Here is a 72,089-nt window from a genome sequence, read left to right on the forward strand (position 1 = left end):
ATCCATCAATCACCATCAACTTTCATACATTTTATGTCGATTATTTTCTGCTTTTTTGCGTTTCTTCTCCTCCACCTACATATTCGACAAATTTTTCCCAACCACCACACACAAGTTTTATCGATAATAATGATGCGGGATTAACCGCGCTGATAACAAATTAGTGTCGTGCACATTTATAAACTATCCGGGAGGTAAATGAATTGTTCAGTTTTATTTGATTGATTTTTTGCCTTCTCTGTGGCCAGATTTTCTGCTACTCGTTACGCCACTACACTAAAGGAACAATAAAATAATTTGAAATGTGTCATTGAACAAAAAAATTATAATTTTTGTGTCGAAATGAAAAATTTTTAATGGAAAATCTCAAATTTGATTAATAAAATATTTTAATGAAACCTTTTTTCGCGTCCAAAAACACAGAGAGCGTCAAAACTTAATGGAAATTTAATTTCAATGACTGGTGATGAAATTTTACGAGATTAAACTTAATGTCACGATTCATTGGAGAATGAAATCACAGCACTCATTATTTGAGGTATAAAAATACACTTTTATTTTTAAAATCTATTGATTATTAGATGATCTGGAAAATTAGGAGCAATACTGTCGAGTAACTTGAGCATTAAGCTTGAATTTTCTTTACTGATGCTGTCTTCGAAACGAGGGTGGCCAGTGAAATTTGAATGAAATTTTCATTAAGTCTTGTTTCTGTGACAGAAATTGCTGTAAAGAAGGAAAGGTTGTGAGTTTGTTGTAATATTTTTAAATAAAAGGGTAAATTTGGAATAAATTTGATTATTTTATTGAAATTTTTCGTGACTTTGTTTAGATTAATTTAAAAATAGACACGTGCTGTATAAGAAATTGGTAAATTTCCATTAGAAAACATAATCTGCATTGTACTTGTTTACTTAAGGTGTTTACGTAAAACGTAAGGATTACTTACGTAAAATTTCTCATATTTGAGAATTTTTTGTTGAAATTTTAGTAATTAGACAGAATATTAGTTGAATTTGAATGTTATTTGATAGAAAAACGAGGCAAGGTCATTGACAATCATTTTGAACACTTTAAAAGCTTAAAAATAGAGAATTTTTCAATAAAAAACATTTTAACCCTAAAATTCCAACAAAAATTTTCAATTTTGTTCCCAACTAATTATAACGATTCTATTCGATATCGTAAAATCACCTCAATTAAAACTAAAATCCTTTCTCCAAAGACATTCATAACATGATCTCCAATAAAAACTCAAAAAATCCATTAAATTCTCAACTTAAAATTGTCTCCAATTCAAAGCCAACAAGAATCCATTCAACTTTCAAATTGCTTTCCTCTTTAAAAACTTGAACAATAACTTCAAATTCACAATCTCAAGTCGGAACACTGAATGCTAAATCTCCTATGTCGTTTCACTTTATTATAAAGAACAAAAATCATTCGTTTTGTTGCCTGTTATTTCCTTAAAGAAAATGAAAAAGTAAGGAAAAAGCAATTCGATTCATATTTTATATGACTAAACCAATGGAACCTGACATTAAATTAAAAGAGAAAAGAGACCTTCTTCCTCATACCTTACAAAACAATTCTCATAAAAATATTTCCTTTTACGTTTATATCGCCCACATAAAATACATGGCAGCATAAAGTAAAGAAGAAAGTTTTCTATTTCAAAAAATTGAACTTTCATAAAAACTTCGAAAGCAAGAAACGAACATTAAAAGTAGAAAAAACAAAACAAATTTTTTATCCTCTGTCATGTTGTGTATAGTTGACTGTTTTCTTTAAGAAATAGCAGGTAGATCCCATTTCACGTATCGATAATTCTCTTGAGGCATTTCGTAGACTATCAGAAATATGTACACACATATAACGACGGGTGAAATAAGAAAGATGCTAGTAAAGAAAGTCAATTTCAGTATGAGTGGATGGAGTGTATTTATGTGCTGAGTTTGATTAAAAGGAAATGACTTTTGAATGGACTTGCTGATGTGAAAAATTTCAATTCTTTTTATTTGTGATAGCATTTTTCTTCGAGATTTTGATTGTGATAAATGTTGTTGGAACTCAGTAGAATGATGAATGTGAGGGAAAATGTAAGAATTTTGTATAGATTCTTGGGAAAAACTTGGGAAAAACGTTAGAACTCTACGTTTTACGTAACAAAGAACTCTACGTATTACGTAACGTAAGAGCTCTACGTAATACGTAACGCATCTCATATTTAACTCTTTTTCGCTTATTTCTCTGGAATTAACTAATGAATTTCAAATATTTCTCTACTTTGAGACAGAAAAAAGTGGCAAAAGACAATTACAGATAGTTTAAGCATTGCAAATGTTCAAATTAATGAATTTTTTTGAATTTTAAAACAAATACTTACGTAATTACGTAACTTCCGAAGACAATAACGTTCAAAACAACACAAAAACAACTCAAAGCATCGTATTCTAAAGAAAATCCACAAAAGATTGATAAAATTGCATGTTTCCTTAAATATTCCATCAAAATTCGAATAAACTTTTCTTTTATATTACCAAACATAACAGTAAAAATTATTCTAATCCTTCTCACGAAACTTCAAAGCACCTTTCACACCGCCATCCATCCAAAATGACATCATGACTTTGCATTTTTCTTTCCACCTCAAGCATGTTTATAAAATAAAATAGAATGAAGCAAAAAAAAAGATGACAAACAAGGAGCAGAAAAAAGGATTGAAAGCGGATCTGTCTTCTTCCTCGCTCTGCTGCTTCGTTAAACCTCTTTTCCGTATATCTTCAATCAAATTCATGGCATGAACGGGAAGAAGTTAAAAAGAAAGTTGTAAAGAACGTTTTTTTCTTCTTCGTCGTTGAGTAGCATGAACAGTAACAGAAACGAGAGGAAAAGAAATGGGATTTGTCTGTGCGAATAATAATACATATACACTTAGACAAGATGGAAGTATGATAATACATTTGTTGAAAGATAAAGACGTGCAAGAAGAGTTCAATAACATCATCAATCGTTTGTCAATGCCTCAAGGTGAATCTTTTTCTCTTTTTATTGCGTGCTATTTTATCCTCTTCGTTGTCATTACTTCTTCTTATACCAACCAATACCATGATGGTTGTTAAGGCTTACAGCAGGAAAAATATTCTGTTTTTGTATGCGACATTAATTGCCATACAACCGTACCCGTATTCCATTGGGATCAATAAACTTTCTCTCATTATTGTCACTTACAATGCAGTACGATTTCCTTTAAATCGTATCATCCGTAAGATGAATTGTCGGGTCCTCGCCTGTTCCAGTGTGTGTGCTGTCTATGCAGTGAATGTTTATTAAAGGGGGAAATAAAAAGACAACATGCGAAACACCCTTAAATCAAATATTTTTTTTTAAATCGAAAATCGCATTTACCGTGTTCGATCCTATTCAGCACAGGCTAGGACTAATTCAATATGTATTTTAGAAGTTTTTGTTATAGATCCTTGTGTGAAGTTAGATTGGTTTGTTTGTGGGTTTGGAATTATTTTGTAACGATGCTATATGAGGAATTTGAGCTTATTTTGATTTTTTAAGGTTTTCTTAAGTCAAAAATCGTTCAAAATCAGTTTTCCATATGTCCATACGAGTTACGTACGTAAAGATTACGTAAAACGTACGAAGAGTTTTCCATATTTAAGAAATTTTGATTTAAATCTCATGAATTAGGCCTTATGTTCATGAAATTAACAATTATTTGGTTAAAAAATAATGGCAAAAGCTAATTTTAAACAATTTTAAAGGTTTTTACTGTCAAATTTGAATGAAAATTCAATTTTAATGTTTTTTCTTACAAAAAAACGTACGTAATGTTTACGTAAGAATTTTACGTAACGATTCTCATATTTAAAAATTTTAGCCAATTTTTCAAATGATTAGATAAAATTTTCAATACTCTTTGAATAATTCTGACAGAGAAACGTGGCAAAATCATGTTGTACACAACCTAAATTAAATTCACAATATAAATTCATTTAAAAACCAAAATAAAAGTCTTCAAGAAGTCCACAATACTCATTCTTCCCTCCCATCAGTTTAAATGTCAATAACCTTTCCATTCATCTCGGGAAAAAAAAAATTCATCAAAATACATCCATAAAGGGATTCAATCTTTAGGATAACGCATTCCCATCTCTAATACTTGTCTGTTATTATCACATGTGTGCATATATGTGTAAATGTGTATCTATTTGTGTCCCATTTGCAACTCACCAAAAATTGTCTTTTTTTTTTGACTATTTGACGATGTGCCTTTTTATTGTGTCGTCATGATTTTCTCTTTGCCTCTTGTTGTTTTTTTCGCGACATATGTGAATGGCATTTTAGTCAAAATGTTCACGTTTGTCTGACACAATTTATGGCCTTGATGGTCCTCGAAAGAAGAAAAAATTATTTTTATTATTATAAAAAAAAGATGAAAAACTCGTTGTTGAACTTTAAACTGACAGCATCTATCCTTTTTCATTTATCGGACGATATTTTATTGGCCTATGCAATGTATGATGATGCAGTGTAACGACTAAAAAAACATCCATGAAATTTAATTATGTAATTTATTACATTAAACATCGTACCGAATCGAGATGGGGTTGACAAAAAATTTCTCTCGTCTTTCGCTCCGCGTGCTGCAATTATTTTAAAATTTTATAGATTTTTTGTGCCTTATTCAACTTTTCCATCCATTGTTTTTGCCGCTCGAGGATTTTGAGAGTTTCGAGAAACAAATAAATTTAAATAAATATATAAAATAGAAGTTTTGTGGAATCAACATTTTTAAGACTTGTTCATTCTTATTTGAGAGACATAGCAGAATTAAGGATGAATGAGATTAAATATTTTTTTGTGACTTGTTGAGATTTTGCAGATAGGAACGCATTTATGAGGCTGATGAATGGCACTCAGATAGCATAAAATGGCTGCTCCATCAAAAATCTAACCCTAGGTTGACGTAACTGATGATTTGATGCTGGATTTAAATTGTATCTGGCCGTCAAACTGACCTGGTGAGGATATGAATCAATTGACAGAATGGTTCTATTCGGGGTTTTTAAAACAGTGAAAAAACGACAATAGTGTCTGCTATTCGGGGTAGTTTTGACAATTATATAAAACTAGACTGTTTATACTAGAGTTAGGAATCATTCAAGAACTGCCTGTCTGCATTTTAGGCATTTTAGATGTGCAGATCTTCAGTTTTGGGCTATACCTAATGGGTCTTCGAGGACTGCAGGCTTGCAATTTTGAACGAATTCTAGTTAACTCTAATTTAGTACCAATTTCTTTGAGAGTCTAGAAAATCAACAGCATTATAAGTACGATCCTAAGCTACATAAAAGGGCAAACTTCATCATTCGCTGTAAAATTGGTTGAAATCGGCCGTCTCGATGCCATCAGGACATCTTCATCCTGACATTCTTACATTTCATACTCTTTAATACAGCAAAATAGCAGTAACCTTACAAATTCGTTATGCTGTTCGGGTACCTTGCTAGTGATCATCCTAATACTGACATTAATATAATTACAGACAAGCTGCTGCGAAATTTGAACCAGAGAATAACCATAAATATCCAAAAAATTTATACAAAATTAAATTAACTTCTCAAATTTATGCTAATAAATCTCATTTATCTCTTGTAATTTCAGGTTTAATCGGTTCAACGTAATACGAATAATAAGGTAAGTTTCTTAAGAATAATCGTCTTAAAAATTAAGCCATCAAGCATCAATTATCTGCCATCAACAGCATCAGCTTTCATTTTTATAAAGAAGAAAATTCCATAAAACTTTTCTAATAATAGAAAAAAAGTCTCTGATCTGAATGAACAAAAAGTCCTAATGAGGAACTTACTCATCATTACTAATTTTATGCTAAAAAAAGTAAAACAGTTGTTTTGTTGTTGTTGTTTTTTTGTATCTTTCGACTCATTACGAATGAACCCTTAAACAACTCTTCCTCATGCGTCTGTAAATTCACACAAAAAAACAAGAAACATCGAGGATGAGGAAAAAAAGGCTTTAAATCTATACGAATACTTAATCCCTTTTTCGTCTCTCTTTCCACTCAACACAAACATACTCACATACAGCTCGAGGCAATCTTAAAAATGGTAATTTCATTAAACGACTCTTTTTTATCAGGCATAACAACTCATTTTATACATTTCGAATGAAAATCGGAATTGTATAAACATTTGAGCACGCACATTCGGTACAGAAAAAGTTTTTTATCAGTTGCTGCCTTTTTTTACATCACTGATAAGAAATTTACGGTTGCTTTAACCCTTTTCTGAATGGATTTTTTTTTTGGATTGAATATGGGAAATTGAGATGATGGTGGAACTGAGCAGTTTGACTGAGTTTTTGAAGAGGTTAATGATAGTTGAGATGAAAAATTTGGAGATTTTGCAACTTTGAAACTTAAAGAATTAGAAATTAAAATGCTTACGTAAAGCTTACGTAAAACGTACGTAAAATTTCCCATATTTAACAATTTTTTGTGAATTTCTGAGCAATTAGGTGCATGTTCTGCAATATTATCATTCAAAATGAAAGAAAAAAGTGGCAAAAACTTATAACAGTTGCTAAAAAGCCCATAACTTACACTTTTTATTGAAAAGTCATCAATTGTAAATTTTATCACTTACAATAAATTACGTACGTAATCACTACGTAAAAACTCCAACAAATCATTGTTAATTTCAACTTAATTCCCAAATGTTGTAAATTTCCATCCAGATTTCGAAGATTTATACTCATTACTATAGCAAAAGATAGTGGCACAGTTTTTTTAACACAAAACTTCCATTATTCCATTGTTAAAAGATAATCCATTTCTCATTGTGAACAGATTTCCTAATAAATCATCAGAAAATGCGCTGTCCTCATCCACATTACTTCCTCTTCATGTCGCTTAAAAAATCACTTTGGCAACGACCGGCACTTTGCTTCTCTCCTTTCATTTAATACTTTGTTGAATTTTTATGTTTTATGTATTCGATGCTGATAAATGTGTAACATGTGCTAATGTTGTTATGGCACTGAAGGTTCATTAAATCGCAATTGTAAAAAAAGAAGACGAGAAGTGAAATAAGGAAAGTTAAAAAAGCCATGCAAGCGAGAGAATGAAACGGAAATATGAGCAAAAAAAGGAACTGCTTTAAAAGAACAAAGAAATTGAATTTGTCAAGAAAGATTTTTTCAAGCAAGAAAAATTTACCGACTGTAAGAAATGAAAATCAATTTTCCTTTTTCTGCTTCTTTTCCGTGATGAGTTGGAAGGGATTTTGACTTTTTGTTTTGGAATTTAAGTATTTTCAGGTGGATTATGAGTGCTTGAATAATTATCATAATTGACTTCTTTTTAATAAGTTTTGATGAATAATTTGCTGCTTTTATTTGTTGAGTGGAATTAACTTATGGATTTAAAATAAGAGCATTGACTTGTAGTTGAGGAAATAAGTTATTTTGGGTGGATGAAAGCGGGTTTTTAGTTTGAAATGAAGCTTAGTTGAAATTTCTTATGAACTGACTTGAAATTCAACAAAAGTTTTGAAATTTTCAACTAGATTTGTTTGTTAAATGACCTAATATTTCATTTGCAATTGACTTTCACCATCAATTACTTAAAGAAAAGAGAAAAATGCTTCAAAAATTGTTTACGTCAACTTTGCGTAAAACGTACGTAATTTTATTTCATATTTAAGAATTTTTGACAAATTTTTCAACGATTAACTAAATTTCAGACAATATTTTTGTAGATTTTGATAGAAAAAGGTGGCAAGGACTCTTCAGTACTAGTTTTATGGTTTAAAATTCATTATCTTTAAGAAATTTCATCAACAAAGCATTCATGGCTTTAAAAAAATTACGTACGTATTGTCTGCGTATTATGTAAGTGAAATTTTGAAAAAACGTACGTAATAAATGAATTTTACATATTAAAAATGACATGACACTGTCAATCCAGATATTCATTGCTAAACTGCTGCATAAACAAAATTTAAAACTATCCAATCACCTCCCAATTCGAGGATTAACACCTCAATCATTCAGACCATTCCTATCTCCGTTTAATTATTCCCTTTAATTAGATCTCAACAACTTCTTTTCATCATCTTCAACTCCATTCAATATCATCACAGGCAAAACAACGATGAAATTCCCTTTCTGAATATTTAATAATCATCGAATGATGTCAAGCGATGAAAATTACGAATAATGGCATGATAAATCGATAGATTATAATATCTTAAGATGATAATGTCGATAGATTTAATATCATAAGCTCATTATGAAGGCAAAGTACCTACCAATGCAAAAATTCCAATGAAAAGTTTTTTCATGTACAAAAATTCAGCAAATAATTGAATTAAATTTTCAACAGTTTTTTTGGCTGTGCCTTTTCATCCGAAAAAAAAGTCAAAAAAATTAACATCCAAACTTTCAATTCAATAAATTTTCCATTCATAAAACTGAAAACTATGACAAATTCATTCATTTTATCATCACATTCGACAAATCTTGTTGCAATTAGTGAATTAGTGTCTACATGAATGTTCATCATTTCATATCCATTATGAAATTTTTTTCGTGCTGAATAGACAGTTCAGTTGACCATTAATACTCTTTTTTTATGTGAATGCTTGATCAAACTTTTGCTTTTGGCTCGTTTTGTGCCAATTTTTATGGCTGCATACGGAAAAATGGAATGGAAGAAGAGACATTCTTTATCTCATGTGGATTAATAATTTTTTTTGGGATGTGTGATTTTTTTAAAGGGAAATTGATGATAATTTGGGGTCAGTTTGTCTGGGTTTTGATGGATTTGTTAAATCAAAATTGGGATTTATGTATTAAGGACATGATTTCACATTAATGGCATATAGAGACGGATAGAGACAATATGAAGAACGCATTAAGGACCTCGGTCAAAGCTTGGATGACCAAGTGGGCATGCTTGAGGTTACGTACCCCTTAAGAACTCTCAATCTTTCTTTTATTAGATTTTACTGTCTCTTCTTTCTGTATTGCTTTTCACTATATTAAACGATCTCATAGAACAGTAGAGGACAACCTTGGTGGTCAGTCTAGACCAAAATCTTACACAGCATACGTTTTGTTGTGCTGCAGCACACATGTTTGCCTTTTACTGCCTTAGAGTTGTGCTTTATTTGTAGCTATTACGATGTCAAGTAGTTGACACGTGGTCCGATGTGTCAAAAAATGATTTTGGACCTGAAAAAAAGTCTTTATTTCAGCAATCATCTGCAGTAGTCTGTTGAGAAATTTGAAAACCATTACCTTACAGCCAGAGACTTGTTACGAAATGCTGTGAATTTGTCCTGTTTGCCAAAGTCATCTCGGTTTTGTACCGAGCTTTGGATTGAATTAATCAACTTGTGTTATTCGGGTAGTATTGATGGTTCACAATATTGCATGCTTAATGAGTCACAAAAATCAGCACAACCGACCTGAATGACGCAGCACCATATCACAACAAAAAGTTCAAGAAACACCGGCTCAAAACTCAAAATTAATTAAAATAAATTTAGTATTCATTAATCTACCAAAAAAAAGTTCCAACTTTTAACTTAAAGCATTAACCTCACCCCCCTGTAAATAAAATACGACAAAAAAAAAATCCCCAAACATTTACAAAGTTAAACAGCACGATCACTCACTTCAGACTCAAAAACAAATATATTTTTTTTTTTTTAAATTTCCATCACATCCAACTTTTAAGCTCCCAAAACACCCTTCAGAAACATTCGTTTTTCTGCATCCAACAAACAAAAAAAAAATTCGCTACATCCATCCACAGCACACTCATTTCTCAAACATTTTCATCTCCCCATAAGAGAGTGAGTAGCAGCATCAGCAGCAGCCTATAATCGATAGAGGATGATTTTCATGTTTTATGTTATACAAGCCTAAAATCCATATTATAAAAAAAGAAAAACTGTTGGCGATAAAAACGAAAGTCATAAATTATTGTTGTTTTTTTATGACATTAGAGTGTTGTTGTGCGCCTTCAATGGCTAATTTTTTTCGCATGACATGCATGAATTGGCTGCTATGGTGGATGGAGAACGAGCGAGAAAAGATGAGTGGTATAAAATTTTCGAGCAGAGGGGGATGCATCGTCGCTTAATCTAAAATTTATATTCTCATGCCAAGAAAAAAAAAAAATAAAAGTTTAGTCAAATTGGATCTAAATGGGATTTTCAAGCCATATTGAAAGGTTTTTGTGGATAAGGAACCAAACATGGATTTTTTTCTGTTGTCCGACACAATCTAATCGAGGAATTTTTTGTCCGTTATTATGTTTTATTCTCTCATTTTATGGTTTTTGGTTCATCTCCAACAAAATATGCTTGAATATGAGATTTCGATTGTCCATGGTCATTTTTCGATGGCCGGTTGGGGGTGGGTGAGGTTGTCATTTAAGTATGAGGGTCGTTTTATCTAGCGAAAAATATATTTGTGCTCACAATCAACACATTAATTTTTATGTTCGAACATCATGAAAAAGTTTCAAACACTTGTAAAATATTTTTGGTTTATCAAGCTGATGCAAAATTGATGGTTCGAGGCTGATGAAAGCGCATTCTGATTTTAGATAGACAAAGATAAATCAGATTCAGATTGACACAGAATTGGTTCGATCTGTTCAAATCTGGCTCAATCGGTTTTGAATCTGGCTCAATCGGTTTTGAATCTGGCTCAATCGGTTTTGAATCTGGCTCAATCGGTTTTAAATCTGGCTCAATCGGTTTTGAATCTGGCTCAATCGGTTTTAAATCTGGCACGATCGGTTTTGAATCTGGCTCAATCGGTTTTGAATCTGGCTCAATCGGTTCAAAATCTGGCTGAACCGGTTTTAAATCTAGCTAAATCGGCTCAAAATGGGATCAATCGATACAAATCTTTCTCAATCGGTTCAAAATTGTCTTTATCGATTCAGTAACCTTCAACACAAAGCCAATATCAAGTCATTCAAAAACGAATATGAAAATTGTGTCTACATCGTCATCAATTCACTTGAATTTCTCAAATTGCGTTACCGCACACATAACACATTCACATTTTTGTCGTCATTGAGTAGAGAAAAAAAAATTGTATATTTTGGCGAAAAATTGCTGGCAATTAAGAAACATTCAGTGTGGCTTTCTCATTCTCCCACTGGAAAATTATTTTCATCTTTTTTTTTGCTCGTCATTTATATTCTCCCCATTCTATGTTATGTTGACGCTCAAACTACTACCACGTTTTTTTTTTCGGAGAATTATGACTGTAATTTGTGTGTGCGCGATTCTCAAGTTTTATGGAAATAAACAAAAGAGATTTTCATCAACATCACAAAAAAAAGTGTCTTGTGGGAAGAGCTTCTTCTTATTATTCTATAAATGTATATTCCTTCAATTGCTTTTGAAGATTACTTGAGAGTTGAACGAGGGAAAATTATGTTTCATAATGGATATAAAGTGGATTGGGAATGTCTGTTGGGGATGTAATTGAGAGATGGAACTATGGGATTAATTTTTTTATTTAGTGAGTCAGTTTTTTTTATTAATTTTGTGACTAGTTTGGAATTGGATGAGAAGTTTATGGGTGGAAAGGAGCTATTGACCATCTAGAGGGATTTGAGAAGCCGGAGTCTGACTTCTAAGCTGTCCAAGTGTCTCGTGGCATCCCCTAAATACATCACTGATGACCAGGCCATGTAGCGGTATAATTATCTTAAAGAACACAGTAAAATCCTATCCAAAACACCTTGACAGCAGCTAAGTAGCCCCAGAACCAAGCCACAGCTGATAAAACTTCCAGCACACCATTTCCGGTATCAACATGCACAATGAAATCTCATCAGCATAAATTAAGTTAATATTATCCTTCAGGTGTCCTTTGTTAAAGCTGAATATGCTGCATGGTCGACGAAACAACTTCCCCAAATCAACAAATTGTATAGAATTGGCCAAATCTTGTTATATCAAGTTCAGCATATCTTCTACTAATTCCATTGAATAGATTCAATTGGGCTAATTTAGTCGATTCAGCAATTCTTAAAGAAATGGAATTTTGGCTGTAGAATGTTAAAGGAATCTTTTTGGTTGGTTGCTCAGTTTTGTGGAGGGGAAAGGAGGGCTGAAAAATGAGGAACGAGGCTTTCACGATGAGAAGGGAGTTCGAACTGTATTATTTTGGTGAGCGTTGCTTTTTCAGTTTTGGGCAAACTGTGTGCCGACAAAATTATATGGAAATGTCATGAACCGTAGGTCGTGTGCGATTTCGTTCAAAGCTTACCATTGCTCTTTTTAAATGACATAATTCGTGCATTTTTACTTGAAAATGGACTTAATTGTTCAAAATGAATGAGTATGTACATAAATTATCCAAAATAATGGTTAATTCTTGTTCCCTAAATGACAGATAGTACCCGAATGTCCAGTAAATGAGTATATCTCTTTAATTAAGACTCAAGGTTCCCTTCTTACCCAATACTCTACATCAAAAGTACTCAAATACACCACCAACCACCAAAAAGAGACTTCAAACCACACCACTCAATTTACTCTCGATTTCTGTAACTTCATAACCTCAAAAGACATTCCTCAAAAATCCAAAATATTCCTATGATCTTCTCTCAATCCACATTTTCTCTTCATTAATTCCTACAATATCTTCAGACCGATCAAAAAAAGATTTTTTTTTTGACATAACATCCCATAAAAAAGATGACTGAAAAATGAAGAATGTGAGATGGAAGATCTTCTTACCGCACTTGGAATAAGAAAACAAAAAAAAAACATCTTCAAAGTGCTAAAAATAAATTTACAGTTTTAAAGAATATTATAAGAGATTCTATTAATATGAATTGAGAAAAAAACGAAAAAAATTCATCTTCAAAATCGTGAAAAAAAAATCATTTTTGGGGATTGATAGCGGAACTGTGTCGCATCATACAGTAATTAGACTTCTTAAATCGGTTAAAATAAGGCTAAACCGGTTCAAATATAACTCAATCGATTCATTTCTGGCCCAATCGGCTCAAAATTGAAACAATATTTTCAAATCTGGCTCAATCGGTTCAAATTTGACACAATTGGTTAAAAATGGCCAAATTGGTTAAAAATATGGCTCAATCGGTTAAACATCTGGCTCAATCGGTTAAAAATATGGCTCAATTTGGTTAAAAATCTGGCTCAATTTGGTTAAAAATCTGGCTCAATCGGTTAAAAATCTGGCTCAATCGGTTAAAAATCTGGTTCAATCGGTTCCAAATTGTCTTTTTTTTTGAAAAAAATGGGAAAAAAATGGGATCGATTGCGGAACTGTGCCGCATCATACAGTCATTAGACTTCTTACAAATAATGACAAAATGAAGGAAATGAATACAAAGTCATGTCGTAGATTGAATTTATTTGAGGTCATTTATCATCTGCTTGCTGTGCTGCATACACAAAATTTTATCCTCAATTCGAATCTGAATCAATTAAAACATTTTTATGCAAATTCTTTATGTATTATAATAATGAATGTAAATACATTGGGAAGGGTGGATGAACTAAATAATGCACAAGGAATCAAAAGTTTATCGACCCCTTCACCGTTACTATACACACCCATTGATAATGGATATGATTAGAAATATCTTTTCGTACTACGACGGTACACTACATATTTGTGTGTATGTTTATTACATGCACAGCTGATTCCTTGACGAGAGTAAAAAATAAAATAATTTCATTTTCATATGCCATGCTTTTTAATTTAATGAATCAGTCAACCCTAGTTACATTGCACTTTACGTACTTTGTTTTTTCGGGATTTGAATGTGTATGGATGATGTTGGTTGTGTCATTGAGGATGAAGAAGAAGAAGGGGAAAATTTTGAGAGTTTTTTTGGGAATGAGAGTTGTGATTTTTTTTCTGGTGTTAGTGAAATTTTATTGATTATTTCAGGCAATTTTGATTGGGTTAGGAAAGAGCAGGTTTTGGTTAATTTTGAACTAAATCCAGGTATTAAACTGAATCGACTGAAGCTTTGTTTCTGAAGAATTCAAGCTGCATTCAGTAAAGTGCTGCTTTTGGAAAATCTAGGCTGAAATTCAATTATGCTTAGAATTTTGATACATAGCTGAATTCAGTTTTTTATGCTGAATACAGCATAGAACAGCTTTTGAAGAATTCAGTTTTTAAAGATTTGAAGCTAAATTCAGCAAAATTCAGCTTCTGAGAAATTTAAAGCAGAATTCAGCATGGTCCAGTTTCTGAACAAAATTAAAGCTGAATTCAGTAAACTTCAATTTTTGAAGAATTAAAGCTAATTGCAGTAAAATTCAGCTTTTTAAAAAATTCAAACTGAATTCAGCAAAGTTCAGCTTCCAAAAAAATTCCCAGCTGAATCCAGCAAAGTTTAGCTACTAAAAAAATTCCAAACTGGATTCAGAAATGTTCAGCTTCTAAAAAATTCTAAGCTGAATTCAGCAAAGTTCAGTATTTGTGAAATTGAAGCTGAATTCATAAAAGTTCAGCTTCAAAAAAATTCCAACCTGAATTCAGCAAGATCCATTTATTAGAAAATGAGACTAAATCCAGCAAAATTTAGCTTCTAAAAAAATCCAAGCTGAATTCATGAAAATTTAGTATTAATGAAATTGAAGCTGAATTCAGCAAAGTTCAGCTTCTGGAAAATTAACTCTCAATTCAGCAAAATTCATCTTATCATAACGTTTAGGCTGAATTCAGCAAAAATTAGCTTCCTAAAAATTAAATTGAATTAAATTCAGATGAGTACAGTCTTATTTAGCTGAATTCAGACAAATTCAGCTTTAAAGATGGATCTAGATGTTAAATTAAATTAAATTCAACAAAATTCTGTGAAATTCTATTAAATTCATCCAAATTTCATTAATATTCAATTAAATTCACCAAAACTCAGCACTAATAATTCAAATAAAAATTCCAGTGTCTCATCCTCATCCAAACACGACAGAGAAAAGTAAAAATTTCTCACTCAATTTCAATGAGAAGTAGTTACTTTGTTTTCAATCCCTCATTCGCCTCGAGATTGGAAGAAGAAAGTGGGGATCTCTCTCACTTCCTTTCGCACTGTTTTGGAACGTTAAAACATTCCTCAGGTTTCAAACATTCACTACTCTACACGCTCATTTCACATTGTATATGTATAGATATATACACACAGTCAGTTGCGTATCCGTAGCAATGGACAGAAAAAATTACATGTTGTAAAATATCAATTGCACCCTTAACAGTTTCATACTGTACAACAACAACAATGATAATGCACAACATTGTATGAATGGTAAACTGCGTGTGTGAGGACTACAGACACGCTACACATTATAATAATAGTTATATGTCTCATATTATGTGTAAAATTGTGAAGTCGGTGTGTGAGAAGAGAAATAGATGAAAAAAAAAATGTAATAAATTGATGAGAGGGAGCGAGGACGGTATATAAGTAAAGCGAGCAAACTGTTAACTTTCTTCAATTTTATTTTGTATTTCATAGTGAAAATACAGACTCTCTAGGGCCGCGCTAGTGCAATTTTCTCTCATTTTTTTGAGAAAAACTTTTTCTTTTAGTTTTTCATTTCTTTTAATTTGATTTTTTTTTCACAATCTTCTTAGTTAAAAGAATCAATTATTTTTCGTGTGTCCTGTAATATTTAATTGATAGTCAACTTCTTCCACTTTTGTGCCATTTTATTTAATTTTTTTGTGTTTTTCCTCATCGTGCGTGTAAATATAAAAAAAAGAAGGAAGAAAAATTCAAGAAAAAAAAGTGGAAATTTTGTCGTGTAAACAAGAAATAAAGAAGCTGGTTGATGTAATTTGTCATTCAGAACACAATAGAAGAGATAAACGGGTAGGAATCAGCCTCCAGGGGAGGAAAAAAAGTGAAAAGAAAACATAATTAAGTTGCTCGTATGTGATATAAAGGAACGACAACTGAGCAAGGAACACCTACAATAAGATATCCACATAGGTACAATCTACATACTTATAAGTATCGTCGCTAGCTATATACACATAATATTAAAGACGAACAAGAAAAAAAAAAGTGCTGTCGTGTAGATTTCTTTCCGTTCCTTCATGAAAATTTAATTATAGCAAGAAAAAAAAAAAGAAAAAAAAAATTATTTTTATATCTTTTCATGTGAAAAAATCTTTTTTTTGTTATATAAAAGAAATATAATCTATATACATAATAATAATTTTTTTTTTGTGTGTACGACGAGGCAAGACTGAATATTTTAAAACTTCTAATCGTCGCAAAAAAAAGAAATTCGTATTAATACGATTATAATAGACATACGGACATATATACACACGGGAGACATATCAAGAGGAAAAAATTGAAAATATATATAAAGCATATTGCATATACACATTCGACACAAAATAATTTATGCAATAGCTGAAAAACTTTCAAATTCGATTAGCATTTTAGGTGAGTTTTTTCTTTCGACTTCTTCTTACTTATTTTAACATTTTCATTGTGTTTTTCTTCGATTTCCTCTCTCTTTGCTTCTCTTTTGATACACTTTCTAATAACATTCAGTGCAACAACTTGAAAATGGATATTATTTTTTGTGCTGTTTGCAAGTTTTGGAAGGATAAATGGGAAGATTTTTTGGAATTGTCGGTTTGGTCGTCGGTTCCAAACTATTGTGCCATTTATCCTTTATTCTCTAACTTAATGACCCTAAAAATCTAGCTTGGGACAACATTGTGCCGACTTGGTACCTTCACAACTAGCACAAGTCGTTTAACCGATTCAAAATTCAGCACCAGACCGGCGTTACTCTTTCATATTGCTGGATTGAAATCTAAACGATACCAAATTGGTTTAAATCCAGGTTAGGCTTAATTTCGACAGCAAGTCAAAATATTGTCGAATTTTAGAATCAATTTACCGATTTATCCTATCTTACCTAGATGACTTGACTACTGAATCTTCCTACTTTACTAAATCTGCCTTTATGCCACTCCGGTGCCATATTTGCATCTCCTTGGGTCAATTTTCTAGATTCTGGATTTTTCAATTAAAATCTCGTCCCTTCTAAAAGACATTCAAAAACTAATATTATGAATTCAAATCGGCTCTATACAGTAGTATTCAAATTTGTTCTAAGCTCTTCCTGATAAATCCATAAATTGACACAAAAAAAAACTAAAATTTCCATACCAAAAATGCTTTTCTTACTGTTCCTTTATCCAGAATATTTTCAATTGAATTCTTTCAATTTTCTCCTAAAATCCTTTTTATATTTTTTGTTGTTCCTCACATTGCACATTAAGAGAAATTTGCTATTCTATAAACACTCTTTTTGCTGTGTCTATCTATAATCTACAGCTTCTTGTATATTCCTATTTAAAAATGAAAATGAAAATGAAAAGGAACATAAATGAAATGCAAGAGAGAAGTCTATTGATTTGGCAAAAAAGAAGCAATTTTCATGTTTATAAGGTTTCATGTCTCACAGTCATTATAATCTACTAGACATATAATTTTCTTTTAACAAGTGCCCCACAACACACCCCAAAAAGATCTTGTCTATTGAATAAAGATTGAGACATGAATCTTTCAATGGGATTATGTTGAAAATTGGAATTTATTGTCGCACTGGGTCAATATCATGTATCAGTAAATAAGTTTTCTTCCACTATAACTATATGCTGATCATGTCGAGATAAAGTCTTCAAGCTAAAAAGTTCCTACAAGAAAGTTGAGGGGACTTTTAGTTGGATAGACAGTGATTATTATTCAGTGTGTTGTTTTTCGTGAAAATGTGAAAGGATTAAGATTTTTAGCTTGAAGGCAACTGCTGAATATTAATAATTCTGACTGATTATGAATGAGCAAAAATATATATTTTTTTTGTTGAAAATTTAATGAAGTTTTTTTTTGCTTTCTTTGTTGAATAATTTTGAAAGTTTTTTATGATGATGTTCTAGAAGTGCTTTAATGAATGCTGAAATGTTGAATCAAGAGATGGGTCTGTCAGTCATGTTTTTGGGGGTTATACTGTGCTGTGGGTGCATCATTGGTAACATCTTCTGTTTCCAATTAATACGGAGCAGATAAAGCACTTCGCCATATCAGTAATACCATTGCAATATACCAGTAGTGTCTCTAAACCGGTACACGTACCTTACGACAGGAGAAATCAGCTTCAAAACCATCCAAGTGTCATTCTATTGTAGCAATTCTAATCACATCGACAGCACTCTATATCATGATTGAGAAATCTGGTCTCTGGTGGGAATCGAACTCACGTTGTTACAATATATTGACACATATAGTCCGTTGCCTACCCTCTCTGCCACAGAGGCCTAATCCTTGAACTAGCAATTTTGTCTATTTATATGACTCGATACCACAAACTCAACTCTTCTAATCCACCATACCAACCAAAAAATACTTCATTTTCAGCTCTAAACCTTCAATAAATCCACAAAAATAAATCAATTCACATCCAAAGAAAAAATCAAAGCAGTCCATACATAGATTTTCCGTTCGCATGATCAGCATCAATCAATCTCATTTCTTTTCCAACTCTTGCGTGACATCCGGTACGATTCAGTAAATCGGTAAATTTATCCTCAATTTTCACTAAGAAATGTCCAAGAATTTTTATGTACATATTGAGGAAATCTGAAGAATCGAAGAACTGACCAAAAACGTGTTTTTTGTGAGCTATTTTATTGAATGTTTGTGTAATTCTCTATGCTGAAATGTAAAACGTGCATGACGTGCTCTAATCTTGAGCAATTCTTCTGTAGTAAAATTCTGTATTTGATGAATTGGTTGATTATGTGGCTTGATATGAATGACATTATCTAAATGGGTTGTTGGAATTTTGTTTTTTGGATATTGATGGATATTTTGTGACTGAAAAGCAGCCTAGGCAGCAGTTGTTGTCATGCAGGTTGTCAAGTTGAATAGTTGTGAGCAAGAATGTCTTTCAAATGGCTGGCAAAATAGACACGAGCAGCACATGGATGTAAATTTTAAGCTTTTTACATGAAATTAACTAAATTTAGTCATCAATTAGCCGTCAGGACAGCTTCATGCCTAGCTGATGAAGCAATAATGTTGCGGTTTACTGGGAACCTCATTAAACTGCTCTGTACAGCCTATGATAGCTCTTACAGATCCCATACAACCTAGAACTGCTCTGTAGAGGATGTTATAGCTTCTACAGATCCCATACAAGCTAGAACTGCTCTGTAGAGGCTGTTATAGCTCTTACAAGTCCCATACAAGCTAGAACTGCTATGCAGAGCCTGTTATAGCACTAAAAAGCCCCATCCAAGCTCCTCAGCCATAAACTACACATCACACATACACAAAATCTCTAAGGTCAATCCAATTAATCCCCCCATTAAAAAAGCCAAACATTTTCATTCCTTTCATTTTTTTTAAAACACAAAAAAAACTTCAAAACTGAAAATTTATGATGCCTTAAGTACCCGATCTTTATATCGAAAATTACTTCACAAATTACCACAATTTTTTTTATTAAAAAGTCTGTTTTTATCTATTTTTAATCGACCATACCTCCTTTATTAGGTCATCATATTCAAAAAGATAGAAAAATTCTCACAAAATTTCAATAATTGTTCATCATTACAAACAAGAAAACATCATATAGGAGATCATGCCTTGTTCTAGATTAATTGTTGTTTATACATGCTTTCATCTTGATTGTAGGCTTCTGTAAACTAATCAGAAAATAATTTTCAATACTTAAATGATGTGTTTAAAGTTGTTATGGTTATTGTGATTATATTGTAACAAAAAGTAATGTGGATTGTAGCCCTTGTGGGGAATTTGGATGGAATTGAAGTGATTTTGTATGAATATTTGGATTGGACAGTGAAGGATGCTGTTTATGGAGACAGTATTGGACTTGGGATTGAGGATTGATCAGCAATAACCAACAATAGTGCCAGCTTGATGATTTAAATTGATCCAAATAATAAAATTCACCATATTGACCAAATTCAACAATTTCACCATATTCACCTAATCCACCAAATTTTAGTTTTTACAAAATTCTGATGACAATTTTCCAAAAATATTTAGAAACAATTCATTTGCACAATTAACCAAATTCACAAAATCCACAAAATTCACCAAACCCACCAAACCCACCAAACTCACCAAATTCACCAAAAAATCTCAATTTTTCTCAAAATTCTGACGAAAATCTCTCAAACAAAATTCATTATTTATAAACAAATCATCATTCATTTTCATATTTTCATTTTTGGCATGAAAAATTGATTTTTTCATTAGAAAAAAGAAACTTCATCTCCCTTTCCACTCTCAACACGTATAGGAGAAAGAAAAAGTCTATTTTCAAATTCTGAATGGCTCTGTAAATCGGCAAATATTTCTTCTCGAATGAAAAAAGCAAAATTGAATTTATATTGATACGATCTTAATAATTGAAGATGTTGAAACATATAATTTTTTCTATACAAACACATTTACGCCACCGTCAATTCCTTTTTTTTTATTCGATTTTCATTCTTTTCTCTTTTTTCTTATTTTGAGTGCCGAGGCCGGACATGAAAATGTTTTTCTTTTTTCTCGTCTCTTTTTCTTCACTTCAATGTTTGCCCCACATTAATTTAGTTTGTAATCGTGAAGATATATAGATATATATTTTGATTCAATAGATGAAAAATGAGTTCGATGAAATACTGGAAGTGGATGGAACGTGTAAACAAAACGAAAATAAAGGCATGGTTGGATAGGATGGAAAGGTTTATGTGTGAAATTGTGGAATAATGATGGATTAGATGCAGTTATTATATGTTTGGGAAATTTGTTAATGCCGATAAATTCTAAAAACATGAATTAGATGCAAAAATTGAAAAAGAATCGCTTAAAATTCAAAAATTCACCATAAAGTTCAAAATTTCAACCATAAAGTTTAAAATATTCAAAATATTCACCAACAAACTCACTTTTTTACTGAAAAATTCAAATTTTAGATCACAAACTTTAAATTTGTCACAAAAATCTGCAAAATATTCACCAAATTCACCAATAAGTTCAAGAGTTTTGACTAAAATATGGTAATGTTTCCATCAAGTTCAAAAATATTCACCAAACTAAACTTTAAAGTTGAAGATTTTTGTCAAAAAATAGAAATTTCAACACAAAATCAAAATTTTTTTGTTCAAAAATTTCACCACATAGTTCAAAATTTACATCACAATCTACAAAATATTCACAAATTTGACTCAAAAGTTCAAAATTTTCACCAAAAAGTTCAAAAATTTCACCATAAAATTCAATTTATTTATCAAATTCACCAAATTCACGTTTTTACTGAAAAATTCAAAATTCACAACACAAAGTTCAAAAATTGTGTTTTAAATCTTCAAAATATTCACCAAATTCAACTAAAACGTTCAAAATTGTCACCAAATCTTCATAATATTCTAAAAACACTTAAAGACACCAATCAAGGTTAAATTAACAATTTTTGATCTATACAACAAAGTATAACTAAATTAACCTTCATAATCCTATCATATACCAAAACTCAATCACTCAACTCCAAAAAATCCACCAAAAATCCATTGAAGCAACAAAAAAATTCACCTCAACCAGGTCAAATACCTCTCAAAACAAGCTTACAACCCCAAAACAACAAAAACCTTAACAGAAATTAAATTATCATGATTGTTGTTTTTTCTCTCCAATTTCTGCCTTCGCATACACATTACTTCCATTGGTGTTTTTTTTTGGAGAGTCTATTGAGTCAGGGCTCTTTAATATCTATATAAATTCATCATGAACATTCCCAGTACCCACAGGAGGTGATAAAGAGCAATAAATCACCATTGCTTAAACAAGTCAAGACAGAACAGCCAGCAACAAAAAATAACAAGCAAGAGAGATGAAAAATTCTACTGTTGATAGTTAATAGTTTGTGTCATGAGACCATAGAGAAATTGGATAAATGGACTTGCTACGGATATGATGAAGAACTCACCTTACATTATAATTTAAGTTGTGATTCCCTGATGGCTATGACCCGAGCTGTATATTTTTTATTTTTGTAAAAAATTGAGATATTTTAGCTTGGAGATGTGATAGTAATGGGAATTGGTGGGATTTTGAGGTTATGTTAGTTCAATTGTCAATAAAATGCTGTTTAGAAGGTGAATGCTGTTACTTTTTGGATTGGGAATGACTTTTGGTTATTCAAGAGGTATAAAAATTAGGAAAAGCGTTGTAAAATTGCTATCTCTGTGGGGCGTCATCGGAACTCGTCGGTACCGACATGCTACCTTTGATTAGTAGTATCTCGGATATAAGCCAGATATGCTTGATAATATAGCTAAGGTTCACAGGAAAAACCAGTTCTCACTTACTAACATGCTTCTTCTAGCAGGCAAAGAGCATGCTTTCATAGAATGAACTTTACGGTACCTACAAGCAGTCTCTTTGCCTGTTAGGGCTCGTTGGACGTTCAGATCAATTGTGATTCATGGATTCTCATAAATTTCGCCTTAAACTAACTCTATTGCTGGCTATCGCGTGTCAAATTCCCTATTCTAAGTGCAATACTGTCTCTATCGACATCTTCCTTCCATGAGCTCTTTAGACGACCACGTGATCTTTTGCAATATACATAAAAACAAACTTAATTATCTTCAAGCATTTCATGATCTGACTAATAGCCTAAATTATCCTTAAAATAGTAATAATCCGATAAAAATACTCAAAAGTCCCCAAAACCGAAAGTTCTCAAATTTTAACCTAGAATCTCCAATTCAAGACCAAAATGTCTTCAACATTCCCTCAACAGCACCACATTGTCACTCGGTCATGATACTGAAAAATAGAAAAAAATTAAAAAATATGTTATTTTTACTATACATCTTTCTCATCTTTCCTTTGCGACTCAACCGCTGTTGTTATTCTTACTTTTAATGACATTATAAAAATAAGAAATGTCTATTAATATCTCTCAATCTCTCTCTTATTTCCTAAACAACAAAAAAATCTAAAAAAATATAAAAATTTCTCTCTTCAACAAAGATTATGTGTCGCATGCATCATAGATATATGCTGCATCTCACAAATGAAAAAAAAAAAAATAAAATGTTTTTTGAGGTCATTGCCCTGTTGTTGCTGTCGTGAGGTAGTTTTTATGTTGTGTATGCCTATAAGCATTTAAATGTCCCAACTACGGCATGATTATCAAACGAGAGAATACAGTAAGTAACATGCTGAAATATTAAATTACCCCTGGAATATAATGTAGTAAAAAGGAAGGAATGCCACAGTCACACAACTACATAGACAGTAAGGGGAATAATATAAAAGAATGCACCATATGCGATATCATATGTAATGAAGAACAGGGGTGAAAAAAAATGAAATTTCGGAGACATAATCAAAGGATGAATAGGACATTAATAAATTTCATGTTAAGAAAGGATATGGCATATCAATCAGTGAATTTTTTGTACTTTACTTACTTATTTCCTTGGCTGGAGCTCATGAGGGTCCATTGTCGTGCGTAGGACTGTCCTATCACTCAAAACCGTCTGCCAGTTCGGGATATTATTGACTATAGCGTCCTTTTCAACACATTCAATCCAGAAATTGTCCTCGCTGTGCCAATCACTAATATTCCCCATGCAATTTACAGTTTTGAAGACGAAAGGAAGGAGAAATAATTTTTTTTTGATTTATTTGATTTGAAGGAAATGATTTTATTGCAAACATGAAGAAAAAAATTATAAACAGAACTGATTTCTCATCAATTTCCATTGAATTTTGTGGATTTTCAATTTTTTTTGATGAGGAAATAATCGGTGATTGTTGTTTGTTTTTCTTTGTGTCTTTATGACGTTGTGGAGCTGAATAATGTGTTAACTGTCTTTATGCTGTATATGCTACAACATGAAATGCAATCAAATATTGCAAAATAATTGCTGAGAATGATGAGTTAAGCATGTTTTAAATTGGATCTTGTAATTCAGTTTTGGGAAATGACATATTTTGGTGGTAAACCTTGATTGAAACTGTATATTGCATATGGCACGCGGTTAATGAAACGCAGCATATATTTTGGACAATAAATCTCTAGCAAAGTCCTTTTTTAGGATAGCCTGATTATCTGATTGTAAATCCCAAGGAGCTAAATGGCAGAATGGTCGAGTATCAAGCATTTAATGGCCTTTTTGGTAGATTAGATAAGGTGTTGGGCTCAAATTTGGTAATTGTATCTTGAAGATCGTCAATTCAAAAGCTACCGTTTCCAAATTTGTTCTCTTTCGGAAATTCAGATACTTCGACTGTTTGCGTACAAGATCAAGTCTTAATTGGAGTTCTGGGCAACTTTGGATTGAATAACGGGTCAGAAACTTGAAAGACAAAAGAGCTAGAGCTCCTAGAATACATAATGACTAGAATATTGATAGAATGGACCTAAAAATATTAATTCGGTAGACATATAGCTTAGAAATGGCTGAAAATCGGGCAATAGACTAGCAAGACTCTCGTTTTAAATCAAATTTGATGAAATTCGCCTTAAGGTCGTATTAATTGTAGATATAGAGTCGTAATCTCAGAGCTAAGTCGACCTGGGGTCGAATTATCGCTCATATCTCTACCATGTGTTTTCCAAATAGCTCCTAGATTTCGTGACACATTCTTCATTCAATATGTCACTAAAAAATATATCAAATATGAAACCCTCGATCAATTATGACAAAATTCATTTGACATGACACATTTTGTTCTTACAATTTCATTAAAATTGTACAGTTGGACACCCTAATTACATATTTTTTTTTTTCATTTTCTAATAATAATTTTTATTAGATTGTATCAAATGCATGAAATTTGTAATTAAATTGTAGCAACTGAACTGTGCGGTCTCATGAGACGGAAATATTTTTTTTTAGAAAAATATACTTACTTACTTCCTTGGCTGGGGCGCACGGGGGCCCATTGCCGCGTTTAAAGAATTTCTGTAGACAGCTCTATCTTTCGATAACCTCTGCCAATTAGGGATATTGAGAACTCTAGCGTCCTTATCCACACAACCAATCCAGGACATTTTCGGTCTTCCTCTTGATCTTTTGCCATCCACAAAGTCTGCAAAGGTTACTCTATATACTGGGGCATCCTGTGGTCGTCTGTTCAAATGCCCTGCCCATCTCAACCGATTCACACGAAGAACAGTGACAATATCAGCATCCTGGAAAAGCTGATAAAGTTCATGATTATGTCTACATCGGTATACTTCACCTTCTTTTGCAGGTCCATAAATCGCTCGCAGTATTCGTCTCTCAAAGACACCAAGTGCTTCCTCATCTGCTTGTGTAGAATTCCAGGTTTCCGAGCCGTACAATGCAATGACCCGAATGAGCGTCTTGTATAGCATCACCTTTGTGCCTCTAGACAGACTCTTGGACGTAAAAAGGTGCTTTAAGCTGTAGTATGCACCATAAGCTGAGTGGATCCGTTTGCGTACCTCCATGCTGACATCTGCTGTGGTGTTAATAAAGGATCCGAGGTACTTGAAGTCTTGCACTACTTCGAATCTTCTGCCATTGACACTAAGATGACTGCCTACTTTCTGCTTTGTTCTGTCTGATGCAGCGACCATTAGAAGCTTAGTCTTCTCCTCATTTACCTTTAGTCCAATGCGTTCAGCTTCACGTTCCAGCTTTGAGTACGCATCCGTGATAGATCGTAAATTCCTTCCGACGATGTCAATATCATCTGCGTATGCCAGTAATTGAGTCGATTTGTTGAATATCGATCCACTAAGTTCCAACCGTGCCTTCCTACACACACCTTCCAGCGCAATATTAAAAGCTTAGTCGACAACTCATCCCCCTGCTTAAGTCCAGTTAATGTCTCAAAGCTGTCGGATAACTGCCCTTGGACCTTAACACGACTCTGGACCTTACACAGTGTTGTTCTAAGTAGTCGAATCATCTTATGAGGAAATTGAAACTCGGTCATGAGATTCCACAAACCTTCTCTATCAACGGAATCATAAGCTGCTTTAAAGTCAATGAGCAGATGCAACGTTTCCGTGTTCTTGTCACTACTCTTCTGAATGATTTGTCTCACGCAATGTATTTGGTCTATTGTCGACCGGCTCTTCCTAAAACCCGCCTGAAACTCGTGCAGAAAGTCTTCGTAGAGAGGCTCTAGCCTTGACGAGAGAATTTTTGAAAATATTTTATACGCTGAACTTAACAGTGTAATGCCGCGAAAGTTGCTACATGTCAACTTACACCCTTTCTTATGGAGCGGGCATATGACTCCAACTGTCCATTCATCTGGCATTTTCTCCTCATTCCAGACTTGTACGATGATTTCATGCATCTTCTCCTCTAACATAGAACATCCAGTCTTAAACAGCTCAGCTGGTAAACTGTCCTCACCTGGAGCCTTGTTGTTCTTTAGTCTAGCAATTGCTTCACGTACCTCACTCAATGTGGGTTCAGGACATTCCTTGCCATCATTCCTCTCGTACAGTCTTGTTGTTCTGCTTTCTTGACAAGCTTCACCGACATTTAAGACCTCTTGAAAGTGTTCCTTCCATCTGTCCAATACTTGAGTTTGACTGCAAAGCAGTTCACCATTCTTTGATTTACAGATAGCTACTCTTGGATGGAACTTTTTCCTTGCGAATTTGACAGCATTGAAGAATTTCCTCGACTCATTCATTGACTGGAGCTCCTCAATATCATCAAGACACTGTCTGTCAAATTCTCTTTTTTTTCTTCTAAAGAGTTCTTTTTTGTTACGTTGAAGCTGTTTTATTTCTTCAGTTCGCGCTCTCGTTGTTCTCATATTTTTTGCCTCAATCAGTCTCTGAACAGCTTGCTTGCACTCGTCATCAAACCACTCTTTCTTTTCTGGTTGATGGTACCCAAGGCATTCTTCAGCAGCTTGCTTCATTGCAATATGACAATCCTGCCATATAGTCAATTCGCCATTTCTCTCCTTCAGTTGTTGTTCCACTCGAGCGTTGAAATTTTCCTTAACTCTGTTGTTCTTGAGCTTTGTCACATCATACTTCTTTTGTTTTGTGCTCCTTATTCGTCCAATGTTGCTCAACCTAAATCGAATTTTAGCTCCAACAGCATAATGATCAGAATCATGGTGTTCAATGTCCGCTTGTGTGTATCTGAAGCTTCTCACATTCAGAATGTTTGATGCATGACGGTTGTCGATCAATATATGATCGATCTGGCACTTTTTTCCTCCTCCAGGTGGACTCCAGGTTGCTTTACGGGAACTTCTCCGTTGAAAATATGTTGAGCTTATTCTCATGTTCATTGCGGCGGCGAATGTGATAAGTCTCAGTCCGTTTTCATTCGACTTAGGGTGAAGACTAAAGGATCCAATCGTTGGTTTAAATGTCTTTTCTCTTCCAATTTGGGCATTTATGTCGCCGATGACAATCTTAATGTCACTTCTAGGACAGTTGTCATAAGTCCTTTCTAATTGCGAATAGAATGCATCCTTTTCATCATCCGGGCGTTCATTTGTTGGGGCGTATACATTAATAATGCTGATGTTAAAGAATTTTCCCTTAATTCTCAATACGCACAGCCTGTCACTCACAGGCTTCCAGTCTATCACTTTTTCGGACCATAGTGGATCAACAATGAAACCCGTGCCCCTAATCCTTTGAGTTGCATTTCCGCTTGCAAACACCCTAAATCTACTGACATCCAAAACGTTGTTTCCAATCCACCTCGTCTCCTGGATTGCTGTGATGTTGCTTTTATAGTGCCTCAACTCGAGCACCAAAGCCTGCAAAGCTCCTGGTTGTGTGAGCGTTCTTACATTCCATGTGCTGAGTTGGAGATCTCTTGTCCGTTTGTGTTTAGCTGGGGTCGTCGTTGGTAAATCCGTCCGTTGAATATTCTTATAACGTTTCGTGGCTTGACAATTTTTAACGAGGGTGGGCTCGCCAGGCCTCACGCTCAAACTAACCTGCTCCGTTTGTACCGCACCGCTTGAGCGGATTGGCATAGCCAGGAATGCACCGCGGGGAGGTGGAAGTAGGTACTTGAGTAGGATAGGCTGAAGGGCGTTTTACACCTGTATTACGCGTCACTACCCTTTGCATTCCCAGAAACAGAAAAATATACTTCAATTAATAATTTATTTTGTACCCTATGCAGAATAGCCTGAAGGTAGAAAATGTCTTTACGGTACATGAGTTGTTAATTTGAAATTTCGTTGAGTTCTAACCGCATTTTATGATTTTTCTGTTGAATTGAGCGGTTTGAATGTTAAATGATGAATGATGATAGGCAATAAGAATTGATTGAATTTGAAGATTTGGTTCTGAATGGCATTAAGATATGTATGATTCATTTGTGACTTCAATTTGTCGTAAATTGAGCTTTAAGAATCTTCTTGGTGTTGTGCACCGAATAATACATGTCGATATTCTATCCAAAATCCAGTATCAGACTGGTGTTGCTCTGACTTGGTCATGTTGGTCTGATGACAGAATTTGGATCTATTAAGCGACTTGTGCTATTCAAGTTTGTCTTCCTTACTTTGCTGACAGTGTATATCAATTGTGATCCATCCCCTTCTCTTATATGCCGCCTGAAACTAGCTCTATTTTGGCTCTAGCTTGCCAATTCCCTATAATTGTGCCATGTGTCTACAAAAAATCAATCAAATTTCACAATTTTTCCCGGAAATTGCATAGAAATATCCCAAAATCTGGCAACAGGCTAGTATGATTGTGGTTTGGTACAAATGATGAAATTCGGATTTAGGCTTGAGTCAAGTTGGTCTGAGCTAGATTTTCGGACTTTTTACACCGTGTTCCTAACGGTCTCTCGAGTGGACAACTTGAAATAATCTATAGTCAACAACTAGAACTGCTGTCGGCTAATTAAATATATATAGGAACATTCCAAAGCAGTTCACTCGGGGTTAGCGAACATACAAACTCAAAAAACCTTGAACTAGACATCATAACACAAAATGCGCTCCAATTCCTCAAAAAACCCAAAAAATCCTGCAATCAATCACTTTTTTCCACAATTTTCAACTGGTTGAGAATTGAGAAATGTCAAGAACACATCACAGAAATAACGAAGAAATTTTTCTTACCTAGTCATAAAAAGAAAAATAAATAAAATAAGAAGCATGAATGAAAGAAATGATGATGAAAAATATTTTTTTCGTGTGTGCAATTTATGATGAAAAAAAAAGCAAAATTGTATGTGATGCTACGTTCAGAAAATAAATCCAGACATGGATATAGAAAATGCAATTGTTGGTGATTATTGTGTCATTCAATTCCTGCTGCTCTTGTTCCTTTTATTCATTTTTTTCTCATTTCATAAGCAACATCGTCAAGGAACAATGGAGGATGTAAAGATTGTTGTTGATGGGAAGAAGGGCACGCGCTTAACCGGAAATTTCATAAATCATTTTCATGTTATTTTGTATATATTTTATGTAATGGGTGACATAACTTCCTCAAAATATTACATTGTGTGCTGGCGATGTGAATGAATTAATTTTAATTTGAAATAGGAGATGTAAGGAGGAGGAACTTGGGATTAGTTTTTTTTTTTGGTGACAAGGAAATGATTTCGGGTGTGTCGTCTTGTGCTGTTGATGTAAATTGATGTAAATTGTTAAAGATTTGAAATAATGAGACAGTTTTAGGGATTGGGATTGATTAGATATTGCTTAGAAATAATGAAAAATTAGAAGTAATGAATTTAATAAGCTATTCAAATCTGAAAGATCCAGAGCTTCTCGTTGTATGCGTTTCAAGGTTAATGACAGTTTAACAAGTTCGTCAAGCCGCCGAACTCTAACCTGGATCTATAGTTTATTGAGGGATCCGATCCACTCCTTTGATGACATTACCTTAGTCAGTTACCTTAATCAGTCTTTAGTCTACAAAGAGAGGCTGTTAGTCACGTTTCCTCTATAAATACTCAAACTATGCTCCGACTTGGAACCTAGTTTATTATTAAAGGCTTTCCATCTGGCTCTATTGCTGGCAACATGACAAATTCTCACAAATTTTCTATTTTGTCATCTAATTGAGTTGCTTTTAGAGCACCTGGTCGTCTTTTACCTTGTGGATTCCACCCAAGCGCGGTAAAACAAGCTTGTGTTCCTATTCCACTTACGACACTTTAATTCCCCTGTAAAAGATCGTCTGTAAGTAGGGTTTCTGGAAGCGGTTTTTCAAAAACCGCAAAACCGCACTTTTTGACCCTAAAATGCGGTTTTTAAAAAACCGCGGTTTTGAAAGAAAAAACCGCGGTTTTAGAACTTTGTATGGAAAAAATTGATTTAAATCCACAAACTGTAAATTTTTGAAGTTAATTTCAAAAATAAATTAAAATTTTCTATTAACTTGAAAAACTGGACTAAAATCTTGCAAAATGGTAAGAACAACTTTTATTTCAAAAGTGATTATAAGAAATAATTTTTTAGACTATTTTAGCAACCAATTTAGAACTGAATCTAAATAAAATGGAGGAAAATTGAAAGATTTAATACTTTTATGAATAAAAATCCAATTTTAATTTTTTCAAAAAACTTCATACTTTTGTATGAAAATTAAAAACCGCAAAAAACCGCAAAACCGCGGTTTTTGAAATTTTGGAAAACCGCAAAACCGCGGTTTTGAAAAAACGCGGTTTTTCAGAAACCCTATCTGTAAGAGACCCATGAGCGGAGGTTCGGTATTATGATGTACCGAAGTACTTAACCATTCTTCCATCGAGCCATTTTGACTAATCCAAATTAAATTGACCAAAAATTCAATTTTTCACATTACGGAATAACTGAACGACCCCCTGACATTTGCAACAATCATCAACAATAAATCAATAACTTCCATTATCTCACTAACAAAGTAACAATCAAAAAATAAAACACAACCTTTAAAACAATGCAAAAAAAAAAATCACAAAGCTCCACATGCTCCATACAACAAAAAACAGCGACTCTGAATCCAAAGTGGTTCTCGTGTTTCAAACGCACTCATTTCATTTCACGCGCTCATGTAATAATAATTTCAAAAATTGATATTAAATTTTTTTTTTATTAAATGAAAATCTCTTTTTTCACACAAACTTGAATCTTTTATATTTTTAAAATTGCCGTACATACCGGCATATCCACACAGTTGAAATATAAAAAAAATAAAATCTGGCTATTTTTAGAATGGAAAATTCTTTTTTTTCCTCTCTCATTCCGCGTTAAATTGGAAAAAAAGACGCGCTGATGAAAAGAAATTTTATCTTGTTTCAATTAAGCGCGTGAAAAAGTGGAAAATTTAATATTTTTTTTTCATGAATACGAGAAAAAGAAAGTGATGATGAAGTACATACTTTATTAAAATAAATGGCTTTTGAGGATGCAGTGGGGTTGATACAAAATGGGACTGCTGTTAATTTACCACACAGACACACACACAGTACCTGCTTATTGCTTGCACTGTAAATAGAGGCGACATGCATAATTATGAAATATAATAAAGATTACTAATTGGGGCTGAAAGTGGGGTTGGGATGGAGGTTGAAAGGTGGATGAGATGAGAAGTAGGAAGGTGGTTGAGGGTGTTGAGCGTTGCTTACTCCTTTGGAGATTTTGTTTGTTTTTGTTTAAAGTGAATAAATTAATCATGAAGAGCCTGGACTATGATATTGTACGCAAAAGTCAAGGCAGAACTCGAAGTCGACTTTTCGATGCAAAACCCGAGACGGCTTCGAGCTCTGAATCAATCTGAAAATTGTAAAAATCCTCCTTTGAGACATTTCTACAGATTAGGGAGATAGGTAGGATGGGTTGGACAAAAACTCAAATTAATAATTACGTAATAAGTAAACAGCCTCACAAAAGGTTTCCAAATCTCTAAAATTTGATTCAATTTTGAAGAATAACCACTAAAAAATGTGAAATTAAGTGACAATCTCTAATAAACAATTTAACAGTGAAAAGCTAGCTCTAAACAAGCTCTTAGCTCAGTGGTAGGCAACCTGTGTCAAGTGTGCCTGCTAGTGTGTCGCCAAAAATTTTTGGAATTGCTGTGTCTAGTCTATATGAGTTCAGGATGATTAAAATCCTGTTTATAACCATTTTTTCCTATAATTTCATTTCAATTGTTCATTTGAAATTCTCCACATTGAGAAAATCGCGCTCATCAATCTTCTTCCGCACCGCTCAAACCCCGCTCACAATTCAACCACACTCTGCAGGTGCAAATTAAATAAGAGGACATCAAAATTAACAGAATCATAATTAATTAATTAATATTCATCATCCCTTTTTTTTTTCTTCATTCATTTCATTCACTCGCTAGTCTTTCAGTTCCGCTTTTTTATTTCATACAAAACAGAAAAACACAACAAGAATCTGTTTACAGTCTGCCAACAGTTGTGTACATTTACGTAGGGAACAGCAGTAAAAAAAATATATTTTATCTTATCGCTAAAAGCATTTTCAGATATTTCGTCCATTTCTGTACAGTAAGCATAGCGATTAGCATAATTTACCCCAGCGAAACAAAAAAAATGTTCAATAGATAATGCATTGCTCAATATTTACTTCGAAACCCCTTTTTCTATATCGCATCGACTGTCTGTTAACTATGTTCGAACATTCGCAAAATGCAAATTTATTATCTCGTATTTACATAAATATTATCGTATATATGCTTCCATCGTACTCCCATGTATGTGTCTACAATATTATGCTGGATTTTTGAATTCATCTATGGATTCTCTTCATTCCTACCATCCTATACATGCACACACATATTTATTTTCTATTATAAGAACGAATTTTAATGTGTTTTTATGTAAATTTCATGATTCATTGCTTGGTTTTATAGATTTTTACCAGCTTTTTTTTTCATTTATCATATATCGATAAATATAAATTGCTAATAGCAATGAGGAATATAGCAACAACAATAGCGGTGGCACCGATTTTCATCGATTAATATTTATTAATTTATGAGGAAATTATTTATTTAATATTAAAAATTGTTCATGAAAGGAATTTGCATTACAATGGATCTGAATGGCTTCATTGATATTGATTCTTTTTTGCGAAATTTTTTTCGTAAGCTATTATGGCTGTGGATGTGCTTAATAAGAGATCATGAGGGGTTGATTTTAAATCAGATTGTCGGGCTGAATAAAAGGGGATTTTAATTGGATGTTAAATGTGTTGATTTATTGAAATTTTAAGAGTATTTTGAAATGAATTTGAATTTTTGATATGTAAAAGTTACATATCATTTACATAAAGCATACACATCACTTACGTAGAACTTATAAATTACACTAAAAAATTAAAAATGACTTACGTAAAATTACACATCCTTTAAATAAAATTACATATCATCTACGTAAAATTTACGTAAGATTTACATATAAATTACGTAGAATAAACATAAGACTAACAAAAACGTACACATCATTTCTTGAAACGTTCATGAAATTTATGTAAAAATTGAATATCGGTTGCAAAAATGTACATATCAATTATGTACACATTGATTGTATAAAACGTACACATTACTTATGTAAAACGTAAATATTATCTTCATAAAACATTCATTATTGACGTAAAACGTACACATTACCTACGTAAAACTTACATATACTTAACGTAAATCGTACACATCACTTAAGTTAAACGTACAAATTATTTACAAAGAACTTACATTTAGAACGTACATATCACTCATGTGAAATGTACACATCACTTAGATAAAACGCACACATCACTTACAAAAAAGTACACATCACATCCTATTATTTCAATTTTAATGCTTTATCATGCTTCAATATACATAATTTACATAAATACATCTAATGCGCCACAAAAGCCTCTCTAAATTCTCAACATCCAAGCTCCTTCCTTCCTTTTCTATTAAATTTTGCCTATCATATGCCCCAGTAACCCTCTTAGTTCCGTTATATGCTGTTACGACGATATTTCTCTGCTTTATTTCCATAAAATACAATCGCATATTTTTGTTTCCATTTGCCGACACTAAAAATCTCATTTCATGCCAAAAAAAAAAAAAAAATATAGAGTGAGATGGATAAAGGAACGAGCAAAAAAAAAAAATTGTTATTTAATTTAATTTTCTCAATACACATAAAAAGAAGCAAAAATTTTCTTTCATTGCACGATGATGCAATTTTATATTAAATGTGATTTCTGTTGCTGTTGCCATTCACAGCTGAACGTTTCGGTCTGGGTCTCTCTCTATTCCACTCAACTAAAGTGTGATGATTTTGATTATACTCGATGAGAAACAATAGGAAGGATGATGGAGAGTTTATATAAAAAATTGAAAATTACTTTGACATTGCCATGAGAAATAAATTTTCTTTTTTTCTGTATTTCCACTCGGACTTGTCGACATAAGCAATAAAATGCAGAAACTGCATATCCTACGGCACTATTTTCTTGTTATCATGCTGTTGTTGTTGTTCATGCTGCCTCCTATTTTTTTTTCGGGTTCACTGCTTGAATGATCGTTCATTTGCCAGCCAACCACTCGTCGTCGTAGATTTAATTCAGATGAAAAATGAATGAGTGAGAGGAAGAAACTGCGGGAAGTAACGAGCCATTAGCTGCATATAACAATTGTGCATTACAATTGTCCATACACATGGATTTGAGTTCATCTTTTTTTTGCTGTCTTAGATGAGATTAAGTTGGGATGGAAATGAGGTTAATTTGGGGGATGAAGAGCATTTATTGGGAATTTTAATGACAAGCTTTAAGTGAACTATTACATATGAGTTGCATACATTTTACATAGTAAAATACACATGAGCTATGTAAAATACACATGAGCCACAATTAATTACACATAAGTTGCAAACACGTTAAAATTCATATGAGTTAAAAAGTACATTGAGCTACGTAAAAATACACATGAATTGCTTAAAAATACATATGAAATATGTAAAAGTACTACACAAAAGTACATGTGCGATACGAAGTTGTACATGATTTACGTAAAAATTACACGTGAGTTCCTTAGAAGGTCATACGAACGTCTAAAAATTACACATGATTTTGTAAAAATTACACACAAGTTATGTAAAATTACACATGAGTCACGTAAAAAGACACGTCAGTTACCTAAAAATACACATACTTACTTACTTCGCTGGTCGTACAGATCAGTTGTGATCCATGACCTCCCAAAATACACATTATCTACTTAAATGTCATGTAAACGTACATATGAACTACGTATTACACATGAGTTACTTAAACGTACACATCAATTCCGTAAACGTACACATCAACTACGTAAATGTACACATGAGCTACCTAAAACAACACTAAATCATTCTCATAAATATTCTCATAAGCTACTTAAAATGTACACAATATTAAAATTGTTGATATTCTCAAGCATCTCCCCAGTCAGCCACTCAACCAGCCACTCAAAACTCCTTAATTTTCTCAAAAACTCAGCCCACTAAAAAGACAACAAGAAAAGGCAATGGCAAACAGAACAGAACAAAAAAAGCAGCAAAATTGTAAAGTGCAGAATTCTGCAGATTCATTTTATTATCATTCTTCGTATGTCTCCGGTGCTGTTTTGATTCTAAAGCTAACTGCATTATGTTCGCACATACTCGAAAAAAAAAGAAAAAGTCAAGACTCGTTTGCATAATGAATTAAATTGCGCAATCATCCCTTTTTGGTCTGGTTTTTTGCAATTTTTGCCTTTTTTTTTGTTTTTCTTTCCCCTTCCCGGTTTCCCTTAGTCATTGACTATTGTATGCACACATGAATGTTTGCATTGTGCAAATAAATTATGGAATTGCAAAAATAGAAATTAATTTTTATGTTTCACTCTCACTAACTTTACTTTTTTGTTTTGTTCCTGTTCACATTTGATTTTTTGATTTTTTTTCGCTTATTTGCTCTTTGGTCATAAAAATATCGAGCGAGTAATTTGATATTTTATAATTTAAAAGTCATTTTTATGTCGCATTGCAATTAGTTTGCATTGGATGAGTGAAGTAGTGAAGTATTGGGTGATTATGAGGGATGATTGGGAAGTTATAGTGATAGTTGGAAAATTAGGCGCAAATTTAAGGAGGTATGAGAGCAATTGTTATTGAAATTTTGGTTAACTGCTATAATATTGTAATGAAGACAGCTAGAAATAACCAAAAACTGTTGTTATATTCAAAAATCAGGTTTAATTGAACAAAAATTTCTGAAAAAATGATTAATCTGCAATTATTCAAACTAAACTGCTTTAATTTGCCCTAAACTGCTATAATGGACCATAAACTGCTATAATGGAATATTAGACCAGAATATACTATATCCTGCTATAATATTCAATAAAGTTGTTAAACTTAACCATAAAATGCTGCAATATTCAAAGAATAATCTAGAATTTGCCACATACTGCTATAAAATTTACGAAATTTGCTAGAATTCACCATAAACTGGTAAAATATTCAAGAAATCTACTAGAAATCACAATAAACTGCTGTAATATTCAATAAATCTGCTAGAAATTATCATATATTGCTATAAAAGGTGAAAATCTGCTGAAATTCACTGTAAATTGCTACATTATTCTAGAAATCAACTATAACTTACTATGAACTGCAATAACATTCAAAAAAATCTACTAAAATTGACCACAAGCTGCTGTGCAACTTAAGAAACTGCTACAATTGATCATAAACTGCATTAAACTAGATGAATTTGCTGGAAACTTGTATGAGCCACTAAAATCTCCTAACAGACAAAGAATACGCACTCATGGTTTGGCTATATCACTACAGTACCTAAAAGTAGTCTTTTTGCCTGATAGGAACATTTTTAAAAGCTGCAAAAATCTTCTCTAAAATGCTGTCTCTAACAAAAATAGAGGAAACTTTAGAGTTCACGAATTTTGACTGTTATGGCATGAAACTTGAACTGCAATAAAATCAGCTCAAAACTCTGTTCTACAGCCTAAAACATACTCCAAGCCTCTTTCAAAACTTCATCGATTTACCTCATAAAAAGCCTCAAATTTCAGCCTATAAATCATCCTATTCACATCTCACAACCCGTCAAACTGTACCCAAAAATAAAAGTATTATATTTTATTACCATCACCGACAAATTGCACTCTCCAAACAATCACGAGTTGAGCAATAAAAACACAAAAAAAAAAAATTCATTTTTGACATATCATAATTCAAGAGATTAAGATCTCACTTGGAAATTGTGAATTTATGGCTGTTTTTCTCATTGAATGTCACGAGACACACTAGGCTTACTCCCTGTCACTACCGATTACCTTAACGACTAATTTTTAGGTTGAATCAAAAAAAGTCATTTTTATGGCATCAAAACATGCAAAATTTTGTGCATGACAAGACATTTTTATAGTTCCTGCCTTTATGTCACTCATAATTTATTAATTCATTATTTTTATTAGCGCATTTTCAATGAATTTTTGTGTGCCTCGTCAAGAGTATCAAGTTTGAGAGGATGCATAATGAATAATTGGCAATCGTTGCACCCCTTTTTTATGTATATCCGTGATCCGTTGTTATGTACGCACATAATATTGAAATGACAGGGGCATAAATTGATGATTTTTCCTGCCCCGAAACCAAAATTCGGCTTTTGTGTTTTTATTAAATTTTTTTTCATCTTCTGTTGCTATTCACAACGCAGACCCTTTGTCCATAACGTATAAATTGCACATACATACCTTCATGATCTAAATATTTATTTTTATATTTTTTTAGAGGGGTTGTGTATCCCAAAAAAAAAAGTGCATTTCATTGATTGCATGCACGAACTCTTATGAAGTAATCACAAAAGGAATCAGTACTTTTTTGTATATTTGCAAATTTATGGACGGAGATAAATCATTAAATAAAAGAGCTTTAGACAATTACGGGGCAGTTTTTAACCCTTTTGGCTATACATGAGTGCCGTTATGCAATATTGATGTACGATCCCATCCCTAATGAAATTTTTGCATATTAGCCAAAAAAAAGTCGGAACTTTTTTCCTTGCTGTCGATGGAATGAGAAGGAAAATTAATTTTCTAAAAATGAAAACTCGCCGGAGTTTTTTCTCTTTTTTGTTGTCAATTTTTCAATTTCCTGACGCGCTCTCATACCCTGTCTCATTCATTATAATCAACATTGAGATTGATTAGGGTTGATTTTATATGAATGAGTGCGTATACAATGATAACAAGTGGACATAACGTACGGAATCCATACTACGGATGATGATGATACAGAATACATTTTTTTAAGGAGGATTTTGGTTGGTATGGAAATTATTTTAATGGATGTTAGGGGATAAAGTGCATATTCGGGGGGTGGGTTGTGAGGTGATACTTAGGATGAGGGAGGTTTTGGGTGAATTTGGGAGTTGTGGATGAAGAGATAAAGACTTGATGAAAATGGCAAATTTTAGGAATCAATTGTAAAATGAAGATTCTGATTTTTAGGTTATGTCTATGAAACTAACCTCAAAAATTCATAAAATCCATTGTAAATCCCAAAAACTTCTGAATTTCCTAAAATTGGAACCAATTATTTCTGATAGTCAAGTGTCTGCCACATGACAGCCCAGTGTCTGAAACATGACAGCCTGGTGTCTGTCACATTACAGTCTTGTATCTGTCACACGACAGCCTAGAGTCTAACAAATAACAGCCTAGTGTCTGCAACATGACTGCTTTGTGACTGCTGCATGACATCCTAGTTTCTGCTACATGCCATCCTAGTGTCTGCAACATGTAGTCTAGTGTCTGCAACATGACAGCCTTGTATCTGACACATGGCGTCCAAGTTCCAATTTTCATGTTAATTGCCATAAAAATTCCAATACTGATGTGATATGGCCACCATATTACATACTTACTCCCTTTCGCTTGCCGTACACATAAATTGTGATTCATTGCCTCTCTTAGATGGCTCCTAAAGCTGCCTCTATCACTGGCTTTTATCTGACAATTTCTTATACCAATTCCCATCTCGTTGCCATGACTCATGCGTTGATGACTCAATAACTTGTGTCGATCTTGTTCCACATTTATCCCCAAGCCAGTCAGCCATTAAAACACCCAAAGCATACATCCCCAAATCTCCCCAAGTCAACATCACATCAAAAAAATCCTCAAACATTCATCATCAACGAGACTTCCGGTTATTGAACGAATCATCACAACAAACAAAAACATAAAAAAAAAATCTCTCATTTTTTGTCATTCACGTCTACTCACAAAAAAAAAAAAGAATAAGCATCTACACAAACACAAAAAGCGATGACAAGTATCAACATACCACGAAAATCAGCAGCAGAAGCACACATATTTTACTCCTCATAATGACTGCTGTAATCGTTTGAACAAACATTTGTATAGTAAATCTTTGTAAGAAGTAGCAAGGATGAGAATGAATGCAAATGCGATCACATCAATTACTTCCCTTATCCTTAATTTAAATAATACTTAGGATATAAGTACATTGAGAACTGAATGTGTGCACTCGCGCGATGACAATAAAAACCTCGTTCTTTTTTTATATTTTTTTTATTCTGATTTTATAAAATGCAATGAAAGACTTGTGAATGATTAACATTATTGCATGTATTTATATAGAGTGAGTAAAGGATTGATGCAAAATGTTTTATGTTAGATAGGAGAAAGAATATGGTATGGAAGGTTAAAAGGGGGATAGGAAGTATAAAGAAGGGTTGTTGAGATTGATTAGGGCGCATTTTATTGTGAGAATTAGGGATATTGTGTGTCAGGATAATTCAAATCCAAATTGCATACTTAATGTCCAAGAATATAATATTCTGAACTGGCAGAAGTGCTTAAAGGATAGAGCTGACTTTAGAAGCTCTCTCTGCACGGCACTTGGCCCAATTGCACCTCAGCCAAGAAAATCAGAAATAAAGTTAAAAAATACGTACATAAATTTGTAATTACGTACGTAAAATTCAAAAATACGTTTATCAACTTCTAATTACGTACGTAAAGTTCAAAAATACGTACGTTAACATATATTTTCTAACGTAAAATCCAAAAATACGTACGTCAACTTCAAATTACGTATGTAACGTTCAGAAATACGTACGTAAACTTCTAATAACGTATGCAAAGTTACGTATCTCCTAATTACGTACGTAAAGACCAAAAATACGTACGTAGAGTACAAATTACGTACGTAAAGTTCAAAAATACGTACGTATACTCCTAATTACGTACGTAAATATCAAAAATACGTACGTAAACTTCTAATTCCGTACGTAAACTTCTAATTACGTACGTAAACTTCTAATTTTGAATGTAAAGTTCTAAAATACGTACGCAAAATTCACAAAAACGTACGTAAATCCCAATTACGTAAGTCGAAATTCAGAATTCTTTTGTAAAACTTAATCTACATGCATAATTGAAAAATATAGAAATGCAGGACATCCAGACAAACCCACAGCATAAGCATCCAACATTCAATTTCAAAAGTACCCCCAAAATAAAAACTGCACAACAAATACATCACAAAAACCAACATTATTGTCTGCATTTAATGCAGTTTCCATCCCCAAAAATTTTATATTTTTCCCATACAATATTTTATTTTATTTTAATTCTTTTTTCATTGCTATAAAGCAAGAACAAGTTGTTCATTGTTCGAAAAATAGTATAAACATATAAATGCACTTTGTATCATATGCAATTTAAAATTGAATTTGAATATAAAAAAGGGGAAAAAAATAGAAAAATGAAGGAAAATTGCAATTTTATGTTAGCTAACTTCCTTTATTTGTTGTTGTTGCTGTTGTTGCTCACATAAAAATGAGAATTTTCGTGTTAGGTAAAAGCTTCTTTACCATGGCTCATGAAACTTTCATGTTGGAAGTGGAAAAGAAAATTGTCAAAAAAACAGAGAATAAAAGTGCTGACGTTAGCACACACAGAACAGACGAAAATTAATTCTGTACATTAAAAATGGATGATCAAGAAATTTTGTGAGAGGAGCTGACGTTGAAAAAAAAAAAAAGTCCAGAATTTGTGGCGAAAAAGGGACAATAATATTTTTAATTATAGAACAGAACGGACGTTCCAATTAAGCGACAATTAATAATTAATTGAAAAGAAATTTTCATATTCTGTGGATTTGTAGTTTTGGTTTTGGTGAAGATGAGTGGATGAACAGCTTTATATCTTGTTTTATTGAAAGAAATGGTGGATTGGAAGTTTTGGGATGGATTCTGATTCTGGATTGCTTGACTTCTGGTTGAAATTAAGATTTTAGAGTGTTTTTGTCTTCCTTACTTCCTTAATTAACTACTAAGCTAACCGTTCAGATCAATTGTTATCCATGGTCTTCCTTTAATATCGTCTGAAACTGGAAATTATACTGGTTTTTCACTTGCCAATTTCTAATACCAAAAAGCTTTCCTTCACTAATTCTTTGAAAGTTCTTAAGAATCATTTAGACATTCGAAGTCTTATTCCGACTCTATGCCATAATCAGGGTAGTGTTTATGTAAAACTGGCACGATATTGCCCTCAAACTACACTTTTTTTCTTTGTAGAGTTGCTTTATGAGAGAATTGCATTTTTGGTTTTTTGTTGGAAGCCATACGGCATTGAAATGATTTAAACCCCAGTCATGAGCCAGTGTGACTCTTATTCAGCCCGGATTCGATGCATTTCGGTCTCAAGCTAGAGTCATGTCGATCAGGAGAAGGATTTTAAACCTGTGAAACTCAAAACTCAATTTTGTAGCCATCTGGAAGTTGCACAATGCTTGAACTCCAATTTGGACTCTTTCGCTTACTTTATGTCACTCAAATAACTGATATTAAGTGACAAAATTCAATTAATCCCACCTCAAATCCATCCAAAACCCATCCAAAAACCACCCAAACCCCATCAATAAAAGCCACAAAAATATCATTTAAAAAAAAAAAATAAATCTTTTTAATATGCTGTACATGTTTGTAGACAAAAATTTTTATTGATGAAATTTTAATTACGAACAATCCACAAAAACATTGACAATAAATTTGAGGTTAATAACAAATTGAAAATGAATTTGTATTCTATTTTATCAGACAAGATTGAATGAATTAATGATAAATTGTTAAACTAAATTGCTGTTACAAGATTTGTGAATTATTTGAGGAGATTTTGAGGTTATGTTTGGGGGTATGAATGTCATGATGTTCGTATTAATGATCAGAGATTGAGAGTTTGGCTATGATTTTGTCTGGAAGTATTGGCTGAAGTTGATTAAACTTGATATGTATTTTGAGTCTATTCCAGTAACATACGCCATATTTGCAGGGGAAGAAGGGTGTCTGGGGGTCAAAACCCATCCATTTTTAGACTAAACTTTAATTTCCAAAGAGTTTTTGAGACAAAAGTCCAACAACTCACCCCCAACCCCCCTCAATCTTAGGTTTCTGACACAACCTCCAAATTCCACATGATCTCCAACTAGAGCTTGACTAGAGCCTCATGTTGCTCAATTTAAAATTCAAAAAATCATTCCAAGCTTCTCGTTCCATTCGACATTCGATGGGTCTCTATTTTTTCCCATACAATTATTCCACAGCCGCTCAAAAATTGAAAGCCTATAAAACCGGAACAAATTTTCTAATGAATAGAATAAAGCAGAAATTATAGCGAGAAAAGAGACTTTATTTCATCGTTGATTATTATCAATAGCCGACAACCATAATGAACGCTACATCCGCATTTATTTGATGGAGAAAATTTGTTAGGATTTAGAGACATATTTAATGAAATTTGTGAGGATGAGAAATGGGATTAAGATTAATTCAAGGCAAGTAAAGCGAAAAAGATGGGTTGATGGGGAATATGGCACAATGTGAGGTCAATTGTGATGCAGAACTATGCGATTCCAGGGTTCAAATCCCAATAATAATTTACTTAAATTCTTCAATGAAGTTATTCGAAAACTTTTTTATTTTAATTTCATTCAAAGCTTGATTTAGACTCGAATTTTGAATGGAATCCCGACAGTCGACTTGACTCAACTTTCCCATACAAAATTCCAGCCAGCTCCGAGCTTAACTTTCAATTTCTCAACATTGTTAACTGAATCTATCCAAAACATCGAAATTCTCTTCCATAAATTCTCCACTTTATTATCATCCATTCCATACTAAAATTTCATGCAAGCCATCACAAAAAATATTCTTCTTTATCCATTTTCCAATATTTTCATCTCTCGACAGCAATGAAGAACCGAAATGTGAAATAAAAATGAAAAAGTTTTTTTTTTTCTTTTTGTTTCTTTGATATTTCTGAGTTTGCAAATAAATTTATGCTGAATGAAAAAAAAAGAAAAAAACAATTTTTGTTATCCATGAACGAGATGGCAGCGTCTTGAGTGGTGACAGGGGGAGTACTTAGGGTGTATCTTCCCTAATCATTCCCTTATTAGAGAGAATTCTTTAATTTGTTTCAATTTTGAATTAAAAATCCATATTCTTTTTTCTTCCTTGAGCCACTATGAGCCTCCATGAGCCTCTATGAGCCTCCATGAGCCTCTATGAGCCTCCATGAGCCTCTATGAGCCTCCATGAGCCTCTATGAGCCTTCATGAGCCTCTATGAGCCTCCATGAGCCTCTATGAGCCTCCATGAGCCTCTATGAGCCTCTATGAGCCTCCATGAGCCTCTATGAGCCTCCTTAAGCCTCTTTGAGCCTCCTTAAGCCTCCTTGAGCATATTTGAGCCTTCTTGAGCCTTCTTGAGTCTTTTCAAGCCTCCTTGAGTATTTTTAAGCCACTTTGAGCTTCCTTCATCCCCCCAAATCCCTTAAATCATCTCAAGCCACATCAATCCTCTCAAGCCCCTCGAATTCTTCTCAATTTTGACAAACTCCCTCAATAAATCCCTAACTACACCCCTGAGCATCAACAAAAAATAAAAAATTAAATAACTTTCTTAATAATCTCCATTTTTCCTTCTTTTTCTACTTACAGATTAAAAGCCTAATTTATGCGAATGAATTAAAAGTCGCACGAAAGATTTGCAACAGAAACAGGAGACAAAAAAAAATAATAAGAAGCAAGAAAAAGCGAAGCAAAAAATCAGTATTAAGAGATAACAAAACATTTTTATACAAACAAACACAAAAAAAAGTTTAAAAAACTAGGAGATTTACAAAGTAAATTTTAAGTCACAAAGTCTTTAAGTAAAAAAAAAAAAATCATGACGAACGGAGGTTCATCGATTCCTGACTCTAGTCAAAATGGCAGTGATGATGCAAGAACTAATCTCATTGTCAATTACTTGCCGCAAACAATGACGCAAGAAGAAATTCGTTCCTTATTTTCAAGCATTGGTGAATTAGAAAGCTGTAAGCTCATCAGGGATAAAATGACAGGTAGGAACTTTATTACTTATTAACTATTGATTGATGATTTACACGTTTGAATTGATTAAGTTGGAGTGAGGATACTATGAGTGCCTGCTTTATAAAATGTGATGTGCCGGATGTCCTAAGGCCTTGGTCGTCGATTGAGTTTATTGTTCTATCACTTGTGAATTGACCGAATTTCAAAATCCTTCTTTTTTAAAAGATTCTTCAATTTGCTAGGGTATTTCCAAAAAAAAAAATCCTAATATTACCCACCACCTTCTTCCAAAAATGATTCACATTCCCCCAATTCCGAACAAATTGAAGAGTGAAATATTATCCTGTATGTGAATAAATCCTTTGGATATACCACTAGTGATTTTAAATTGAGATTCATAAAATCACCCAAAATTATCTAAAATTCAGTCGATCCCATGACTTACACTTGTGATTTCAATACAGTATTTAAGTACCTTTATTTCTCAAAAGGTACAAATTCACTTCTAACTTGGTAGACAAATTTTGCAGAAAACAAAAAATCTAGTTCCAGGAAGGCATGAGTCTGGGATGAAACCGATTTTCACTATATCTAAACAGATACGCATTCGGATATTAGAAAAAGGAGGTACTCGTTTGGAAAATATCTTCAATTTTCAAGCGAGTTTTATTTAAAAAACCCAGAAAATTCGGTAAACTTTTGAAATACATGCAAATAAATTCAAAATCTTTCCAAATTTCTGATTACGTCACTGATCTGACCTCAGGCTAGAGGCATACTCCTGATCTGGATCCAGATCAGAATCACACTGTTGATCTGGATCCAATGCAGAGTCACGTTGGCCTGATGTTGAATTTCACTTCATTTCTACGTCATGTGCTTTCATATCTAAGTCATGAAGTACCCACATATCAAATAAGACAAGACAGATCGACCTAGGTACGAATTAATAGAATACTAGGCAGACGACAAGAAGACCAAACATTCAGACAGTCAGTCAGACTTACGAACAGACGAAACATTTCAAGTCTTATTGACACATTTTCTGTCACTTTCATTTACTGACTTCAATAAATAATATTTATTCAGGCTTCAATTCCTTCACAGATGCCTAAACTCAATTTTATTTTCCAACAATTGAACCCAAAAATAAAGTCTTATTTCCATTATCATTCACAATAATAAATTATTTTTCCAAGAATGCAAAATTTTTCAGTTCAATTCATTAAAAAAATTAAATAAATTTCTAAGTAACTTGGCACTTCCTGTTCTTCTTATCGTCATTTCTTATCCCTTATTTATACAAACCCTTTTTTGGTACGCACAGTTTATGCCTTTGAAGGATTTTTAATCCTTTATTGCCTTGCTTCCATCCTCACATCCTTCTTATTACTGTTTTTAATGTGTAAATATTTTAAGAACCAAAAAACTTGTGATCTTAATCTTCATTGTTTAATATATTTATTCTCTTCCATCTGTGCAACTTTTAGGGCAATCGCTTGGGTACGGTTTTGTTAATTATCAACGTCAAGAGGATGCTGATAAAGCTATAAGCACTTTGAATGGTCTTCGATTACAAAATAAGACGATTAAGGTATGTAGACATGATTTTATGTGTTGGGAATTAAGTATTAAGGCTCTTATGTCTATACACAGGTGTCAATTGCGCGGCCCTCAAGTGAGTCAATCAAAGGTGCAAACTTGTATGTGTCTGGATTGCCAAAGAACATCACTCAAACTGATTTGGAGGCGATTTTTAGCAGCTATGGACGAATTATTACATCGCGTATATTGTCGGACAATCTTACAGGTAGTTGATATACTCAACAATACGCATAGTCAATATGACACGAAGCTTTAACGGAAAAATAATTTTTAAAAATATTTTCCGAGGCAAATTCAAAAAGCTTTTTTTAAAAGCTCAAGAAAAAGCTTTTTGAAATTTTCTTTTTTTTTCATAACGATTTTTCATGATTTTTCTCATTTTTTCTGGATCTTTATGAAAATTCGTTAAAAATTTTCCTATTTATTTTTGTGGACGGTCGACGACTCCCTTTAAGTTATGTTTTTTACATTTATGGTTTTTTTATTTTTATTTTTTTTTCTTTCTTTTTTATTTTCATGTTCGAAACAACAAAAAATACAAAATTATCTTAAAAATATAAGCTGAACGAGAAACCGGTAAGAGAAATAATTAAAAAAAAAAAAAAATCAGAACAAATTATTTTTCGTATTTTTGTTTTAACAAATTCAATTTCTCACTTAATTGCTTTCTTTTTTTTTGTAATTATCTTTTTCTTAATGGATGTTCCTTGAAAGTGCATTTTTGTTTGTACGGAAGAATAATTGGAGTTTTGAGTTGGTTTAGTTTTTTTAAATTGCTGATTTTTTTGAGATAAAAATGACTTTTATGTTGTTTTTAGTTGTGGATATTAAGCTTAAGAGTCTTAAAATTTGAAGAATCTGAGATTAATGCGTGTTTTTTGAGAATTTTAGAGACACGTACGTAATAATGAGAATCTGAAAAGAACTTAAGTATTAGTGAAATTCTTGCAATTATCCGTGTAATCTAAGAATCTTAAATGTACTTCCGTAAGGCTGCAATAATGATAGTTAAAATAAAAGATCTGAGAATCTAGCAAGAAGTAAGAATTTTTGAGAACCTAGAATTTACTTACGTACTTTGAGGATTTGAATTATACGTGAGAATCTGAGATTTAAATTTGAAATTCTGAAAATCTCAGATTAACGTATGTAATTTTGAGAATCTTAGCTGTACGTATGTATTTTTGAAAATCTCAGAATTACGTACGTGTTTCTGAAAATCTGAAATTTACGTACGTATTCTGAGAATCTGAGTCTTACGTACGTTATTCTGAGAATCTGAAATGCACTTATGTGACTTTGAGTTAATGATAGTTACAATCATAGTTCTGAGAATTTGACCAAAACCAAAAAATTCTGAGTATTGAAGAATTACGTAAGTAATTTTGATAATCTCAGATTTGCTTAAGTAATTCTGAGAATTACGTACGTATTTTGAGAATCTGAGTTTTACGTACGTATATGTAAGAGTCTAAGTTTTTAGTACGTAATCTGAGAATCTAAGTTTTAAGTTTATGATTCTGAGAATCTGAGATTAACGTCCGCGCTTTATGAATCTCAGATTGACGTACGTATTGTTAGAATCTGAGTTTTGTGTAAGTGATTCTGAGAATTTGAGATTCTTAAGAGTTTTAGATTTATCGTAAGTTGCTTTAATAATTTGAGAGTTAAGTGCTTAATTTGAGAACTTTAAAAATCTATAAGAAACGCTTTCAAATCAAAGATTCCGAACTTAATGAAATAATTCAAGAAACCAAGACGTATTCAACTCAAACAAAACTGCACTTAATCCATCCATTTTCACAATAATAAATCCACACAAACACATAAATAATTTTTTATGATAGTTTTTAATTTTACATAATTAGCAATTACAAGTGTTAACACATTATTCTTAGTTTAACAAGAACCCATTTTTAATTGCCACTTACCATCAACAAGACATACTTTATTCCTATTAGTTATTATCCTTTATGTATAATTATAAGTTTTAAAATAATTGCAATGAAGAAAGTCCAGAGAAAATGCAATTAATAGTTATCATGGAAAATTCTTATGCTAGAAACAAAAAAAATTTAATTTATGTTAATGCTCCTTTTTTTTAGTTCCTCTGATTTATGTTTCATTTAGTCTTGCAAATTAATGTTTCTGTTTTAAAAACTTAGTTCCTTCAGCCCCACTCAACTAACTGAAATAATTATTCATTTCCTTCCTCAGGCTTATCTAAAGGTGTTGGCTTCATTCGTTTCGATCAACGTCAAGAAGCTGAAAAAGCAATAAAGGAATTAAATGGCACAATACCAAAAGGATATACTGAACCAATTACTGTTAAGTTTGCCAATAATCCAAGCAGTAATAAAGCATTTCCACCATTGGCTGCATATTTAACACCGCAAACAGCCGCTGCTGCACGACGATTTGCTGGACCAATTCATCCAACGACTGCTGGACGTTTTAGGTTAGTCAGTCTTACTACTACTTGTGCTTTTGTGTGTAATTTGCCTTGTAAGGAAATTAGGTTGGTGTGATTTGATTGATTGTTGCTTTTTATGTGACTTTCTTTTGAATTTTTTGAGGGGGTCATAGATGAAGTTGTAAGGTTAAGTAATGATTGTGGAATATTTGGGTTATTGAATTTTTGAAAATTCGTTCATAATTCTGAAAATTTCAAAATTACATACGTTTTTCTGAGAAACTGAAAATCTGACAATTACGTACGTATTTCTGAGAATCTGACAATTACGTTCGTATTTCTGAGAATCTGACAAATACGTACGTTTTTTCTGAGAATCTGACAATTACGTACGTATTTCTTAGTAGATTTTTCACAAAGTTTCACAATTCTTCATCTATGACCCCCAGCTTGATGTCTGTTTACAGCACATCCAAGCATATAATCATTAATAAAAGTTCTGCATTGTGAACAACAAAATCTACCTCTTAAATTTTATATAACAAATGTTATGCAGCACTTTTTTCCATTTCTGAATTTGTGCCTTTAGTTCTCATTGCACTTAATTGCTAGATTGGAATTTATAGCTTTCCATTGGCTCTTTCTAACTTAATTTTATATTTTTTATGTTTCCTCATAATTGCTTTTACTGCACAATTTATTTTTTATGTTTTTACCTTTTTTGTGCACTTAACTGCACCTCCAAAAGCACAATAAATTTGATTGTTATGCTTCTTTCAAGTAATTATTAGTTTGACTTGTTTTTTTTTTTGGTATTTTTTTTTTTCACTTTTTTATTATTATTAATTTTTAAATTTCTACAGCAAGGTTATTAGCAGATTTATTAAATAAAGAAATTTTGTATAGTCTTCTCAATGATTACAGATATTCGCCATTAGCTGAAAATTTATTGGCTAATACAATGATACCTGGTAATGCAACAATTAATGGATCCGGTAAGAGTTTTTGACATTTATTAATGTGAAATTTTTTGCTTAATAAATTTTGTTTTTCGATCTTTTCAGCTGGTTGGTGCATTTTTGTTTACAATTTAGCTCCAGAAACTGAGGAAAATGTGCTGTGGCAGTTATTCGTAAGTTGAAATGGTTTGAATTTAATCTCATTTGATTCTAGAAATCTGAGAAATACGTACGTCATTCCGAGAATCTGAGAAAGACGTCATTCAGAGAATCTGAAAATGACGTACGTAAATCTGAGAATCTGAGAAAAACGTACGTCAATCTGAGAATCTGAGAAATACGTACGTCAGTCTGAGAATCTGAGAAATACGTACGTCATTTTGAGAATTTGAGAAATACGTACGTCAATCTGAGAATCTGAGAATTTGAGAAATACGTAAAACATTTTGAGAATCTGAGAAAATTCAACTAAAAATTGGTCAATATTTAAATTTATTAAATTCTAAATAAATCCAAAATTTATTACAAAATTGCTAAATTTCCCCTTCACATTTTTCCAGGGACCATTTGGTGCAGTTCAGTCAGTCAAGGTTGGTAGCTCAAATTAATTTAATTAATTATAAAAATCCATAATTATACAATCTTTTTCACCTTTTTTCCACCAACCCCTCCCTCCCCCCACCGTCACCCCAATCTTCCATCCATTTCTTTTTAGGTGATTCGTGATTTACAGACAAACAAATGCAAGGGCTTTGGTTTCGTGACCATGACAAACTACGATGAAGCTGTTGTTGCCATTCAATCACTTAATGGATATACATTAGGCAATCGGGTTCTACAAGTGAGCTTTAAAACTAATAAAACGAAGACTTCATAAATTTACATGCGATCTACGATGAGTCAATTTTATTAAGAAATCGCGATTTAAAACAAAACAAAACCAAAAAAATATTTAAGAAGATACAAAAAAACCAAAAAAGAATCATGAAACATGAAGATTATGTTACCATAGAACTAGAACATTGCTGTAAAATCATGGATGAACGAATGAAATTTTTTAAAAAGAAAAAATTAATGAAGAACAAAAAAAAATTTCTTTGCCAATTTAAATTATTTAAATGAAATAAAAAAAAAAATTAATAATATTAATTATAATGGTAAATTTATAGAGCTGGTGGGTGTTAAGAAGATTTTGTGGAGTTTGGAAAAAGTTGAAATTTAAAATTTAAAAGAAATTAAAATTCAAATTTTTGAAAAAATTAAATTAAATTTTTAAAAACAAATTTGAGATTTTAAATTTTAAAAGTTTGAATTTTTAAAAGATTTGAATTTTTTAAAATTCTGAAATTAAATTTTTAAGAATTTGAAATTGATATTTTTAAAAATTTGAAAATTGAAATTTTTAAAAATTTGAAAATTGAAATTTTTAAGAATTTTAAAATTCAAAATTCTTAAAGAATTCAAATTGAAGTTAATTTGAAAATTATGAATTGAAAGTTTAAACATTTAATTTGAATAATTCAAATTAAAATGTTTGAGAAGTTTGAAATTGATAAAAATAATAAAATATTAGCTTAAATTTCAAATGTTTGAGATTTCAAACTAAAAGTTTTTAAAACTTTAAATTTTCAAATCTTCAAAAAGTTAAATTTTTAATGAAATTTAAACTTTAAAGTCTATAAAAACTTAAATTTCAAATTTTAAAGAAATTTAAATTTCACAGTTCATAAAAATTTAAATTTCAAATTTTAAAAAATTTCAAATTTCAATTTTAAATTTCAAACCAAACTTCCCATAAAAAAAATTCTCACATCCACTAGCAATTAAGCTTTATTTTATATTTTGCAAATATTTTTAATTTGAAATACAAACAAATTGGGAGTTTTTTCTAGTCTAATTAATTACTTTTCGTCTATCCCTCAAACATATTTACATAAACACATACATTTTATTGTATTTTTAATTAATCTAATTTCTTTGTGTTAACAAAAAAATCAATTTTTATGTGCAAATTTTATTTTTCAATTTTGTCTAATTTAATCATCCGTACTTAATTATATTTAGTTCTAAAAAAAATTTATTGTAAACATAAAAATGTCAATTTTTTTTTCAATAATTTTTCCCCATTCTAGTCGAAATTTATTTGTAAATGAAAATTTTTCTAGCTAAAATTTATTTCATGATAAAATTATTGAAAATAAATTTGACATTTTTTTAACTAAATTTGATTTATTTTTGAGTGTTTTAGTTTTTTTTTCTTCCACTTTTTTAAAATTAATTTTCTGAAAAATTCTTTTTCTCCAATTTTTTTTCACACACATTTTTTTTCTTTCAAAATAATAAAAAAAAAATAAAACAAATTATAAAAACTTAAATTTTTTGTTGCTCGTGTACAAAAATTATCAAAAAAACAAAACATTTTTTCAGCGTCAAAAAAATTTGTCGTACTCGAAGATTTATTGAGTATGAATTTTTTTTCTGTCTTAGAACTTTTTTGTAGGATGTTACAAGTTTGTGGATGAAAATTGAACACTTTGAGGATGTTTGGATTGAGATAATTAGGCAATCATCATTTAACATATTAGGAGAGTCATTTGTCAATTAAGAATCAATCTAATCAACGAAGATGAATATAACATCCAATTAAGTGACAAGATGAATGAAGGATTGAAACTTTTGTGTTTCTAAAAAATTTAGTATGAAATCGAGTCGATTTAAGTCAATTTTTCAATACAAAGACCTAGGCGACTTAAGGGTATGCACATTTAATTGTCAACCTAATCGACATAAAGACTTTTTGAGTGTGAAAGTAACTTGGAGTTCAAATCTCATTAAAACTTTGCATGCAATATGGCTGCATTAGGCCGTTTGAGATTAAGACTCTAAATTTAAGATCCATCAGATCTTTATAGCTATCAAAATGAAATCAAATCCCGTATTAAACCATCGAGAATTCAGACTTGAGAGAAAATTTGACAGAAAAGTGTTGTCTAGTCCACAACAAGTTAGAATATCAGCATTATACGTCATTGAAGTCGTTAAACTAGACTTCAGATCAATTTTGAACTGTTGTATTTATTCAAAATCTTCGGATATCAGTCAATTATGAGATTTGAACTTATTCTAAGTAAGAGCAATGGAGTTCAAATCTTTTGACTGAATTTTCAGCTAATTTAGTCTAACTTTCGAATTGACAAATTAGCTTACATATGTGTTAGTATTATCATATGAATGGATCGGATTCCACTTTAAATTCAAGTTCAAGATTAAGTGTAGTGGCTTAATAATATTCACTAAATTAGCCCAGAGATGAATAAAACGTAAAGCTCTGAATGTTTCAGATCTGAAAATGGGTTGATTTAGAGACATCGTTCCAGGACATCCAAAATATCCCCAAAGTTCAATTCTATCTTCCAAAGAATTTTCATCCACAAATCATTTTTGACTAAGTATTCCACATTGATGAATAAGTATTACTTTTTCCTATGTACAATATTTTTCATGTGTAATTTATAAAATTTACGTATTTTATTCAGCATATAAATTTCTCTCAAACTAAAGTTAAAAAAAAGTAAGATAAATTAAATTAAATTAATAAAAAAAAATGATTTAAGTATTAAAATATAATTCAAAATAAAACCACAAGAAGCAATGACGCTTATTAAATCCAAAAAAAAAGAAGTTTAAATCTACAAAAAAAAGAAAAGCTTTTTGGTTTTGTCCCATTTCGTATACATTCACTAACACAACAGTACGTGATGTCCTCATGTTAGGGTAACTCAAAGAAAATATAAAAAAAATATCTTCCACTAATATTACGCACGGAAGTTGAAAGTAAACTGAAATCTACAATAAAAATTACATAAGAAACTACATTGAGGTTGTGCAACAATATTTAAAAAAATAATTAAAGTAAATATTATGAACCTATAAAAGACTCAAAAAACGCAATGAGTTTATCAGTAAATTTTTTCGCGATTTACGTAAATAAAGACAAGAAAAACACAAAAAAAGCGTTATTTACAGACGAATAAGATTATTCCTTAAGTCATAGATTTACGATAAACAAAAATATCCAAATGACTGCAAATTGTTCAAATTTTATCCTTCTTGAAGCCTTTTTCATTTTGGGTAGGATTTGGATGAAATTAGTTTGTGGGTCCGAGCGGTGGTGGATTCGAGGGTGTTGAATTTTGACTGAATTTTGAAGTTTTGAGTTCTGGTGAGATTGTAGCTCATAGATTAGCTGTAGCAAAGCGTCAAACTCAGCTGAAGCAATGCTACAAGCTCAATTGAAGCATAGCTTCAAGCTCAGCATGAGCACAGCTTTAATTTCAACTGAAGCAAAGTTTCAAGTTCAACTGAAACGTAGCTTCAAGTTTGACTGACGCATAGCTTTAAGTTTAAGCTTAGCTTCAAGTTTAGCTAAAGTTGAAGCTGAATTTAACTGAATCATATTTTGATACTAAGCTGAATAAATTTAAATGTTTAGTTGACCTTTAGCTTTGAAATCAGTTCAAATTCAGTTTAAAGATCAACTGAAGTAAAAATTCACAAATTCAGGTTTAGTTGAGCCTCAAATTTAAGTCAGTTGAAACATAGCTTTGAACTTAGTAGAAGCATAGCTTCATGTTCAAATGCATAGCTGAAGCAAAGCTGCAAAGCTTTATGTTCACTTAAGCATAGCTTTGAAATCAACTAAAGTTAAGCTTTAAGCTCAGCTGAAGCATATCTTTAAGCTCACGTCAAACATAGATTTAAATTCAACTAAAGTTAAGCTTTAAGCTCAACTAAAGCATAGTTTTAAGATGAGCTTAAGCACAGATACATGCTTAGCAGAAGCATAGCTTAAAGCTTCAAAAGCAACAGTCATCAATTCAACACAACTTCACCCTACATCACTCGGGTACGATAGTAAAAGAAAATCAAGAAAAAAGGTAAATTTTTTGCTACTTTATACTTAGAGTTACATTGCTTTTATGTCCATCAATTAATACATTTTTTTCTTTCACGCATGAGAAAATTTTTGAAAAAATAAGGTACTCTATATTATAAAATGAAAAAAAAAAAGTTTATATCCTAAAAAAAAAACAATGAAAAACTTCTGCACCAGTTTTTTTCGTGCTTTTAATATACATTATGAATTATGTGTCTATTTATAAAAAAAAAGCAAAAAACAAATAGCAAAAAATACTCAATAAAAAAAAGAAAAATCGACGATGAAGCAAAAAAGAGGAAATTTAATTAAAAATGAATAGTTTCCGAGCCATGTTAGATGAAAGTACATTAATTAATTGAAATCAAAGTAAGTGTCTAGATGAGGAAAATTCTCTTTTGGGTTGAAAAACTGAGAAAATCACAATTTTTAGAAATGATTTTTCCTTGTATAGTTTAGAAAATATTAAGATGAAAAATGTATGAAAAATTGATCGATGAATCCCACCTAAATGCAAGTATATTTTCATGTGTTTTGGGGCTGTTGTGGGGTTTTGAATGGGGGTACATGAGGGGTATGCAATTTTTTGCAAGAATTTTAGGGTTCGAACCAGAATTTCTCAAGAAAATTCATGAAAATCCAATAAATCTCCAAAATATTCACTTAAAATCCCACAATACCCCCCTCAATAACCCCCCAAACAAATCCCAATAAACACACCCCCCTCCCCCCTCTGACCTCTCTACTTCTTCTATGACTACACACGTCTTATGTATCATAGGATCATTTGTAAGAAATAACAAAAAAAAAAGAAAAATTATTGAGGAAAATATATGAAAAAAAACACAAAAAAAATATATGAGAGGACCCAGGACCAGTTTAAATGTAGAGAAAAAATATAAATTTATATACTACAAGAAAATAAAAAAAATACTTAAACTTAATGAAGTGAACCCAAAAAGATGCGAACGATGTTAACAGAAATATAAAAAAAAAATTATTAAAATTATAGTCAAAAAAAAACTTTTTCATAGCTGAAAAAACTTTTACTTGATTTTTCATCTCCAAAAAGAGTCGGTTTGAGATTTTTATCTTTTTGGAGTGAAGAAAGGAAACTTTTTAATAAAAACAAAAAAAAAAAAAATGATGATATAGATGACTTCTAAGTAGATTAACTACCATATGTTACCAACTACAGACTGTTCTCAAGACATACAATATTACATTCCATTGGAGTCACTCTGAAATATTGAGAGATTCATGTTTTTAAAGGGGGGTACTTGGGGGGTCTGGATGAGGAAAAAATTTGAAAAATTTGAATTTTTTGAAAATGTTTCTGAATTTTAAAATCGAAAAAAGACTTAAACTCTTAAAAAAATTTAAATTTGAATTTCTTTGAAAGTTTAAAAATTTTAAATGTTTTAAAAGAATAAAAATTTAAAAATTTAAAGAAATTTGAAAATTTTAAAAAGTTTAATAAATTTAAAAGTTTGATTAAATTGAAAAGTCTGAAAATTTAAAGAAATTTTAAAATTTGAAAAAAATTTGAAAGTTCGAAAAAAACTTAAAAAAGACTAAAATTGTCAAAATTTCAAAAGTTTAAATTTTTGAAGGATTCAAGAGATTTAAGTTTTTAAAAATTCTCAAAAAATTTAAATTTTTAAAGTTAGAAATTTAAAATTTTAAAACTTTTAAAAAATTTAAATTTCAAATTTTTCAAAAAAAAAGTTCAAAATTCTCAAAAAATTCAAAACTTTTTTCAAAAATTCAAAATTTTTAAAATTTTTCACCCACCCAGAAACCCCAAAGAACCCTAAAAGAAAAATTTCGTTAAAATTATTTTCGTCTCTCACACTCATACACACACATGATCATGTACTCATAAATTTTATTACTCTACCAATAAATTTAACTAAATTATCATGAGTGTGTATAAAATAACTTAAAGTATAAAAAAAATGAAACTCAGCTTCCAAATTTTTGTGGGAGCTTAATAAAAAAAGTAATTCAAAAAATACAAAAAATCACAAAAAATGTTGAAAAAAAATATCAATAAAAAAAATTATACAGTAGTAAAAAAAAAAAATATGAGAAAATAAGATGAAGAACCCGAAAAGCAATATTGACATTTCAATGATGTTTGTAATTTTTTCAGACAAAAAAGAAAAATACACAAAAATTTTTAAGGTATTTGAGTGAGAATTAAAAAAGTTTTAACAATTTTTGATTTTTAGATGAAATAATGAAATGAAAATTAGCGCATTCAATAGGATAAAAATGGGGTTTTGGGTGGGGAGTTGAGGACTTTTTGTGGGAATAAAATGTTAAAAAATTTAAAAATATAAATTTAAAAATTTTAAAAATTCTAAAATTTGAATTTGAAAATTTGAATTTAAAGATTTGAATTTAAAAATTTGAATTTAAAAATTTGAATTTAAAAATTTGAATTTAAAAATTTGAATTTGAAAATTTGAGTTTAAAAATTTGAATTTGAAAATTTGAATTTGAAAATTTGAATTTGAAAATTTGAATTTGAAAATTTGAATTTGAAAATTTGAATTTGAAAATTTGAATTTGAAAATTTGAATTTGAAAATTTGAATTTGAAAATTTGAATTTGAAAATTTGAATTTGAAAATTTGAATTTGAAAATTTGAATTTGAAAATTTGAATTTGAAAATTTGAATTTGATTGGATTTGAAAAATTTAAAAATTGAAAATTTGAATTTAAAAATTTAAATTTGAATTTAAAACTCTTAAAAAATTCTCAATTCTCACCACCAAAAACCCCCCACAACGTAGCACAAATTTAACTGGAGCTTTTAACAGTCAGTCTTAGAACAAAAAACAGTAAAGCATAAAAAAAATTAGTTTTCTTTCTTCAATCGTACAATAAATTAAATTCGTCTATGTACTTTAACAAACTAGTGAGCTTCTTCCTGTAGAACAAAAAAACAAAAAATTAAATCAAATCTTTATACTCGTATGTTCCTCTCACATTCTCATACAGTCAATAAAATAAATTAAATTCAAATTTTAAAAGTTGTTTCTTTGGTCTGAAAACTTTTTGTGAATTTAAGTCGATTTTTGGGGTTATTTTTGAGTTGATGGAAGGTTTTAGGGATTATTGATTGAAATTTTTGCAAATTTTGAATTTTTCAGGTTTTTGAATTGACAAAATTGCTCGTTTTTTAAAAAAAAAAAACAGTAATAAAAATGAAAATTTAATAATTTAAATTAATTTTTTTTTTTACATTTTAGGAATTTTATAAATTGAAATTTTAAAAATTTTGCAATTAAATATTTTGAAAATTTTGAAATTGAAAATCTTAAAATTATCAGGTTTAAAATTAAATTTTGAAAAATTTTCAATTCGAAATTTTGCAAATTTAAATTTTTGTAATTTTGAAAATTGATAATTCTTAAAATTTCAAAGTTGAGAAATTAAAAATTTTTAAAATAGAAAGTTTTAAAAATTTTAAAATTGAAAGTTCTAAACATTTTAAAGTTTAAAAATTCAAATTAAAAAAAATATTCAAAATTTTTAAACTTTTAAAAGTTAAAAAGAAATCGAAAATTTACAAATTATATTAAAAAGTCTAGAAAAATTCAGTTGCAAAACTCAAGCTCAAATTTAAAATTATGCAAATTACCATCAAAACCCCCATAACACCCTTCATTCTCCAATAAACCCCACCAAAAAAGCATAATTTCTCTTCTGTCTCCTTAACAAAATCAAGAAAATTAAAATTCATAAAAAAAATCGAAAAAAAATTTATGAAATAAAACCACGAAGAAGGTTAATAAGCGCAATAGGGCCTAATGTCACAAATTTACATGCTTTTATAGATCAAAAAAATGAGAAAAAAATTTTTATATAGAATATAAAATAAATCATTATTACCATGGAGCTGAATGTTCAACATTTAATAATAATGAATAACAATTTTTAAAGGGTAAGGACAAGAAAAGCTTAAAGTTTCAAAGCTCGACAAAACAATCAAAAAAATACAATACAAAAGTGATGGAAGTAATAAAAGAGGCTTCAAAATTATTATTATTATTATATACAACGATAATAACACATATTGAGAAGAATGGGAAGTGAAAAATGAGAAATAAAGAAGTGATTGATATGGAAAAATTGCGATGCTATTAAGAGACATCTTTATGGGACATGAAATTAGTGACCCGAGGAGTGAATGTGCTTTGATGAGCTTTTAGGAGGTTGGCTAACATAGTGCTGCATATTCTATAGAAATAGAGTTCTTATGTTGCTCAACATGATCGCTATGACGCCGTGTTGTAGACAATATGACGTGAAAATAGTCTGACGACATCATGACGGCTTTTTGGTCCATTTTGATGGCAAAATCAAAATTTGTGAATGGAAAGTAGTCAATTTATGACTCATTGAAGAAAAAAAGGCACTGAGATCTATAATATGTTGCATTTATCATCCTTTTAAAGACATTAATACAAAATAAGGCTGAATTTGGGCTCATATTTAGTAATAAATCAGTATTATGCTACAGTTTACCTGAAAAAACCAAAATCTCAATAAAAAAAACATTTCTGTCCATATTCCAAAATTTGATGCAATGTATGAGATTCGAACTCGTTGAGTGATACGAAAATCTTCATAACTTGTTAACTTTTATTGCTAAAATTGACTAAGAAGTGAATATTTGTTTCAAATTTTTGGTCAGGGGTTTGGAACTTAAATAAACCACCCATTTGGATGGGTAAATTCAATAATTTCGAAATTTAAATGTCATATGTTGTTAACAAAGTGTCGCAATTCTCTGATTGACCGCAAACTAATTTATTCATATTTTAATTATTGGAACTTTGCTCCGATGTCGAGCCTAGAATCCTACAAAAGTCTTTCTATTTGACTCTATTGCTAGCCTTATCCAATCTGAATCAAATCCCCTTAAAAGCCATCAAAATTCCTCTCAGCCTCGGGTCAGCACTTAAAACCATCCCAATGAATATCACAAAGAGCAATTTAGAAAGTAATAAAATGCTGCCTCACCCCAAACTCTTAACAAGAAGTATTCGCGAAAAAAAAATATTAAAAATTCCAAGACTAATGATGAAAGAGAGACAGACAGTTCATACATAGGTTACATAAAATATTTACACATAAAGTAAATGTAATAATTGAGTGAGAAATGAAGGAAAAAATCGATATCATTAGAACCGTATGAAGAAAATTTGAAATATATTTTAAATTAAATTAGTGACAAAAAATAAGTTCACAAGTACAGAACAGCAGTAAAGTATAATTAAATTCATTTCTATACTTAATATTCTCTCTCTCAATGTGACAAGGTAGACAATTTCATTTAGATAAATTACTCAATGATAGGACACCAAATAAGAAATTAGCTACATGGAACTGGATTCAGTAATAGAAATATGAACAAAAAAATATACGTGTAGGTAAAATTTTTAAATGATATGGGCAAAATGGGTTGTTAGGTACGTAATTACAAAAAATACCAAAAATGTGTTTCGTTAAGATAAAGAAAAATTTCAATAAAGGAAAATTTTTCTCCTTTTTCCTCAATGAAAATTAAATTTTTTTTCTTGTTCCTTCTCATGAGATTTTTCATACTTTTTTGTAATTTTCTATGTAGAAAGATGACGATGATGATGATGATTATGAGTTGAGGATTTTGGGCAGGGTTGGTCGAATTGAGGTGAAATTGAGTGGATATTTGAAGAATTTAGGTCAAAATAGTCTAAATTTGATGAACTTTGCTCAAAAACATTCAAAATGTTGACGAGTTTCGATGAATAATATTCAAATTTTGATATTTTTATTGAAAAACATTCTGATGACAAATTTGATCAAAACGATGAAAATTCAAGTTAAAAACATTTAATCTTAATAAAAGTTTTAACAAAACATTTAAAATTCATTGATTTTTGATCAAAAACATTCTAAATTTGATGAGTTTTGACCAAAAACATCCAAAATTTTGAATTTAGGACAAAAACATTCAAAACTGGATGTTTTCAGTTTAAAACATTCAAATTTGGATTATTTTCTGCTTTAAACATTCAAAATTTGATTGTTTTCTTCTAAAAGTATTAAATTTTTGATTGTTTTCCACTAAAAACACTAAACTTTTGATTGTTTTGTTCAAATATCTAGAAATAGTTGAATGTTTCAATCAATGTTTCAATGTTTCAATCAAATTTTCCAATTCTCCCCCAAATACCAACTCTGCCGCAATCAAAAGACAAATGAGACATCAAAAAAAAGTCCATGAATAATAAGAAAAAATAAACGAGGACAGTAGATAATGAAATGAGAATGAAAATGTAGACAAACTTAAAGGTTCTATTAGGCAAAATATTTTTTATTAAAAATTAAAACAAAAAGAAGTAAAAGAAAGCAGAATTTAGCAATTGAATGACTAGAAAAATGCCGGATATTTAAATAAAAAAAAAAAGAGTAAAAATTTTCTTCTTTAGGTAAATGGAAGTAGAATGCAGTCGAATAAATTTCATCAAATTTTTAATGTAAAACTTATTTAAAAAATCACAATTTACATGAATATATTAAATGACAAAAAAATTTAAATGCTTTACTCAAATTTTTCTCTGGATGTACGTTTTTAGTGTTTACGTTCTTCTTACAATCGATGTTTATGATGATGATGATGATGAAAAAATTTCCTATTTAATCAAATATTTAAAAAAAAAATTATGAAAAAAATATTATGTTACATTATCAAATTTAATCAAATATATGGAATTAGTTTATAGAATCCATTTATGATAATGATGATAAATGAAGAAATTATTCTGAATATAATTAATCTCTATTTGTATGTGAGACACACACACATTTTTATATGAATAATTAATGTTTAATGAGTTTTCACATGCTTCATTTCGCTTATGTGATGCGGATGATTTGGACTTTTGATTCTTTAATTTGAAAAAAAAAAAATATTTGAGGTATAATATTGTTTTTGGTCATCGAGATATTCATGAAATTGGAGAGAGTCGGATTAAAAATGTACCCAATTCTTGCAGGTAACATGCGCACTCTCAAGAGCAGGGCAATTTGACTCAAAGTCCACTCAAATTTCATATGAAGTCAAATGGACTTTTTTATGCAAATTCCAAGTCGACTTCGAGTACTTGCTGAGAGTAACGCATTAAAGTATGCTCAACTGGTTAGTGTGAGCACTCTAATTCTCACTCTAATAGCACTCAAAATTGATTTAGGAAAAATCAAACAATCAACTAGCAATTTACGCTTCAAATATTCCAAGAAATAATAAAAATCCTAATTTCATGATTTTTCTACAATTTTTCATTCAATATTCTCTTAATTCATCCAATAAACCTCTACAAAAAGGTAATAAAAACTTCCGTATCCCTTCAATAATTTCTGAGATTTTTTTTAAATTTTTCTGCCTAAGGAGTTCAATAAATTTTATCACAAAAAAAAACTAATTATCCTTTATAATGAATAAAATATGGGAAAGTTACGTAAACTACGTAAAATATAAATAAACGAAATGCCACAGAAAAGCTCCTTACATCATGAACTAGTTGATGATTAAAGTATTCAACTTTCCTACATTCCACAAGTTCTTTTGCATCAACTGAAAATTCTTCTCCTTCATATACTTTATAACAAGTTGGAAAAATTCTTTCATTATTACTTTTTAATCGTCTAACTGAAGGTCTTTAAACTGATTAATTGCCTGTAAGCTACTTGAGAATTGTAATATGCAGTAACAACTATGAATGAGAAAAGAAGCTTGTAAAAAGGTTTAATGTGTATCATACACGATGTGATGATGATGGAAAAATTGTAAAGAATTTTTAAAATTGAGATGAGGATTTTTATTGATTTCTTGAAGTTACCCCACGGGTTGATGGGAATATAGAAGGTATAAAAAGCTAGTATGGTACAATTGAGGATTTTTGGTAACGGATAGGTTCAAAATATTATGGGACGGTTTTAAATTTAAGGCATACTGTCTCGACCTAGATGCTATCTTGGTCCAACGCTGCGCAATCGTCACAAAGTAGACGAAGGAACAGTTCGCAAGGTAATAGTGTGACTCGAACCCGAGTTTGTGTTGAACACACAAGCCCTAATAACCAGCACCTTACAAACTGAGCTGCCAAAGAACTTCAACTTCTTATCCGAGCATAGCTTGAGTTACCTTCCGTCATCTTCGACATCCTCAATTCAAACTTAAATCATTCACCAATTCAAGTTCAAAAGATCCTAACAAAACAAAAAAACATTTTTCCATCATGGGAAAATTTCAAACTGTCAAATGATGAATGAAAATTCAAATTTAATCTCAAAACCAACAAAAACATTTTTTTCTACGTGACACAAAATGCCAACCCATAAATAAAAATTTATTCAATTTTCATTGAAATATTAAATGACATAACATATACCCACTGGATGTAGGAGGTATGAAATATTGAATGAATTTTTAATTTTGTGTCCTTTTTCGGAAGTTTGAGTTTGTTGATGAGGAAGTAAAAGTTAAAGTTTTCAAAAGGTCAAGACTTGAATATTTTTCAATGAAGTTTATATTAAAGAAAATATTGAAAAGATCTAGTTTGAAAGTTTAATGACTCTTAATGGATTCGGAATAGATTCATGGGAATAGTTCATAGTAATGAATTATTGATTGAAGGAAGTGACCTCAGAGAGTAAGGAACTGTTGAGCAAAAGTGGTTTTTGCTAGAATCCATAGAATGGGATTGGATCCATGATTTGATTCACTAAACTGATTTTTTAGTTTTTTAATGAACATCATGTCACAATCTCTAGCAGCTCTCCGGTAGCCTAGTAAGTAAGAGCACTTGAAATTTAAATAGGATGTGGATTCAAGCCTTACTCGAGCTATGATGTGGAGAAGTGTAATTCTATCTGTAAAAGCTTTGTTTAAACTGGAAGAAACCAAATCTTCCAGTTTTAAATACAAAGCAAATTGGCGCAACATCGCAATTCGTATCCACAGGGTCATCTGCGGACTCTCCAACAAAAGCAATCCGACATACTCTACCATGAATATAATCAGTTAATTATAATAAGAATCAATAGTTTTTTCGAAATATAAATTAAGGAATTATTTTGTCCAATCAATCTTAATGCTCTCATTTCCCTTGCGGCTAATTTAATAATAACAACATATTATATAGCATGTCATCACAAGATCAACATCGAACAATAAAAGTATATATATTGCTGTGTAGACCTCTCACATAATCTCACACAAAGAAAAAAAAGTAAGAATTTTTCTGTTTTTTGAATTAGAGTAGAACATTTTTCCAAGCTTAACAAATTCTTAAAAAGCACAAAATTGATTTTTAAAAAATAAAATTTAATTTCATCCTTTAAATCACATAGATAAGTATAATGTAAATAATTTTAGAGTCTAGCTGAAAACCAAACACACACACACGAGAAATTAATTAAAGTTTTTTCAATATGCTTAACATTTTTTCATTTTTCTCCTTTTTATAAATGCTGAATAGTTGAAAATAAAAATACTTTGTGTAAAGCTCATAACAAACCAAGGACGAGGAAGAAATGTCATTTTTCATAAAAAAATACGCTTAAATCTCTCTTATCTTCTCTTTCTCTAATTATAAATAAATGAACAAAAAAAAGTATATTTCTCTTTAGACTTTATTGAACCACCACACATTCATAGAAAAAACAAAGATTGTATTAGATTTTAGGGGGTTTGTAGGGGATGGGGTGTGTGGGATTTGCGTGAATTTAAGGGGTATTGTGATGGTCATTTTGGAGTTTTTTGAAGAATTTGGCAGCATTTTTTGAAGATTTGCCAAAGTTCGAAGTCGATTCGGATTTTGTATTTAAAAACCTACTCAAGTTGACTAGACTTCTTACAAAATTCAAGTCGATTACGAGTTCTGGACCACTTCAGACCATGAACTTGTCCACACTACTCTCAATAACATTAATTGCAGTTCATGAATCATCATTAGCTTCAAAAAAATTCAAAAAAATCCTTAAATGACCACAACATGTCCCCCCAATAATCTCCAAATCACCCCACTACCCCCCACCCTCAATAAACCCTTACTACACCCTTGTCTCCCCTATCTGCACTGTCCATTGCACAACACATACATTTTTCTCACTGGAATGACAAACAAAAAAATCTATTTAAAAAAAGAATAAAAAATGCAAAGAAATTTTTTTAATAAAAAAAGTCAAATAAAAAAAAATTATTCACAATTTGGTTTCGGTTTTATATAAATAATATCGTTTTTGATTTCGACAATGATTGGATTTTATGGATGGCATCAGCAAAACACACTAAAAAAAAAAATGTGAAAATTGAAGAAAAAAATGATAAATTAATTTTTTTTAACTAAAATACTCAAAAAATATAATTGATGAGGCTTGTGAACTGAATGTGGTTTCAATAGTGATGAATATTAAATTTGACATTTTGATTAATTTCAAAATTTTATTTATTTATTTACGATTGGAAAGTCAACAGGTTTTTGGGATGCACATTTTTTTTGGTAAAGGTTTGAGGCGGGGTTTTATGTGGAAATATTTAACCAATTTTATGAGGTTTTTTTGAGTTGAAAATGAAATTTTTATATTTTATTGTTGGAAATGGAAATTGATAAATTGCTCAATTCTGTAGTTTTATGATATTGATGTCAATTTATAACATAGTTATTGATACTATTGGTAAATTGTTGATTCGATCACTAGTTGCCAACTAGTTGCTGAAATTGATTTTGAAGCAGTTGGTGATTGAATAAGGATTTTGAGACTTTGTATCATCCTTAACATGCAAATGAGCATGATCTTAAAAGTGAATATACTCAGAGTATGTTCTTTATCTGTTACGGCACTTAATAACACTTTAGAATTTTAGAGTGTTGAAATTGAGGTCATTTAAGACTATATTAATGGGATACATTGGATTTTTGACCCAAAATGACTCTTAAAGAGCAATTTAATTGATTTTTATGCAGCTTTATTGTTTAATCTCCAAAATCTGACACAAAATCTATTGTGCAAAATTAATAATCCTTAAAAATTCTCAATTTAGAGTCAAGAAATTGAAAATTTCAATTTATCAAATTTAAATGATGCATTTCCTTTGAAGATACTACAAAAATTTGAATTTTAAAAATTGTTTATTTTATAAAAACGATTTTTCAATTCATGGAGGGGGTCTGTGTCTTCATAGCCCCCCTCAAGTCAAGCTACTGTCTCCTGTTTCATGTTCAAACCTTTATCAACTTTACCATAACGTTGCCATCATTAGGACTTTGAACTTGTTTTAAAATAACCTGATCTTATTGACCTCTCTTTCCATCCTGAAGTCCACAACTGCGTGATGGACTATAAATAAAATATGAAATTCTCAATTAATTGAAACCACTTCATCATATCATTCCAAAAAAAAAAAATTAAAAAATTCTGCATTTTGTTGTTAAAAATTAAAAACAAAAAATCAAAAAATCCATTCAAAAAACAAAAAGCTCACTCACATATGCAAAAAAATGAAGTTTTAAGTATTTTAGGAGATGAAAGAAAGTTAAGATTGTAACAGAATGATGAAAAAAATAGGTGAAAAAAAAATAAAAATAAAAAAATTGCTAATCGAGATGGAACATTGAACGAACGAGATTATATAAAATTCCTGCCAAATGTGATAACAAAAAATATTTAAAAAAACACTAAAAAAATTTTTAGTAATTTATTGATAATAAAAAAAGTGAAAAAATTTATAATAATGAAAAAAAAATATTTATATTAAAAAATGTGTAAAATATAAATGAAAAATTGAAGATGAGAATCAAAATGAAAAAAAACCACAACATTTAAAATATTTGATATTTTAAACCAAAAAAGAGAAAAAAAGTGAACATAAATCGCATTTTATAAATCGTAAATGAAAAAAATTTAAATAAATTTGTAAAAATAAATTGACAAAAAAATTGCAAATGAGGTGAAATATTTGAGGTTGTGAGGTTAGTGATGGGTGCTGATGGGGTAAATTTTAGAAATAACTAAAATTTTACAAATTTTAAAAATTTAAAAAGTCTTTTAAATTTTTATAAAAAATTTAGATTTTCAAAAAATTTGAATCTTTAAAATTTCTAAGAATTTTTTTAAATTTTTAATAATTTTTAAAAATTAAAAATTTTCTACATTTTCCCCATCAGCACCCCTAAAACCCCCCAAAACAACCTCAAATCCCCCCAAAAAAAATCAACATACACACATACACACACAACTGAAATGGGCCAAATTTTATAAAAAGTTGTATTTTAACAAAAAATGAAACTGATGAAAAAAAATATTAAATAAAAAAAATTATATATTTAGCATATAAATGTTGAATAATTGAAATCATCAAGAGCCGATTTCGTGATGAAAACGATTTCTTCCATTAATTAGTTCTTTGTGCTAATAAATTAAAAAAAAGTAATACACATACACACACATATGCAGAGTAATAAACAATAAATTTTAAATGAATGAGGAATAATAGTTTAAAATGAAGGAAGGGTGGTGTTTGGTGGTGGGGTTAATGGGGGGTCTAGGTTTGGGGGTGATTGGAAAATAAAGTTGAGAATTTAAAATTATTTAGATGAATTTTTGAATTTTTAAAAAAATTAAATTTTAAATTTGTTGAAATTTAAATTTTTTAAAATTTTGAAAATTCAAATTTTAAAATTTTGAAAATTCAAATTTTAAATTTTTGAAAATTCAAATTTTAACTTTTTTAAGTTCAAAATTTAAGATTTAATTTTAAAAATTTAAAAAAATCAAAAAATAAAATTCTTTAAATTTTTTTAAAATTCTCAATCTAATTTCCAAGGCACCCAAAACTTCAGACCCCCCCTTACCCCACCCCAAAAACAAATCATTATATAATTAATTGAAAAAAATCTCATAAATCAGATTGAGAACAGCGTAGGATGATGACAATTATTTCTCATAAATTTTTCAACATAATAGCAATTCTCAGTTTAATGTGCAACGCTAAAGATCAGTATTTACTTTTTTTTGAGTCATGAAAATAATTAAAAAATTTTGTCGCAATAAAATGAGAAACATTTTTGCTCAAGAAAATTAGATGAAAATTTTACCAAAAAAAAGAACAATGGTTTTGTGGTTAAATTCGATGATTTATATTGTATATGTGTTGTATTGATAGAGTTGAAAGTGGATGAGGTTTAGCAAGGATTTATCTATATTTTGGATGGATTTGAAGGTTATGTTTGATGAGATTTTGAGGTTAGAATCGATTTTTAGATCCTTTAACTCAATAACATTACATTCCTTAAATCAAACGCAAGATTCCATCTAAAAATACCACAACAAATGCCATTCCTCGAAAAAATTCAGCATAGCTTAGCAAAAAATACAAGATTAACATCGCAAGCCTCGATGACAATATTTCAAATATTTCCAAAATATTTCCTAATCGAGAGATTACTCAAACACGTTTTTCGATATCATTATTGTGTATTTTGAGATATTACTCAAGATATACATGTACAACAACATGATGTATACCAAATGAGCACGCACAAAGGAATGAGGAGTAATTTTTCTTGTAATATTCATAGTTTGCGATTGTTTGTAGCTTGTGATGTTGTAGATGATTAGGAATATTTTCCGCCTATTTCGAGTAATCGAAGTTTGGAGGTTGTAGTTTAAAAAGAATGAATCTTGATCAAATAAAGCATGTGCTTTTGAAGAATTTTTGATGAATAAATAAGCCTGAGAGGAACAGGCTGCGGATCAGATACAATTTAAAGTTAAGATAAACAACAAATCTTCAAAATTTCACCAAATAATCTTCGACCTTATCCAAAATATAGAAGAAAACCTTATAAAATATTTAAAAATTGAGGGGAATTTCTACATGAATAAGAATTTTTTCGATTAAAGCTCGAAGCCGACTAGAATTCTGTATGGATATTTTATCGACTAGAGTCGCTATATCTCTATGAAAAATCCAAGTCGTGCTCTGAAAACTCCAACTTTTTCAATTAAAAATTGAAAGCTTGATCAATAAAAAAACTTACTCATGCCAAAATTTCCCCAATAAATTATCCACTAAACGACAGCCAACACCATTGTTTTAAAAGAAATTAATTAAAGAAAATTATAAGGCGATAAATTATAAAATTCAGCATACGTTAATGAAATATTTAAGGATATAAAATAAATAATAATTTTCACTGTCTTTCATTTAAATTCTCTTCCATTTTTGGCTTTAAATTACTTAAATTAAATTAAGAAATCAAATGATGTGTATTAGCCTATTTATAATCCATGAAAAAAATGAAATTTTCACGTAAAATGATTATTATTGATTATATATTACATTATTAATGAGAGAAGAACAAGCAAAAAAAAAAAGTAATAAAAAATATTCACAAGTATGTATGTTTTTTGTGTTTTATCAAAATTTCAATAAAAACTTAATAATTTCCATAAAAATTCCAACATAAGTTCTTTCCATTCCTTTACTTATTTCTGGCATTTTTGATAAGAAATTTTGTCACGCTATTTATTCATTACAGAAATTTTTCTTTTTTTGTGTGCTTTTTCCGTTTTGCCGCTTTTCATTCAGCCATTCAGCTCCACATGTTCAAATTTTTTCGTCTTTCTCATAGAAATGAACTTTCCTGTTGAACTTCCTTCACCCTCCATTCCCATCCAATTTTTACAGGTAGGCATAAATGTATTTTATTTAAATAAGAGGTAAATCGAGTATGAAATGGAATGAAATATGAGGCATTTTAACGAGTTTGCTGGTGGAATTTAAGCATATAGGCGTACATAAATTTTTGTGAAATATTTCTTGAGGGGTTTCTTTTTTGTTGCGAATTATAGAAAATAGCAACAGAAGAAATTAATCGATTAAATAGTAATTATGGGGTTATTTACTTATGAGTGCTTATTGTATTTGATGTTGAAATGTACTTTATCATGAGTTAAACCAGTGGTAAGAAAACTAGATTACAGAAGACAAGGCTAACCTAGATCAGCTAACAGGAGGCCATACTAACCTAGATTAGTAAGCAGAAGATCACTCTAGACTAAATTTACTATCAAAAGTCCAAATCAATCTTTGATCAGCTATTAGTAGTCAAAACTAGGATATACCAGATTTTGAAATCCTAAATCTAGCTTAAATCGGCTAACAGAAGACAATCTTAACCTAGATCAGTTATTAGAATACCCAATCATGCAAAGATCACCTAACAGATGACAAGCCAAACCTAGATTAGCTATCAGAAGACCAAACAACCCAAAAGCAGCTATCAAAGAATAAAACTAGCTTAGATCAGTAAACAGAAGATCACATAAGCTAGATCAGTTATAAAAAGCTCAAATCTAGCTTAGGTCGGCGACCAGAAAACCACAATAATCAAGATCAGCTATAAAAAGGCCGAAATGAGTTTAGATCAGCTACAAGAAAACTTTCCTAACATAGATTAGCAATCAGAAGACCACAGTAAATTAGATCGGGTATCAAAAGCCTAAACCTAGCTTACATTAGCAAATATAATACAAACCTAACCTAAATTAGCTCTGAAAAAGTATACGAAGACTTTATCTAGTTTAGATCAGCTTACAGGTGCTTCGACATACTTTGTGTATCATGACGGATGATCACGTATAAAATCTAATTTTCTCTGTATAAAATTTAATTTTTTTGAAGAAACAACGACTAGTTCCCTTAATCTTCTTTATTGACTTATGCATTTTCCGAAAAACTCAATTTTTCCATTAAAAACTACAAAAAATTGAAATTCAACCCACGAGTATACAATTTACACAAGAAATTACTAAGCCATTACAAATTACCATTTAAATTTGTTGGAATGTTGAAACTAATTTATTTATGTCTGTCTAAAAGTGACTGAAATTGGAGCCAAAATAAACATGTGCTTTCAAATAATTGATAACGAAAGGTTAAAAACTTATTTTACTTCCATTTTCAGTCATCATATATCATAACTGTTTGTATATTTATCAAATTGTTGCTCTTGGCATCCATACAAAAACTTTCAATTCTATTGGCTTCCTTTTCAGTCATGAACATGGAAAAATATATTCTATAAATTTCCATATTTTTATGTCATGATTTACGTTTTATGACTGAGTAAGTCATTCTTTTTATTGACTTTGAAATGTTCTTCTTGGCATTTTATGTCAATTTAACTTCAATTTCTTCTTGATCTGTTTGGAACAAACAATTTTGTATTCAACCCGGGTGAGACAGTCTTAGAATGGAGATCTTGTGGATTTAAGGACTTTGAGGATCCTATTAAGAGCTATTGAGACCGAGATTTTGATTAATTCTCTTGTAGTTCCTGTCCCTGTCTCATTCTCTGTCGAGGTCTTTGTCTCGGTCCCGGTCTTGACCCCGGTTTCAGCTTCGATCTAGCTCTCAGTTCTGGTTTTAATATCGATGTCGATCCCTTTCTGGATCTCGGTCCCTGTCTGGATCTCGGTCCCTGTCTGGATCTCGGTCCCTGTCTGGATTTCGGTCCCTGTCTGGATTTCGGTCCCTGAATTGATCTCGGTCCCTGAATTGATCTCGGTCCCTGAATTGATCTCGGTCCCTGAATTGATCTCGGTCCCTGTCTGGATCTCGATCTCAGTACCTGACTCAATCTCAGTCCCTGTCTCTGTATTGGTCCATGTGCCGGTCTCGGTCCCTGTCTCGGTCTTGATCTCGGTTTCAGCATCAATAATGACATACCTCAAAACCTCAGATTAATGTACTTTCCGGGCAAGTTACCCACAATTCACATTTCATCTACTTACACCTTATGAGCATTCAATTCTCAACATGTACTCATAAAGATAAATTTCAATGACATTAACGATGGTAAATTGGTTTTGAAAAAAAATCAATAAACTTTTTTGCTCAATGAGTACAGCAATAAAAGGCGGAAGTGCTTGTGAATTTTAATGACATTACTGCAACATTAAAAATGAAAAAAAAAAATGTATGAAGAATAAGAAGAGTTGAGAAGGGATTCCATTACAGACATATTTATAAATAAATAGTCAGAATGAGCTGTGCGGCAGGTACAATTTCCTTTCTTGCAAATTCATAAAATGCTATTAAAAGTTTCTAATTTCATTTCCTTAATTTTCTTTATATTGGATTGACATGCTTATGGATGGAAGAAATGGAGAAGAAGAAGTGGGAAAATGTTTAGGAAAATTGCTGTGGATTCTTGGTAATTTAGGAACTTTTGTTAAGTTTTTATAGCTTTATAAAAATAGTTTGAACTTTTTCGAAGCAAATTTAAGCTTTTTGAAGAACACTTCGAAAACAATTTAGGCTTTTGTTGAAGAAAGTTCGAATTTTTTTGAGCTTTTGAGCTTTTTTGAGCAGTTTAAGCTTTTTTAAAACTTTTTTGAACTCAATGAACTCAACTTAAGTTTCTTGAAAACTACATGAGCTTTGTAAAAATAAATTTGAGCTTTTTGAAAACAATTTGAACTTTTTGAAAATAAATTTAGACTCTTCAGATTTAATTTGAACTTTTTAAAATAAATTCGATTTTTTTGGAATTAAATTGAGCTTTTTGAAATCAAGTTTAGCTTTTTGAATGAAAATTTGAAA

The 72,089-nt window shown here is 31.0% G+C and overlaps 2 protein-coding genes across 4 annotated transcripts; one reads left to right on the forward strand and one right to left on the reverse strand.

The window, feature by feature from the left end:
- The first annotated feature begins 15,575 nt into the window (after window positions 1–15,575).
- Window positions 15,576–50,702, forward strand: LOC139087487 (ELAV-like protein 3). Of its 3 annotated transcripts, none has more exons than XM_070636313.1 (10): window positions 15,576–16,513; window positions 44,131–44,534; window positions 45,996–46,099; window positions 46,162–46,315; window positions 46,672–46,686; window positions 48,328–48,568; window positions 49,430–49,518; window positions 49,588–49,655; window positions 50,043–50,072; window positions 50,198–50,702. In XM_070636313.1, the coding sequence occupies exons 2-10, from the start codon at window positions 44,360–44,362 to the stop codon at window positions 50,357–50,359; spliced, it is 1,038 nt and encodes a 345-aa protein (XP_070492414.1). In that variant the 5' UTR covers window positions 15,576–16,513; window positions 44,131–44,359; the 3' UTR covers window positions 50,360–50,702. The 3 variants fall into 3 exon arrangements, with proteins under 3 accessions (XP_070492414.1, XP_070492415.1, XP_070492416.1); XM_070636314.1 differs by having other exon boundaries at window positions 50,216–50,702; XM_070636315.1 differs by having other exon boundaries at window positions 49,448–49,518.
- Window positions 50,703–70,803: 20,101 nt separating this feature from the next.
- Window positions 70,804–71,211, reverse strand: LOC139087448 (collagen alpha-1(I) chain-like). Its single transcript, XM_070636253.1, has one exon. The coding sequence runs from the start codon at window positions 71,209–71,211 to the stop codon at window positions 70,804–70,806; it is 408 nt and encodes a 135-aa protein (XP_070492354.1).
- Between the last annotated feature and the right edge of the window lie 878 nt (window positions 71,212–72,089).

Source organism: Chironomus tepperi, unplaced genomic scaffold (assembly GCF_022539635.2).
Source record: "Chironomus tepperi strain 1889 unplaced genomic scaffold, CSIRO-AGI_Ctep_v1 contig_123, whole genome shotgun sequence".
Classification (NCBI taxonomy): Eukaryota; Metazoa; Arthropoda; class Insecta; order Diptera; family Chironomidae; genus Chironomus; species Chironomus tepperi.

Coding starts and splice junctions, on each gene's coding strand:
- LOC139087487 (XM_070636313.1), top strand. CDS start 44,360: ATGACGAACGGAGGTTCATCGATTCCTGACTCTAGTCAAAATGGCAGT. Junction 48,569..49,429: donor ACGACTGCTGGACGTTTTAG/GTTAGTCAGTCT, acceptor AATTTTGTATAG/TCTTCTCAATGATTACAGAT. Junction 49,656..50,042: donor ATGTGCTGTGGCAGTTATTC/GTAAGTTGAAAT, acceptor ACATTTTTCCAG/GGACCATTTGGTGCAGTTCA.
- LOC139087448 (XM_070636253.1), bottom strand. CDS start 71,211: ATGTCATTATTGATGCTGAAACCGAGATCAAGACCGAGACAGGGACCG.